General features: G+C 34.1%; 7 protein-coding genes and 1 non-coding gene across 17 annotated transcripts in view; 4 read left to right on the top strand and 4 right to left on the bottom strand.

Moving 5' to 3' along the window:
* The window catches only part of LOC132276652 (beta-amylase 7-like), a 12,639-nt gene extending 306 nt beyond the window's left edge, over positions 1–12,333 (top strand). The window contains exons 1-12 of one of the 4 annotated variants that reach the window (XM_059778184.1): positions 1–368; positions 1,002–1,455; positions 3,495–3,776; positions 4,176–4,253; positions 4,567–4,770; positions 5,654–5,848; positions 6,270–6,434; positions 7,646–7,906; positions 10,077–10,304; positions 10,507–10,726; positions 11,248–11,271; positions 11,738–12,333. The exon at positions 1–368 is cut by the window's left edge and continues 306 nt beyond it. In XM_059778184.1, coding sequence (XP_059634167.1) covers positions 1,024–1,455; positions 3,495–3,776; positions 4,176–4,253; positions 4,567–4,770; positions 5,654–5,848; positions 6,270–6,434; positions 7,646–7,906; positions 10,077–10,304; positions 10,507–10,726; positions 11,248–11,271; positions 11,738–11,766 — 2,118 coding nt within the window. In that variant the 5' untranslated portion in view covers positions 1–368; positions 1,002–1,023 and the 3' untranslated portion in view covers positions 11,767–12,333. Of the gene's footprint in view, positions 369–977; positions 1,456–3,494; positions 3,777–4,175; positions 4,254–4,566; positions 4,771–5,653; positions 5,849–6,269; positions 6,435–7,645; positions 7,907–10,076; positions 10,305–10,506; positions 10,727–11,247; positions 11,297–11,737 lie in introns of all 4 variants that reach the window. The other 3 variants (XM_059778183.1, XM_059778185.1, XM_059778187.1) reach the window with 3 other exon arrangements.
* Positions 12,334–13,061: 728 nt separating this feature from the next.
* Positions 13,062–15,442, top strand: LOC132276653 (large ribosomal subunit protein eL36x-like). Of its 4 annotated transcripts, XM_059778189.1 has the most exons (5): positions 13,062–13,182; positions 13,267–13,279; positions 14,262–14,366; positions 14,803–15,002; positions 15,156–15,442. In XM_059778189.1, the coding sequence occupies exons 3-5, from the start codon at positions 14,265–14,267 to the stop codon at positions 15,184–15,186; spliced, it is 333 nt and encodes a 110-aa protein (XP_059634172.1). In that variant the 5' UTR covers positions 13,062–13,182; positions 13,267–13,279; positions 14,262–14,264; the 3' UTR covers positions 15,187–15,442. The 4 variants fall into 4 exon arrangements, with proteins under 4 accessions (XP_059634172.1, XP_059634173.1, XP_059634171.1 ...); XM_059778190.1 differs by lacking the exon at positions 13,267–13,279 and having other exon boundaries at positions 13,070–13,182; XM_059778188.1 differs by having other exon boundaries at positions 13,145–13,279.
* Positions 15,443–17,758: 2,316 nt separating this feature from the next.
* LOC132276647 (acyl-CoA hydrolase 2-like) lies at positions 17,759–32,488 on the top strand. Its single transcript, XM_059778178.1, has 17 exons — positions 17,759–17,905; positions 18,005–18,097; positions 18,279–18,346; positions 18,442–18,526; positions 18,988–19,034; positions 19,137–19,262; positions 21,089–21,166; positions 21,909–21,996; positions 26,373–26,485; positions 28,224–28,286; positions 28,461–28,516; positions 29,787–29,891; positions 30,011–30,067; positions 30,691–30,792; positions 31,819–31,867; positions 31,968–32,036; positions 32,148–32,488. The coding sequence occupies exons 1-17, from the start codon at positions 17,890–17,892 to the stop codon at positions 32,223–32,225; spliced, it is 1,293 nt and encodes a 430-aa protein (XP_059634161.1). The 5' UTR covers positions 17,759–17,889; the 3' UTR covers positions 32,226–32,488.
* A 129-nt stretch (positions 32,489–32,617) lies between these two features.
* Positions 32,618–35,772, bottom strand: LOC132276649 (uncharacterized). The gene is made up of 2 exons (XM_059778180.1): positions 35,066–35,772; positions 32,618–34,200 (listed from the first exon to the last, which is right to left on the bottom strand). Exons 1-2 carry the CDS (start codon positions 35,334–35,336, stop codon positions 33,986–33,988), a joined length of 486 nt encoding a protein of 161 aa, XP_059634163.1. The 5' UTR covers positions 35,337–35,772; the 3' UTR covers positions 32,618–33,985.
* Positions 35,773–37,409: 1,637 nt separating this feature from the next.
* On the top strand, positions 37,410–37,483 carry TRNAV-CAC (transfer RNA valine (anticodon CAC)). Its single transcript has one exon. It is a non-coding gene; the product is annotated as a tRNA-Val (tRNA).
* Positions 37,484–37,964: 481 nt separating this feature from the next.
* Positions 37,965–41,326, bottom strand: LOC132276648 (voltage-dependent chloride channel 1, chloroplastic-like). Its single transcript, XM_059778179.1, has 4 exons — positions 40,511–41,326; positions 39,411–39,578; positions 38,871–39,077; positions 37,965–38,443 (listed from the first exon to the last, which is right to left on the bottom strand). The coding sequence occupies exons 1-4, from the start codon at positions 41,201–41,203 to the stop codon at positions 38,267–38,269; spliced, it is 1,245 nt and encodes a 414-aa protein (XP_059634162.1). The 5' UTR covers positions 41,204–41,326; the 3' UTR covers positions 37,965–38,266.
* Positions 41,327–42,337: 1,011 nt separating this feature from the next.
* On the bottom strand, positions 42,338–45,667 carry LOC132276651 (uncharacterized). The gene is made up of 2 exons (XM_059778182.1): positions 45,479–45,667; positions 42,338–42,723 (listed from the first exon to the last, which is right to left on the bottom strand). The coding sequence occupies exons 1-2, from the start codon at positions 45,590–45,592 to the stop codon at positions 42,601–42,603; spliced, it is 237 nt and encodes a 78-aa protein (XP_059634165.1). The 5' UTR covers positions 45,593–45,667; the 3' UTR covers positions 42,338–42,600.
* An 8,798-nt stretch (positions 45,668–54,465) lies between these two features.
* On the bottom strand, positions 54,466–61,677 carry LOC132276645 (serine/threonine-protein kinase BSK3-like). 4 transcript variants are annotated; one of them, XM_059778173.1, is made up of 11 exons: positions 60,873–61,677; positions 60,293–60,603; positions 59,994–60,214; positions 58,952–59,087; positions 58,515–58,648; positions 58,330–58,435; positions 57,833–57,918; positions 56,807–56,995; positions 55,670–55,822; positions 55,456–55,569; positions 54,466–55,087 (listed from the first exon to the last, which is right to left on the bottom strand). In XM_059778173.1, the coding sequence occupies exons 2-11, from the start codon at positions 60,372–60,374 to the stop codon at positions 54,836–54,838; spliced, it is 1,473 nt and encodes a 490-aa protein (XP_059634156.1). In that variant the 5' UTR covers positions 60,375–60,603; positions 60,873–61,677; the 3' UTR covers positions 54,466–54,835. The 4 variants fall into 4 exon arrangements, with proteins under 4 accessions (XP_059634156.1, XP_059634153.1, XP_059634157.1 ...); XM_059778170.1 differs by having other exon boundaries at positions 60,293–60,545; XM_059778174.1 differs by having other exon boundaries at positions 60,293–60,446.
* Between the last annotated feature and the right edge of the window lie 8,929 nt (positions 61,678–70,606).

The raw sequence follows: 70,606 nt of genomic DNA, 5'->3' as shown, positions 1-70,606 counted from the left end.
CGTTCCACTCTCGCCGGAGCTTCGGCATTCTCTCCTTCCGGTTTCATTCGGTTCTTTCCGGTTACTCCGCTTCGGTATATTCCCCGGAACATTCTCTCTTTCGGCGAAGCGACGCCATATACAGATCTGTTCTTTCTCATCAAATATTGAATTTTAGAGTTAGGTTTCGGAAGAGAAAATTGAGATTCGTTCTTCAAAAGCTTCATATGCAGAACGTCAAAACACTACACATATATACGTTTGTATGTATGAGCTTTGGCTGAAGAAAGGACATGGGAAGTTGCAGAGAAAACGGCGACTTTCAAGATTTCGCTGTCTCAGATTGTAAAAGACTCGGAAATTATACTTTGTTAACCTGACACTTCTAGGTAACTGGATAACAGTTTTTTTGCTACAAAAATTCCTTTTCTTTTCTATATATTTTATGATTTTACTGGTCTGCTTAATGTAAGATATGGTTCATATTTTTTAAAAATTGTTGCCCGAAAGATGTAAGAACTAAGAACTAAGAACTAAGAAAAAAGGTGGATTTTGTGTGTGTATGCGTTTTTAAGGCTTTAAGCTGATACAATATTGTGATTTGAAACGATTCTAAGATAGATTACTTCAGTGACTCTTTGTCTATATATATTTTTTCGCTAAATAAACTCTTTGTCTATATTTTGCTCAAGCTACAACAATACGATTGAGATTATGTTTAATTTATTGATGCTAATTTTGCCTTTGAAAGCAAGAAATGTACTTTTGAAATGCTGACTATATGATGCCTAAAGTTGTGATACATTTGCTTTTTAATGATTTTTTTTTAATTGTTCTTTTTTGGGGTTGGTTGGATGGCCGGGTGGGGGGTGTTCTTGATGTGTTAAATTTGAGATATGATTTTTTGAAGTTCATGCTGTTACCAAAGAACTCTAGAGTGAATTTTCCATTCATGTTTTCATTTACTTGGAAAATTTTAAGAAGTTCATAATATATAGGGTTGTAAGAGTTCTGCATTACAGAGAGAGAAGGGAAGGGGTAATTATGGCGACAGAGATACAGAGATTCGGTACAAGTGAAGAAGATGATGAAGAAATGGGGATGGATGTGAAAGAAGAAGACTACGGTGATGACGACGACGACGATAAGCATATTGCAACACCAACAATGGTAAGTATTGATGGAGGAAGTGCAGCAACCAGTAGTAGCAATCTGTTTCAACGTCACCAGCAATTTCAAGAGCATTCAGCTTCCCAAGGGGCTCGAAGGTGTAGACCAATGGAAGAAAAAGAGAGAACAAAGATGAGAGAGCGTCAGCGGAGGGCAATAACTGCAAAGATCTTGGCAGGGCTTCGAAGGCATGGAAACTATAATTTAAGGGTTAGAGCTGATATTAACGATGTGATTGCGGCTCTGGCGAGGGAAGCTGGTTGGGTTGTCCTTCCTGATGGAACAACCTTTCCTTCCAGATCACAGGTACATATCTTTAAGGGGCAAATCTTTATTTTTTATATTATCTCAACAGATTGTATGAACTTAGGCAATACTTCTGTACATTAAATTTTTGGTATTTAGTAAGATTTCAACACATTGTACATAATTGATAATACTATTTCAAAATCTCTGGTGCATTTATTTGTTTCTATATTCTAGTTGTGGCAGATTATGGACATAATTCACACTCAAGAGATGTGAGCATAATTGTTCACTTTGAAACAAATTGAAAACCAACATCGTTAGACGTTTAGGTATGTCATAGGGGTGCACAAAAAACCTTTGGAACCTAACCAAACCTTCGCTTCGGTTTGGTTCTTTTACGGTTCGGTTCCGGTTCCAAAATAATTAAGTAACCATTACTTTACAGTTTCGGTTCCAAAATAAGGAACCGTTAGTTTACGGTTCTGGTTCTAGGTCCATTAGAACCGAACCATAAATTAAATATACATATTTATTACAGCATTAATAAACAATAATATTAACATATGTCAGAAAGATAAAACTAAAAACAAGTACACAACAAAATGTTTTAGACTACACAAAATGATAAGGCTACTGTCAAATGGTTTTCTACTTCTAAATTTCATATTTGTTTCACAAAATCAGAATAATAGCTCATTTTCTTTTAGGTTACCAATATATTTTATTTCTTGGTTGAGAGGTTTATTATTGCCCATTTGTTGTATAAACTTGTATTTGCTTTGATAAGCCAAATCCATGTGGTTGGTAATGAGTTATTATTTTGAAAGGTTAAAAAAAAAAAAAAGGTGGTTCAGATCCGAACCGAATCAGTCTTTCACGGTTCCGATTCCAATTTTTTAGGAACCGTTGGAATCGGTTCGGTTTTGATTTAGCCTGGAACCATACCGAACCGGATCGTGTGCACCCCTAATATGTCATAGGTGCCTAAGCATCATAACAGTTCTTGACCTTACAGATGATAAAAGTAAGACGTGAAATAGAGTACATCATGGAAGGAGAAAAAGAGGATCAAAGGACATTTTATTTATTCATGTAAGCAAATAGTTAAGTGCAATTGAACCTCTGAAGTTGGAAAATTTAATGCACTATTGAGTTAACTTAGGTTAGGTCTAACTCAGTGTTATGGAAAATGACTCAATCTGGATGATTGGACTTCTGGCCTTGCAACCAGGACCTAGGTTGTTTAATTTGAATGGTTAAGGAGAGAACCTGTGACAACCAGCTGGAGTGTGCCTTGGGTTTCATAACACAAAAACTCAAAATTCTTGGAATAATTGGAGCTTGATACAACGACCTCAAGAATGCAACTAACAACCAGCCATTGGGCTACCTCTCACTTGTCTGAGTTGAATAGTAAGCTAGTCTCAAAATTACACAAATGCAACAGTACCAATATTAATAATGAAACAGTACCAACTTTTCTTAATTTCTAGATTTCTATTACTAGTGAAAAATACCAACTTTTCTTAATTTCTAGATTTTCTTTCTGTATTACGTAATTATTTAAATTTAGAATGACATTTTTATGATGTTATGCTTTTTGAGCGACTAGCTCAACGGCTGAATGTATGAGCCATTGACTCGTCACCAGGTTAATGCCAAAACGGCTTTAATAGCTATGGTATAACTGATCAGATGCATCCCTTGGTCATTATTCATTTTCCTAGTTTTTCCTAGATCCTCAGGAAGATTGTTGGTGTTCCAGTTACGAGAGAGGATACGAATTCTTTGATCTAATACACAAATGCAGCTTCGGGTGCGAGGGAGTAAATATCCACCTGGCATAATGTGGAAGCTGGGAAGGATCTTTGTTCCTGTTGCCACACTGCATGGAAACAGGAGTATCATCTCGGTTCTGCAGATCACAATCACATCTCTCTCTCTCCCTCTCTTCCTCTTTACACACACACATGCAGCATCCGCAAGCCTGAGAATGGCATAAATGATTGCAACACACATCAACATGCACCATGTACAACCTTCTATTTCAATTGAATTTCCAAGATACCCAAGTGTCTTCTCTTTTACTGCTACAGGATACAAGAACTACCGGTGGTATGTCTACTACAGTGGTGACTTCATCATCTTCCCATATGTCTCTGGAACAGCCCCCCCCAGCTTCCATGAAAGGAATCTCTTCTGGCCATCAGAGTTTTGTGGAGTATAATGCTAGCATGAAAAGTGTTTTTGTGCCCACCTCATCCCCTTATGATGTATCCTCAAGTGCTCGGTCTCAGACTTCAGGTTTCTTGGGAGATGAAGGAATAGAGAATCATCCTCTAGTTGGGGGCTCCATGGATACTGTTGATAACAAACAGGTATGATTAGCTCCATAATGTTTCAGAAGCTGAAATTTTGAACCTCTTTATTATTTCTCAAGTTTGGGGACAATAGAAGACAATTTTATGATCAGTTATAGCCCAAAACTCACCTTATATGTTTTGCATATCCTATTTTGGATTGTAACACTGAGCTCTATAGATTTGCCTATGATTTCAAATAACTTCCCCTATGACTGCGCGTCTATGATTTTCAAGTTGCACATAACCTGATGCATAAATTCTTTATTCATAATGATAGCTCAGGGCATGCCGATATCTTAGGAACACAATTTTATTCTTATATTACTTGCTTTAATCTTCAAGTGTACTTGTTTATACATTTGAAATTCTTTTAAATTGTTCCTAATGTGGTATGGTTTTGAACCTTTCTACAAGGTGGTTGGCATGACCACAAAGTTACCGGAGCGCGATTTTGCCGGCACTTCATATGTTCCAGTTTATGTAATGCTACCAGTGAGTTTTCTTATTTTACTAATACTCTATATCTATTTAATTGTGTCTTCACTCATTATACATACATATATATTGATAGCTGTTTGATTCATGTCTGGCCCAACAATTTCTGTTTCATGTGTACCATATTCTTTGTGGGCATGCATCAATCTCAAGACTCTCTTTCCGTACTTAGCCTTATAAGTGTTGAGTTTTATGTGTTAAGTCTTTTTGTACATGCGTTTCCATTTCCGGATCTATTCTAATTGTTATTTAAGATGCTAATTTCAAGTAATTTTATAACATCAATAATGTTACAATTTTTGGGTGACAGTTGGGTGTCATAAACATGAAGTGCGAGCTTGTTGACCCAGATGGCCTACTAAAGCAACTAAGGGTCTTGAAATCGATTAATGTTGATGGGGTGATGGTTGCTTGCTGGTGGGGTATAGTAGAAGCACATGCCCCACAGGAGTATAATTGGAATGGTTACAGGAGGCTGTTTCAGATTGTTCGTGAGCTCAAGCTCAAGTTACAGGTGAGCTTTGTATAGGATATGTCGTTATGCTTGTGCTAATATTTAATGTTTCCACTAACCCACCCCCTGCCGCCAGTGGGTGGGGGATGGGGTATGATGCAATGTTACAGACCATACTTTCACTTTGATATTTGTCAAAAAAAATTATGTTGATATGATACTATGTTTTTTCTTGGCAAAGCCCATGTGGGGATTTGAACCCTCACCTCTGACTTTGGGAGGTTGAGGAGATACCGCTAAGCTATAAGCCCTTGGTATATGATACTATGTTAGCTTACAAGGTTCGTAGTCTTAATGATGTGACAATTGGGGGATCGGATCCAAATTGCAAAATTCTACTGATTTGAGAATCTTATTAGGACTTGAATCAAATTGCATGGTATGGGATTGATTATCATATCTGAACTTATGTAAAAGATAAGAACTTCTGAGTAGAATAACTATTTGGTGAGCTGCAATCGTTGCAGGGTAAGAGGAGACAGCCCTGGTTTGAGTGGGAAGTGATGAATATAAATTATTTGGTGGGAGTCATAATTCACTATAGTCATAGTTGATGGGGCAATGTAGCTAGGGAAACATGCATTTGTTAAATCTTACAATAATAAATGCACAGTGATGGCTAACTAAATTTCATCATTGTTGAGCTGAGGTGGTGTCATTTTACTAAATTAGTTTTTTTTTTTTGGGAATTGCGATGGCATTGACATTAAAAATCTTTTAAAATTGTTTGTGTAAGCACATCCATAGCTTGATATTGAACAAACAGAAAAAATAGGGAAAAAACAACTGGTTTTTATTGAATTTAGTTGATGTAAAGTAAATCCTTTTAGAAATCTGTTCTAATTTCATTTTTTTTTTTTTTTTGGAATTAAACCTGGAACAGGTTGTAATGTCCTTCCATGAATGTGGAGGCAATGTCGGTGATGATGTTTGTATTCCGCTGCCTCATTGGGTGGCAGAAATTGGTCGAAGCAATCCTGACATATTTTTCACAGATAGAGAGGGAAGACGTAACTCTGAATGTTTGTCATGGGGGATTGACAAGGAACGTGTTCTAAGGGGGCGGACTGCTGTAGAGGTAGTACTTTCAGACATATTTCGTATACATGCAACATTCTTGTGTATGACTAGCATGGAAGTTATTCTTCATCATGATCCTTTTGTCCATATAATATTAAAGATAAAGCAACCATGACATGTTTTATTTTCTTTATTTATTTTTAAAGATTCTTTCTTCATTTATTTATTTGTTTTTAATCATTGTAGAACTACATTTTTGGACTGACTACCATTTTTTTCCTTTAATATCTAAAAGAATTAGTTTTAAAAATATTCCTCTCATGTTTTCTATTTATTGCCTTTTGCAATTAACTTTGAATTTTCATTTGGGCTGACGATTGCCAAATCTACAGATTAGCTGTATCCTGAGCTGCTTTGATGCATAATACTGATGCTTTTCCTTAATGGCAACTCAAACAAATAGTGCAAAACTGATGCAGGTTTACTTTGATTACATGAGAAGCTTTCGGGTTGAATTTGACGAGTTCTTTGAGGATGGTTTTATCTCCATGATTGAAGTTGGACTAGGTCCTTGTGGCGAACTACGATACCCATCTACTCCTATAAAGCATGGTTGGAGATATCCAGGCATTGGTGAATTCCAGGTAATTTACTGAATAATTTAATTCTAGTGTCAACGAGTCTTTGCTTGGTAAAATAGTAAAAACTTGGGCTGGCAAGCATGAGAATGCAAGTTTGACTATAAGAGAAGTTACTCTCTGTAAGTTGTTTTAAAAGGTAATTATCTAGTCAATCCCTCTCAATGTCCAACATTGGTTGGACCAGCACTCGGTAATGGCCTTCTAAATTTTTGCTATAGTTCCTCCACCGATTATGCAATTTTAACCTATTCAAGTTTCACATTTTCCTTTCTGATTTTTATTTTTTTATTTTTTTGTATTATTCCTTTCTTTTTCATTCTTTCTTTTTATATTTTATTTTTGCTGCTGGGGTTGGGAGTCTAGTTTTCTACCTCAAAGAGAGAGAGAGAGATTGCCATAAGCCTGTAGGTTAGGTCTTATGAAGTTATGCCAGTGGCTCTCTGCTACTCTTTTCCTTGTGTTTTCAGTGTTTTATTCCCCTTTTGTAACAAGGGGATGGCCCCAAGAAATCACTGGAGCAGGTTGTTATGAAGATTCTTGTCGAGTGCTAAGAAAATGTTCCATCTGATGTGCAAGTTTCCTCCTCCATCTCGCCTTGCGAGGTAAAGAGATTGCCATCCAACCTCAGTCATCGCTAAAATTGGGGTAACCATCCTTTTGCAACTGTCGTTGATTGCTAGAAAGCCATTGTTGGAATAAAATTAAGAACTGAAAGAACACATTGTAATTCTTCACTTGGTTACATGAGAATTGGCTTGAGAGGTCGAGATGGTGCCAAAACTCTCTTTCTGGAATCTTTTAGGTTGGCAATCCCTTCTCATGATTCATTTTTTCTTTCTTCACCTCATCTCTCCTGCTTTCCATAATATACTGGAATTGAGCTATTGATGATGACTTTGAATCCAGATATGTAGAAACAATTTCTTTTTTCCTAGTTCGTAGAAACAATTTCTGATTTGATGGACTGAGGTTTTGGATGACCTGATTGTCCCAATCCATTTTTTCCCCAAATGGTGTTTTAGTACACTTATTTTAATTATGTGAACTTACATATGCATTATAAATGATAATGGCACTGCTTTACACTTTGTTCATTTAGTCCTCCAGTATCTTCTTGTGAATCTTCACCTACCACTTGTCATTTTCTTCTGAAACTGTTCATTTCTCTTTTTTGCCCTTTATTTATCCTGAGCATCAACTCGACGTGTTTGCAGTGTTATGATCAATATTTGTTGAAAAGCCTTAGGAAGGCAGCTGAAGCAAGGGGACACTCCTTTTGGGCACGAGTACCAGATAATGCAGGTTCCTACAATTCCCGGCCACAGGACACTGGATTTTTTTGTGGTGGAGGTGATTATGATGGCTATTATGGCAGGTTCTTTCTCAATTGGTACACCCAGGTTTTGGTTGACCATGGAGATAGGGTACTTTCTCTGGCCAAGTTAGCTTTTGATGGCACTTGCATTGCTGCAAAGGTGAGTCAGCTTTTCAAATTTCGTTGTTTTTTCTCATGAAATCAGATCTTTGCTAAATGTTTTAGCTTACAGACCAATATTATCTATTTTTATTTTATTCCACTGTCAAATAAATTATGTGGATGTGAAATCATTTTAAGAGCTACTTTTCCATATCTTTATGCATGTTAAATGGAGGTGTATCTGTTTCACATGAAGCAACTTTGTTTTGTTTCTTTTTCATTTTTATCCAGCTACTTAGGATGTGTGAAGAAATGGATGGAAGCTATAAATGTATCCTCATTCTTTTTCCTTAGATATTCGAGTTTCTTCATCATGGTTCACTTGGGTCCTAAAAGCATTATTTGATATTTATTAGACTTTCAAGTTAGAAAAACACTTCTTATGTTTTTGTTTTTAGACTAAAACAAGTGGAAAAGGATTTTTATAAAAAACATGTGGGAAAAACTAGGAAAAAAAACACGTGGAAAAAGGATCCAATTCAGCATTTTTATATTTTAGTGGTCCAGGGGCGACCATATCATGCAATTGAAATTTGGAATGAAGATAATATATCAAAAAGATGAATACAAAGTGGCAAAACCAAAACAAGCATTAAACGAGTAGTTCAGGAAGGACATTTTAACACCTGCCCGGGCTGCCTTTAGACACCAATTTGTTTGTACAGATTAAAAATCACTTCCACAGTTTGGTGAAAAGGGCCTTTGGGAGAGGTCCTGAATGGAAAAAATTTAAGACAGGCTACTGAGAGGAGAGGATTGGAGATGTAGTAAATGGGAGAAGAATACTTGCCACGATTGCCCTATTCTCTCTTGTTTCTGTTGTATTTGGAGAATGAATGGATGTACCAGCATTGCCCAGTTAGTTCAAACTCACTCATGAAATGCGCAGGAAGTGCCACATGTGTGTCCCTTCATAAACCATAACCTAGTCCAGTGCGGCCCGTGTATTTTCCCCTTATTTTAAGTTGAAGATACAACGTGAGTGGTTCAGATCACTCCTTGATATTCCCTTAATTAAAGAACACCCAATTATCACAAGTGTGATTGACATGACAACCAGTGGCCACATCATAATCTTGGGGTCACAACATAGCACATAGCCCACAGCATGACTGCTAGGGCCAAAATGTGTCACGCACATACCATGACCACAAGGATTAGAACATAATGCCAAGAATCATATTGTTTTTTTTATTTGTAATCACTGGGATCCCAACACAATGCAATAGTAGTATATCACTGGAATTACAATGCAAGTTCAAGAATTATAATGTTAATAACTGGCATTACAAGAGACTGTGGAAGGGTCGCATCTCATTTACTGGATTATAACATGATGTTGGTGATTACAGACACTGAGCTCAAGGAGCCCATTAGTATGGCCTCCAACTCAGCAAGTGTATCAGATACTTGAGTATTGAGACAATGGTAATTGAGAACCTTCTTGAATGTTATGGTGGGAGGATCGCAGTAGCTGCTTCCGCTAGAATTTTACTTAGATATGTGGCCGCATCGCACTGTAAGATTGTCATATGTGCTTCAGCGAGATACATCATATTTTCTCATATTATTGTGATACACGTTGTCATCAAAGAGATGATTCGTTAAGTTAATGGATTTTCACGTAGTTTTTGATGTCCACGTATTATATTTTTTGCTATCCGCGTGTCATAATTGAACCACATATATATACACACTTATTGACATAATTAATACTTCTTTGTATATTACCTTTTTAGCCAATTGGACTTGCCATTATATGATACCAATATATTATATTTTTCATCATATTCCTATTAACTCTCTCTCTCTCTCTTCATTATCCTAGGCTTTGCTTAAATGCATAGTCAACTTCTTTAGTCACACCCAATTGATTCTTAATCTTGACCCTTTTCTAGGTCCTAATAGTAGAATAAATTACTTCAAATTTATTTTAAATGTATGAAAATTTGATTTGCAGATATGTCTTAGATAAGTTAGTATTTTAACATGTAATGCACACAAAATCTTGACTAGTTTATCAAGTATGAGAAGTGGAAAGTTTTGGTAATTTATTTTCATTAAGTTCATCTATATAGTTTATTATAGATTATTCTGGAAATTATGTTTTCTTTTTTGCTAGTTATGGCTCAATCCAATCTCTTTTCCTTATTTTAATTTCTGAGCAGCTATCAGGTATCCACTGGTGGTACAAGACAGCCAGTCATGCTGCTGAATTAACAGCTGGGATTTACAACTCGTGTAATCGTGATGGTTATGCTTCAACTATAGCATTGTTAAAGAAGCATGGAGTTGCCCTTAACTTCACATGTGCTGAATTGGGCATCTACGACCACATCGACCAGCATGTGGACTTCTCCGAGGCACTGGCAGATCCTGAGGGGTTAGCTTGGCAAGTAAGCATTTAGCACTGGAGAAATCTTCTGATAACTCTAATATTTAATTGACATGTTTGTCATTTAGTTAAGAAGAACATGTCTTCTTTAGGAGAAATTGGTTTGTTGGTTCAAATAGTAAATGTGGAGGATTATTGTGCAATAGTATAGCAGATTTTTGCTTGAAGATTTTGTTTTGAAGCATTAAAATTATAATTTTCAGGTGCTAAATGCTGCATGGGATGTTTGCATACCAGTTGCTAGTGAAAATGTGCTTCCCTGCCATGACAGGGGAGGCTATAATAGTATATTGGAGAAGGCAAAACCCTTGAATGATCCCGATGGGAGACATTTTTCTGTTTTTAACTACCTCAGGCTCAGCCCACTTCTCTTGGAAAGACACAACTTCATGGAGTTTGAACGATTTGTGAAGAGAATGCACGGTAAATTCGAAAATCTTTGACTTTAATGTTAAAATTGTGGTACTAACTGTAGTCTATTGATATTATTTGATGATCAGTGGCATCTTGTTGTGACAGAGAACTGATTCCTCTGTTTGATTATTGAGATCAGATCTAGGACACGATTTTCTTGCCCTTCATAGTAAGGCAGCCTTCTTAACTTGTTTATCATAGATGGTGCAATCTGCATACACTGTCTGAATCACTTAGCATGGATCTTTAGATCACACATAGGAGGTGCTGAGGGACAAATAAGTCACTTTCTATATGCCTCACCTTGAGACTGGGCAGATGCCTTCTGGGTAAGTGCTTGCCCATAATGTTTAAGGGATGCGCAAACAAAAGTAAATACCATTAAGGGGCAATCATATGCACATGAACACTACATCCTGAAGTTGATGCCTGCCTAGGTCATAAGTGAGGCCAAAAAAACTCCAAACAACCAGAGTCCTTGTTGACTAGTCAAGTAGCTTACAATCACCCTGCTTTTGTTTTTGGCACAGGGGCTCGGGAAAATTATATCATGGGTGGACTTCTTTTTCTGTAGAGAGGGTTTGCAACCCTTTGCATACATCATTTAAAAAATTTAATTTAGAATATTAGTCAGCATGGTTGCCCGATTTCAACCATGGAGTGATTTCATTTCCATGGAGCATTCACGTGCTGCTATTGTACATTTTAAAAGATTTGATAAAAGATTGATTCAACGCCACAAGATTTTTAAATATGGGACTAATATATGTGTGTATATATATAATTCTAATGCCTAAGCATACCTTCGCCTGAATGTGTATATATATATGTATATAATAATGGTTTTGAAATGAATTGGAGTACGTGGGACTAATATATGTGCGTGTATATATATAATTATAAGCATACATTTTCTTGAATATTATTATATATATATATATATATATATATATATATATATAATAATGGTTTTGAAATGAATTGGAGTTGTAGTTAATACTTGTTTCAATTCTATTGTAGGGGAAGCAGTTCTTGATATCCAGTCATAGTTCAAAGGAAGAAAGGATTTCCAATGTGTTCCAATTCCATTACTCTTCCGCACAAGAAGCTTGTTGAGGATCACTTATATGTCTAAACTCTGGATACCACGCCTTTGCAAATGAATTGGCAAAAGAAAGGCAGCCATTTTCTGTAGAACCGATTTTTGCAGTGTCTGCTAACTTACTATACCATGCATGTTAATCTGGCCGAATATCTGAAGATGCATTTTAAAAAATAATTGTTAATTCATCAGTGAGAGCATGAACGAAGGGAAGTTTTTTGTCTAAGCTCTACATGTTGCAAAGTGGCTGAAAGTAGGTAGGGCGGTGCCGACTGGCCGGATTTGAAGACGGCGGTATATTTTACAGGTAACATAGGTGTATTTGTGCAGTAGCAAGTATTTGTTTGTGCAAAAATTTTATTTTTTTCACATTCCCCATCCCAAGTGGAAGGAATTATTTTGAATTAATAGTTGTTGTATAACCCATGTGGTTCTAGGAAATTTCTTTTGTACAACTGACCATTTTGGATTCAAAATTAAACTATTTATACATGAAAATATTTTCCTATGAAAATGCATTCTTCTTTCAACCATTTATATATGTATTCAGAATATAATTTTATCTAGTTACAAATGATTATATGTCGCTGAACTCTAATATGTGAAGAGGGAGACGGACGGAATAATGCATGGCATATATCATTTTAATTTTTCTTTCAACCCATGCGAGGGATTTTAATTTTTCTTTCAACCCATGCGAGGCATATATCATTTTCTCGTATCTTTTTTATTTGTATGTAATAAAATATATACACCAAACATATACATGGAGAAATAACGGCGTTAATAGTGATTTGGGAGGTAAATCTTTAAAGTCTCATTTTAAAATTGCATTCGTGACTTGAATGATGCGTGTGTTGTTGGGTTGATATACATACTATTCTAAAGAAAAAGGGAAAAATGAGAAAAAGAGCTTGTTTAGTTATTTAATTTTTTGGAAAAGAAAATAATTTAAAATAATTTTTTGAGCATATTGTAAAAGATTGTTGATTTTTTAATAAATCATTTTAAGAAGGGTAAAGTGTTAAAAAAAACATAAAAAAAAAAAAGTGCAGAAAACAACCAAATTAGTACTAGAAAAAGAGAGAAAAAGAGGGGGTATATTTTAAATATACATATATATATTTAAAATTGAATAGAAAAATATAACGACGGTAACGATGAGGCGTGAGATGGGCATTCTCGTCATTTCAGAACCCAACATGCCAAATGCCAACCTTACCCTTCATCCTTTTCCATTATTCCCAGCCTTCCTAAATGCTCTCCGCCACAAGGGCTCCGTACCCTCGCTCGCGTATAAATAGAACACAAAACCCTAACCCTAATTTCTCTCTTACTACTACAGCCTCTCTCTTCTCCGAAGGTAAGAAAAACTGATCCCAAAACCCTAACCCATTTTGTTATATATAAAGTCCTAACTTCTCATTTCTTTTCTCTGTTTTCGCAGATTCGACTGATCGGTAAGAAAACTCTGCCTTTTTTTTTTTTTCCGACATCTCGTATCGATTAACTGAAACAAATATAATTATTTTGCTTGCTGGAGCTTATTTTTGTATTAGATTTAGTCAAATCAATATTTCCCTTCATGTTCTAGGGTTTTCTTGGCAACCAAACGGTTATAATAGTTTGGTCTTGATTGGTTGTGTCCCCTGTTCATTCAGTGTTGAACTATGTGTTCCAGTTGATGTCCAATCGCTCATGTTTCTCTTCTCTTTTTTTTTTTCTTTTTTTTTTTCAAGGTGACATATATGCACCATATTGGATTAGATTTTTACCTTGCGTTAGTGTTTAGTGGTCGATTGGCCATGATCTGAGCTTCCCCATTTGATTCTCTAATAGATGGAATTAATGTTTGGCCTTTTGTTAAAGAATTTTTTGGTTTCAGTTGAATATGAATAATTGTTAATTGATGGAAGATTTACACAATTATATCCAACATTGCCTAAAAATGTCCTGTTTTTTGGTCGAGCTCATTGCGGCCTTATATTGTTTGGTATTGCTGAAATATTTTTATAAATTAATAGTTTGTTTTGAATTAAAAATAGGTCGGTAGTTTAATATTTTTTTATGTTTATTGAAATGATGCTTCCTTTTGATTTACTTATAAAAAAAATGTTTTCCTTTGACTCTTTATTTTCTTTTGTTAAATGGTGTTCTCTCTTTTCTTTTATAGCCTTTCATGTTATGCATACAAGCTTTTAGTGAATTTTTACAAACTGATAAGATGCTTTGAGATGGAATTTGAATGCTCCTGTTGTCTAATGCCTTCCCATTTGTGGTCAATGACTATACAATCTCTCAAGTGTTGGTGCTCCTCTTTACTTTTATTTGTCGGGGAGTGTTCAGTTGCAAATCATTGTTATTTAAATTTATTAATCAAGTTCTGTAACTTGTTCTCCAGACTTTATTCTAAATTGAACAGTGTAGTGTGTTGGGTTTCAGGTGATGGCTCCGAAACAGCCAAACACTGGCCTCTTTGTGGGTCTAAACAAAGGGCATGTTGTAACCAAGAAGGAAAAGATTGCACGCCCCTCTGATAGAAAGGGGGTAAGTTTTCTTAGACATCCTTGTTTTTTTCTAACTACTTAAATTTTGTTTTTTTCCTTTTTCAATTGCAACTAGCAACATTTTTATCACGTGTTCAGCATCTTGGTTATTCTCTTGCCTTTCTCTTATGTAAGTAGGACTCTTTGAGGTGCCTGTGGCATCTTCTTACAATGGAATTGACTTGACAACAATATATCATTTCATGCATCTTTTTGCTGATGTGTGAGAATTTAAGTTGGTTCTCTGTCTTGCAAGTATGTTTAGTTGTGCATTTCCAATTTGCGCCGTTTTTATGCTATCTACAGTATTTTTATTGTTCACTTACCTTTCTCAAGGCAGTAGGTCTCCAGTTCCTGATGGATTGACAACAATTTATTATTTGATGCATTGTGTGAGAATTATAATTTTTTTTATGTTTTTATACATTCTCTTTCAGAAAACAAGTAAAAGAGTTCATTTTGTAAGAAATCTCATAAGGGAGGTTGCTGGTTTTGCTCCCTATGAGAAGAGAATCACTGAACTTCTTAAAGTTGGGAAAGACAAACGAGCGCTTAAAGTGGCAAAGAGAAAGTTGGGCACTCATAAGAGGGCAAAGAAGAAGCGTGAGGAGATGTCCAATGTTCTTCGTAAGATGAGGTAATTAGCAAACTGCATGTCTTGTACATTATATAGACACTGATCAACTGCAGTAAACTGTTCTGCTCACCCAAAACCCTGAATAAGCCAGTCTCTTTTGGTTGTTAGTTGCTTAATGAATTATTCAAATTTGTTGTTGTGCTTTATAAATAGGTCTGCTGGAGGTGGAGAGAAGAAGAAGTGAGTCATTGCGATGGATCTCTACTTGGAGTTGTCTTGGTGAAAGAGATTATTAGTTATAGATGTTTTGTCAAGCTCCTTGCCTTGTTAAACTGTAGCCTGGAAGATTGCAATTAAGTTTTTGTTCAATTCTCTACCATTTAAGACAGCATTAGTTATTTGCATCTGAGTTTTAAAAATCTGCTACTTTTTGTCTTGAAATTTGATTAGTTCACATCTTTGCTAAACAATTCGATACACTTGTTTATTATTTGTGTTTACTTATGTGTTATAAATGCCCTGCAAATTTTGTCGCTCATTAAATATGGGGTGTTAGGGGTTGTTATGAATTTGATGAAATTTCTATGGAAAATGATTTTTATACAGAGTGAAGGGTTAGACCTACTGTTTTTAATTGGTCATTTATGCAATAAATAAGAAAGTGAGTCTTCCACTTGGATTTAACAAAAACTCACATTGAAGACTTGCAATAATGGTTTTTGATTGGTTATTTATGCCAAATATAAGTACATGGAGTATCCCACGGCAAATTAAAAATAGTTGGGCTAGCAATCTAGTGCAAATGATTCGGTCCAAAAATCGTTTACCTTTCGAAGTGTGCCAGTTTGATTTTGTTTTTGTGTTGGTGTTGAAGCCAAGCCAAATACATTGAAACCAATTTTTTGATGGGTCTGTGATGGTTGCAGTCACTCAGACCGGTTTTGTAAGTTAATTCATTGACATGGGCAAGTAGTAGGTAGGTTGTTTGGATTTACTTAATAAACAGGGCAGGATTAAAAAGTTCATAAAAAGATTAGATCAAATTTACATAAAATTAAACTAAATTATTTTTTTCAATTCTACCCATTCGATTCAATTTCATGAGACGGAGGATGTTTAATCAAAAGTTCATGAATTTTGTTTTTTTGTCTTTTCTTTTGTGGTAAAGCTTACCAAGTTAGTTATAGAAGTAAAAGCATCTCTTAACAATTTTAAATTTTAATTATTTTAAACGATTCCAAAAAGCACGACATTTGAAAAATAAAAAAAATAAAAAATTGGTCAGTTTTTAAAAGATTATGAATCTAAGTGAGCTTTGGAGTGCCAAATTTGGACTCTCTGTATTAATTAATCTAATTTCTAACATTTCTTGCCTTACCAAAAAAATAAAAAATGTAATGATTAATATAATATATGTGTTCATTTCACAAAAATTGAAACATCCACCTTATCATTTATTCTATTTTAAACATATTTTAATAATATTATATTTTGTTGAAAAAGTTAGATTTTAAGTTTAAAACTTGTAAAAAAATGTATTTTGAAGTATTTGAGAAGCATAGTCTTGGAGATGTGTTAAAATTAAAATATATATTTTAAATTTGCGGATTAATTTTAAAAAGTATCAGAGGCGTATTCGCGAATATCTAAAGAATATTGATATTTGATTTGGACACAATACAAGTACATTGTCCCTATGAAAAGTATCCACGCTTAGGGATGGCAACGGGGCGGGTTTGGAGCAGGTTTCCCTAAATCCCGCCCCACCCCTTTAATTTTTTGTCAAGTCCATGCCCGCCCCAAGATCTCGACGGGTTGGATTTTCATGTTCAGCCCCGCTCAGTTGGGAAATACTGTGCCCCCGCACCCGCTAACAAATGTTTTTTCTCCCACTTTTTAGAACTTAATCTCCTGCTATTTGAATGTGGAAAGCCTGAGAATGGCACAACATAAATGAAATTATATATCCCAAAAAAAATAAAAAAAATAACATGCACATAACATAATTTAAAAAACATAATAAACAAAAATAAAAGTTTAATACAACCAAATCACAAGAAGTTCTAAACTCCAACTTCCACCATAACCAAAACAAAAGCAAATTTAATACCAAGTTTATATATATATATATATGCTTAGCGGGACAGGGCGGGGCTCCTAGGATATGTATACTGAACCCTTACCCACCCCTTGATCCGCGACGGGTACAAAATTTGTATTCATGCCCATCCCAACGGTATAAAAGTGTTTCCATATCCGTTATTAACGGGGCGGGACGGGGCGGTAAAAATTAATATCACTACCCATACTTCCTAATTTTGAGGTGTGAGTATTCGAGGAGTATTATTATTCAATTCAAACAAAATATGGGTATGTCATATTTGTATACGGGGTACGTCGTCCTTATAAAATGCGTCCTAAGTTTGTCTTAAATTAATTTCTAGAGTTACCTGACTACAAAAATAATAATAATAAAAAAATAAAAATAAAGTACAAAATCAAATAGATTCAATACAAAATCAAATAGATTCAAAACTTGGAATTATACTGAAAAGGTACGATTTAATTACTTACCAAAAATAAAAACAATAAAACCTAAGATTTGTTGGCCTTAACTTCCGAAAAAATAAAAATTTGGATTTGTTGGCCTTAACTTCCGAAAAAATAAATGGTTTTTTTGGAAAAGATTTTATGTAACGTCATTACCTTAAAAAAAAAAAAACAGAACAAATTTATCACACGTGGTCAATTCCCATTGACCTCATATCCCAATAAGTTGTCACTCTATGATCGGTCTCTTCCCCCTCCTTCTTTCTCACTTCAGAGCAAAATATATATATATATATATATATATATATATATATATATGTGCGCATAGCTTTGACTTGCTTTATGATTTCAGTGTATTACTTACAGTGAATTTGGTTACATCTCGAGAAACTCAGATATGAACTCCCAAACAGGTGAAAAACCTAGTCTTCACCATTCAATCTTCAATTTTACAAGCTTAATTAGGCTCTCTCACATTTTTATTTATTTTTTAATCTCTCTTTGATTTGCAGTTATCGAATTTTTAAGTTGCGTTCCTTTCCTTCAGAGACTCCCAGGATCTTCTCTCAAAAAAATCGCCCAATTGGTTGCCTTTAAACACTACGGTCATTTCAATTCTCATTTATTTCAATTTTCGTATGAATTATTGTTCATTATTATTATTATTATTTTGTTTGTGTTTGTTCCATTTGGCTGTGATTTGTTTAGGCATTTCAAGAATTATTGGATTATTGGATTATTTATTTATTTTTATTGATTTGATTGTTTGAATGTATGGTGTTGAAGATCAAGGCCAGTATATTCTTCGTGAAGGGGAAGCTGGGGATGGACTTTACTTTATATGGGAAGGGGAGGTGAGTTTGGCTTTGATCAGATGTTGCAATGGCATACCATTTAAATGCTCGTGATGGAGCTGTGAGAGATAACATATGATTTTCTTGGTTTACAGGCTGAAGTTTCTAGTTCGGTGAACAATGATGATGACGACAATCGTCCTGAGTTCCAGTTGAAACGATATGACTGTTTTGGTCATGGTAAGAGCCTACTTTTCAGCTCACATTTACTTCATAAGATGGAAAGTACTGTGTTTAAAGGAGTTCTTATTTTCATGGAAATTATTTCTTTGATATATATACCTATATACATGCATATATAAATATATTAAATGTACTCAAAATTCTGTTGTGGTAGTTTCTGTTTATTCTCGTGTGTGGAAGTTCCATTGATGTTAGTATTGGATTTTGAAGGGAAATATGCTTGCTTCCATATGACCACACAAAGTTAGATGTTTGTGATATTTGTGTGTAATCATTTTTGTGCCTATATATACTGCTTAAGATATGTAAATAGCTATACACAATTCAATTAAAATGGTTCTTAGCTATACACAATTCAATTAAAATGGTTCTTTCTATAGCATACTACTATTAAACTAGTAGGCTTGGGTTGTTCCTGATAATCATTTTAGAAGAATAAAGTACGCACACTTCTGCAGGTACGGCAACATCTGATCAACAGGCAGATGTGATGGCATTGTCTAAGGTACGAATTCAGAGTTCCGTCTGAAAATCTTGGGATACACCTCTAAATCGTTCTTATGTAGATGCCAATAGCAAGCTTCTAATGTGTTGTCTGTGATGGCAGCTGACCTGCTTAGTGCTGCCCCATGAGCATCATAATTTGCTGCAGCCAAAATCAATCTGGAATGCAGATAAGACACTTGACAAATGTTCATTTGTGGAGCAGATATTGCACTTGGACCCAATAGAAGTATGTTCTAATATCTTATTTCCTTGAGATTTTGAGTCTCTATGCTTCTATGGTTTAAAATGTCCAATTCTTCTATTATGTTCTAGCTTGCAAGTATTATTTGGACGCGGAGAATCTGTGGTTGCTTATTGTGCCTGTAGCTGTATATTTGTAGTTACTGATGGTCTTGTGATGACTTAGATTCTTCTGTGTGAACCAAGGAATTCATGTCATCATAGCATCTCTTGACATAAGATACTAATTGAATGTGGTCTTGTTGTACTCTTGATTCCTTTCTCCATGCTTCCCCCCTCCTTCTGATGCTATCATCTAATAATGCACATGACTTGCAAAATCATGCATTGCATTTCTCAACTTCACATTGGGCATAAGTAATGGGCATTTTGTAATTCTACTTCTCTATGATTTTGACATTTCGTCATAATTTTAGTGGGTACTGATCCAATGCTACTTAATAGCTTCGGAGATAAACCACGGAATTGGAAGTGAAACTCATTTACCCTTACAAGTTATTTGAAAATGAAATATGTCGAATGTAAACTGTACATGAAATACATGCACAATGTATTTTATGCATATATGCTGAAAGTTTTTGACTTTTACCGCTCTTATTGTGAAGTTCTATACTTTTTTCTTAGCTAAATTGAGCTCACTGACCCGATGACGGAACAAAAAGGGGGATATGTGGAAGATACAAGGCAAAAATTCATATATCAGTTTTAAGTTATGTTTTTTTCTTTATGGTTAAATAGTTAGGGGTGGTAAAATAACTCTATTAAATGCTGCAAACTGAAGCATTTCTGTTAATGCTCCATTATGTTCATTTGATAACATATTATTAAGTACTTCTAAAAGGTAAAATCCAATTATAATTTAACTAAAATATTCTTTATGTTTTTTCAAAATTATTTATTTAATATTCTCAATTATAGTTTATATTAAATGGGATGAGGTAAAAAAGGAGGATTCTATCTATCTCAGAAGTAGGAAGCCCTTCTTTTCTTTCAAATGCAAGTTTTTTTTTGATAAGTAAAAATGTAATAGAAAGCATTCAAAATGGGAACGCATCCCAAGTTCTTTGCATTCCCCTTTTGAACGCATCCCAATTTCTTTGCTATCAAATGCAAGTTTTTTCTTCTTCTTCTTCTTCTTCCATCATTAATGCAGAGGATCCAAGTGTCCAATAGGGTATGTGTGTCAAACATATATCCTGTACCCTTAAGTTCTTAAGCATGTTGTGTCATGTTGACAAATGTATATTGAGGAGAATAGGAGAGTCCAAGTAACTTAGTCTTTTAGATGTAATTATAGTTTTGCATTCAAAAAATCTTTATTTAAAATATAATTTATGTTTTGCTCTACCTTTTCCACCTATTAATTAGACTAATCAATTGTACTTATTTATGAATGGATCTTTCTTCCTTTCTCGGTGGCACAAAGAAAGCACTTTGGCAGTTCTCTCATATCATTTTGAGGTCCCATTAATGGGCTCTTGCTCCATTGATTGGTGGTGAAAGATCGAGTGGCAGATTGTTTTTGAGTACACTAATGAAGTGCTACTTTGTACTAGGAGATGATAAGCTTCATTTTTTTTTTTTTTTTTTTTCTTTCTCCTTTCCTCCCATGGGAATGAAGGGGCTGGGAGGAAGTTGATGAATCCTCTGTATTTTCATATTTTGGTTTTCCTACAGATCATTGTGGCTGAAGTATTTTTTTCCCCCTGAATGGTCTGAAGTAATATTTTTTTTATTTTTATTTTTATATTGGTCTTTGGAAGAAATGAATATTTTTGTTCATGCTAAAATTTACTTTGTGTTTGCTTGAAGGTGAATATTTTCCAAGGGATTACCTTGCCAGATGCTCCACATTTTGGAAAGGTGTTTGGTGGACAATTTATTGCACAGGCATGATTATGCTTCTTTTATTTTACAAGTTTGTACCACTGACATGCTTCTGAATGAAATTTAGTTATGATGAAGATTGTGGCATACAATTGTAGTTTGTATATAGAGAAGAATGGTGTCCTATAATGTATTTGTGTGCACGAGGACATACATAATAAACCATGCTAATGCACTTACTGCATCCTGCAATATATTCAGAAATATTTTAATATTGTGACGCTGATTTCGTTTTTCTTCTCTCTTATTACTTTGTAGATTTACCTGGTGTGTTTAGTGGTGTCTGCTGAAAATTCCTTTCAGTTATCGTTAAAGCAAAATCTCAAAGTTTTAAAGTTTTTGTGGAAAATCTCAAAAAAGCACGGAAGCACTGAATTTATCTGGGCTCTTCCTTATTATTCTATTATTTCGACTTGGATTTCTTTCAACCAGAAAGCACCTCTTTCTAACCACTTCTGTTTCAGTTTAGAATCTCAATTTGACGGACCACATGATGTTTGAGTTTCTACATTCTTGATTTTTGTATTCTTCATAACACGTCAACATTGATTGCTTTGTCCAGCACATGGAAATTAATCCTACAATCGTTGACTTACTGATTGCAAAACATATAGCTTGCCCGTTTCCTTATGCTTTATGATTATTCTCTTAACTGTCAACTCTTAAACAAGATTGATATGTAGAATTCCTGTTACTAGGAATTTCCTTGCTTGCTTTATAATTCAAAATGCTCCCCAATATGCAGGCACTGGCTGCAGCATCAAAAACTGTTGATTATCTCAAGGTTGTCCATAGTTTGCATGCTTACTTCCTTCTCGCTGGTGACTTAAACAGTAAGTGTGGTTTCTACATGCTTGGCAAGAGTGAATAGTTATGGATTTAATAACAATGTCTGTATTCATTTTGTTACGTCATAGTCCTTAACTGCCCTAAATTTATGTGTTTTCCCATTCTATTTTTATGTCACACCGTGTGAAATGGGAGAACCTGTGACAATTTATGATAGCATATGATAGGTGTATCAACTTGTGTTGCTTTTCTAGCCACTTTATATGGTTTTTTATGTTGATATATCAATGTATGACATTAACTTTTTTTTTTTGATAAGTAAGAATTTATTAAAAGCGCTCAAAAGGGGAGCGAAGCCCAAAGAAAACAAAAAGGGCCAAAAGGTGCCTTAGACCTTCAAAGAAGCCAAGAAAACAATGATTTCCTCCATAGATCTATAATCTCTCCCTGAAACCCAACAAAAAAGAGTAGAAATAACAGAGAACTTAAGCATAGAAATAGGCTTCTTTTTCCCATCAAAATATCTCCTATTTCTCTCGAGCCAAATACACCACCAGATACAAAGCGGCGTAGCCCTCCAGGCATCCTTAACACCAACCCCAACAGAGACGCCTCTCCAAGCTTCAATCAACCCTCTAGAGGAAAAAGGCATGGCCCAATGGACCCCAAATAAACGAAGCATCAAATCCCAGCAGTCTCTGGCCATACTGCAATGTAAAAAGAGGTGATCAACTGATTCCTCATTGCAAGCACATATAACAATGATTGACCACCACCTGATTCCTCCTCCTCAAATTATCCTGGGTTAAAATCTTACCCAGGACAGAGGTCCAAGCAAAAAAGGCGACCTTGCGGGGAGCCTTAGAACGCCAAATAGACTTCTAGGGAAAAAGTTCACCTTGACCATCCGAAAGACATCTAAAGAAGGACCTGACCTCAAACCGGCCTAGCGAGTTAGGAATCCATAGCCACCCATTTGGCTCCCCAAAAGAAATCACCTGGTTATACAAAAGCTCCAGAAAATGAGAAACATCCTCGATCTCCCAATCTTGAAAATGCCTCCTGAACTGAACATCCCAAGTCAGTCTCCTGTTATCAAGATGATAATATTCAACAACCATGGCCTGTCAGTGAGAAGCAATCCTATAGAGCCGTGGGAAAGCGAGAGCAAGAGGGAGCTCCTCACACCAGAGATCCTTCCAAAAACTGATCCTCCTTCCATCTTTAATGCGAAAACGAACATGCTTGCAGAAGTCATCCCAACCCCTTCGAATGAAGTTCCATACTCCCACTCCCCTTGGACCACGCATCGCCCGAGAGCACCACCCCCCACGACCTTCCCCAAACTTGCTGGCAATAACTCTCCTCCATAACCAATGCCTCTCGATTCCAAACCTCCAGAGTCATTTACCAAGGAGAGCCTTATTAAAAGGCAACAACCTCCTTAACCCTAAGCCTCCAAACTGAATTGGACGACACACTTGATCCCACCGAATCAGGTGAAACTTGAACTCTTCTCCTTCCTCCCCCCAAAAGAAAATTACACTGCAATCTTTCAATTCTCTCAGCCACTGAAGAAGGGATCTGAAACAGAGATATGAAGTATGTAGGAAGGCTAGAAAGAGTGCTCTTAATCAGGGTAACTCGACCCCCTTTAGACAAGTACTGCTTTTTCCAACCCGCCAATCTCCTCTCGAATCTGTCCACAATCGGATCATAACTCCCCACACATCTGGAAGGGGCTCCCAAAGGCAAACCTAAATAAGAAATGGGAAAGGAGCCAGTGCAACATCCAAGGATCTGAGCAAACAACTCAATCCCAGGAACATCCCCAACAGGCACAAGAAGACTCTTGCTTACATTAACCTTAAGGCCAGAAACAACTTGAAACCAAATTAAAACGCATCTCAAATACGTCAGCTGGGACGCATCCGCATCACAAAACACAATAGTGTCATTTGCAAACATCAAATGAGAAACCTCCAATTGACTAGCAACATCCCTGCCCACCCGAAATCCACTCAAAAAACCCAGCTCCACAGCCCTCGTCAACAATCTACTAAGAGCCTCCATCACAAAAAGGAACAGGAAAGGGGAAAGCGGATCCCCTTGTCTCAAACCCCTCGAGCTAGAGAAAAAACCCGTTGGCGCTCCATTCACAAGGACAGAGAAACGAGCGCTAGAAATGCAGAAAAGAATCCATCTCCTCCACCGCCCACCAAAACCCATCCTCTCTAACAGATAGAGAAGGAAACTCCAGCTCACATGATCATATGCCTTTTCAATATCTAGCTTGCAAAGAACACCCGGAACACCACTACTCAAGCGGGAATCAACACATTCACTAGCAATAAGAACTGAATCCAGAATCTGCTGACATTCAGAAATGACACCATCCATCACCTTCTTCAACCTAGAGGCCAAAACTTTCGCAATTAACTTGTAAAAACATCCCACCAAACTGATAGGGCGAAAGTCTCTAACATCCATTGCCTCTCCCTTCTTCGGAATAAGAGCTATAAAAGTTGCATTCAAACATTTCTCAAAAGAGTCCTGCACATGGAAGGCATGAAAAGAGGCCATCACCTCCTCACGGACCACCTCCCAACACTCCAAAAGGAACCTCATAGAAAAACCATCAGGACCAGGAGCTTTATCCCCATTACAGCTCTTCAGAGCAGAGAGAACTTCCTCTTCGGAAAAAGGCTCCTCTAAAATAGAGCATTCCTTACCCAAAATAGAATCAAATTGAAGCCCATCCAGCAAAGGGCGCCAATCGGCTGACTCAGTGAACAACCTCGAAAAGTACTCAGAAAAACTCTTACAAATCTCCTCCTCTTTACTAATTAACACCTCATCCACCCTTATCCTCCCAATGTGGTTGCCCCTTCTGTGAGCATTGGCGAGCCTATGAAAGAATTTAGTGTTATTATCTCCTTCCTTGAGCCACAAAGCTCTAGATTTCTGTCTCCATGAAATCTCCTCCAGACTGGAATCTTAGCAAACTCTGCTTGACACTCCACCCTCCCGAGCTTCAAAGGACCCGTCAAAAGACCCTGATTCTCCATCTTATCAATGTTAGCAATCTCAGAGAGAACCCGGTTCTTTCTCCAAGCCAAATTACCAAAAACCTCTTTGTTCCAGACTTTGAGATCATTCTTCAAAAAACGCAACTTGCCTGTCAAAGAATGACTCGGAGTGCCAACCACTCCATACCTTGCCCACCAGGATCGGACTCGTTCCAAAAAGCCTTCAGCCCGAAGCCACATATTCTCAAATCTAAAAGGGGAGCTATTGCTGCGCAACCCGCCACAGTCCAACAACAATGGAACATGATCAGACAAAGGACGAGCCAGGGTGGCTTGAACAACATCAGAAAACTTTTCCTCCGAATCACTCGACACCAAGAATCTATCAAGACGAGAGAGAGTAGGAGGAGAGCGTCCATTGGACCAGGTGAAATGCCCACCCACCAAAGGCAAATCAAGCAAACAGAAACCATTAATAAACTCTGAGAAGCCATCATATCAGCTGTCCATTTGCCCCTTGTCGACCTCTCAAAAGGAGAACGAACAACATTGAAATCCCCCCCTACACACCAAGGCAACGACCATCGACTACGGATCTCCCCCAGCTCCTCCAAGAACAAATGGCAATCACAATCCTCCGTAGGCCCATAGACTCCAGAAAAAACCCAACGAAAGCCATCCTCCACCATGGATAGAACACAGGATGCCGAGAAACGCCCAACCTGAGAGTCCAACAAAGAGATCCAACGAACATCCCACATGATCAGAATACCACCCGAAGAGCCAATCGCATCCAAAGCAAACCACTCCACAAATCGCCCACCCCATAAACCTCGAACAATCACATCCGTCATAGAGGCAATCTTGGTTTCTTGAAGACATACTAAATGACCACCCACTTTCCGAATCACTGATTTCACCACTTTCCTTCTAGCCGGGTCATTGAGACCCCGGACATTCCATGAAAGAATTTGTAGCTTCATAGGGAAACAGTAGAATTGACCACCTCACCCCTCACTGGTCCTCTCCCTAGCCCCCCTCCTCCTCCTTTCATAGGTAACAAGAGTCGAGGGACTTTGAATCCCTCTCTCCTCCCTCTCCACTGGAACATTTCCCCTACAATCCATTCTATCAGCAAACGGAGCATTAAGAACATCAAGGAATAAGTTTGTTGCCTCCTCCATCCGACCCTCAAATGACACACCCAAAAGAGAGCCTATCTCTACACCATTATCCTTTAATTTTATTCCATGAAGAAAATAAATTTTTTCTGTGGAATTTCAATGTTTGCTCAATATTCGTTTCATGAGGCATAACTTTTAAATAAAGAATTACTGATAATATGCATTTTTTCTCTAACTATAACAAGATTCAATAATTTATTTTTGCAGTGCCAATCATTTATCAAGTCCACCGAGTTCGTGATGGGAACAGCTTTGCTACTCGAAAAGTAGATGCAGTACAAAAAGGGAATGTCGTATTCACATTGCTTGCTTCATTTCAGGTAATGCTGTTATTATTCCATTTGCACGTATTAACATTCTGGAAATGTTCTTACGTGTTTTGGATTTGGATGCTGATATCCCGTCTTATCTTTGTTTATTTATTTACTTCTGTTGTGGGGCTGGAATGTTTGTAATTCTTTTAACTACTAAAGTTGAATTATGACTGGCTTAATTTGGATATTCAACTGTTTATTCTTGCATTTTGGTAGTGATTCCCTTCTGGCACGGTAACAAGACATGTATTTCGTTGGCATGTCCATTTGCTTTGATTCCATTTTCATTAATTCTGTCAATTGAGATTCCTCCTCCTCAGTATTTCCATGTCAGAGTCCTTTGCTTGTAATAGTTTGCAGATGGATTGCAACAGTTATTGATCCAGTCCTATTGCTGCAGTCTTTGCAAGTCGAATTATTTTGTTCACATATTTTGGATTTATTTTATGAAATTCCCCTGAGGTTTGGTTTAATTACAATTTACAGGGACCTCCCGTGTTTGAAAATTGACATTGACCTAGGAGAGGTAGTTACTGCAAAACGTCATTGATGTATTACTTGTGCTACTCTTTCTGATTTTTGTGTTATCATGTTAAAGAGGTTCATCTCCATCTTTTATCTTGAGATCTTTAGAAAGGTTCACAGAGTTGCTGGTAAAGCTAACATTTTGGCAATTATAGGACCACCTTCAACCACATGCAGGATCTTGCAGCAGGTTGTCTTCCTGGGGATTTTGGGTTTCTGCCATGTAACTATATCTACGTGATACTACCCTGGATCATCTGAACCAAAAAGGATAGAAGAATATTGTAGATGCATTAAAGAAAATGATTTTCTTGGCATCACCAAGTGTTGATTATATTACCTTCCTAAAAAAAAGTCTGGACTATGTTGAGAGGACCTACACATATATAATTTCGCCATTTCCGGATTACATTGGATGCTTTTGGTTTTAAAGAAATGTTTAGTTTTTAGTATGGAAAGGCTTCTGAAGCTAGTTGGTTAGCAAGCACTAAAAGCAGAATGCTAAAGACCAAGATATGTGTAATCTGCAAAACCTGGATATAGAAAAGATCATCTGTTTTTTTTATTATTTTTATTTTTTCCCCTTAGTTGATAGCCATGTCTTTACCTTCACGTATTTAGAGCATGTTTGGTTTTATTTTCAGAGACTCTGTTCCTAGAGAACAGAAAAACAGAAAAAAAGAAAAAAAAAAAAAAAAAAAAAAATCGCTTTTCTACGACGACTTTTAGAACATTTTATATGAAAAGTTAAGAAAAGGCCCAATTTCAGGGAACAACCTGCTACAGTTATCAGAAAACTGTTTTCTATTTTCAAAATTCTTGAAAAATGATGGAACCAAACAGGCCTTAGCTTCTAATCTTGAGATTTGTTAAAAAAATATGTATGATAGAACAATGGCACTTAGGGTTTTGATTCTCAAAGCTGACAATTGTAAGGCCAATAGAATTAGATAGCCAAGGCGAATGGCTAGGGTTTGTATTAGATTTTGTCTTCAACCATAGATTCTTGAGAATATCAATTAATTGAAACTTGATAGTATCCATTAGCATCACTGCATTGAATATCTTTTGGTTAGTGGTGCAATTTTTCCTTTGATGCTCTTTTGTTGGTTTTGCTTATAGTTTTTGCTCTTTTGGATTAGATTTTAAGTTATAGCTTCGGAATGAATGCCTACTACATCTAAATGCATGTAATATTGGGTGAAATTATTTTTTACAGAAAGAAGAACAAGGGTTTGATCATCAGCAAGCGATTATGCCATCAGTGCCAAATCCAGAAGTGGTAAGCAAAATATGCTTACTTTTAATTATAAACTATTTTCAGTCGATTATCGCTGTGGTTGCAGCAATTATTCCATCTGTGCCAAATCCGGAAGTGGTAAGCAAATTATGCTTGCTTTTAGTTATCAACTATCTTCGGTTGATTATTTCTGTGGTTTCTGAACTCACATTGCAGCTTTTATCAATGGAAGAGTTGCGGGAGAAACGTCTTACTGATCCTCGCCTTCCCAAGTATAATTATCACTCCTTTACGTCTAATTTGGCATTTCCTTATTTGTAAATTTTTTTTGCGCCCTGATGTACATAAATATCTTGTATCCTTCCTTTTAATATACATTTTGCTGAAACTAGTTGGACCTTTGTCTTTATCATTGTGTCGTGACTCTCTTCTTAGTTTACTAACTTTAGCTATAAGTCAATCTGGTGCATATTTATTTGTACTCCTGTCACAGTTCATTTTAATATGAGTTTCACATGCCAAATAGAAGACTAAAACTACTGCTACATTGTTGAAGAGAATTTTCATGTAAAGTTAGATAAATTTTATTGTGATATAGTCTTTGAGGAGATTAACCTGAAGAATAATGACCCAAGAGAATTAGTTATTGAATATTGGAAGTTTTCTCTGACCAAACATAGCTAAAAATCTTTTTTATTTTAGAGGCAGCCTTCTTGAACAGGCATTGCCATCTCTGGATTTCTGGATGAGTTAGATTTGATTGCTAACATGTTCCCTAACCCGGATTAGTTGAATATATATGCTTCTTAGAAGCTTCTCTTATTAAAAGCCTGATATGAGATTCATGCAGTCGGCAATATCATCTTCGACCGTTACTCGTTAAGAAGATAAACCTAAAATTTTCATATGATGTTATGTAGTGTACTTAGACCAATTATTAGCGTCTTAGATGTTGGTCAACACAACACAATCTCTAAATTGCTTCGGGAGTGGACAGAATCAGTTGCTTATAATCCATTTTAATTGCCGTGCACATTGTGATCAACATCTTTTTACATGTTGATCAACAGAAACTCTATGAATTTTCCATGCATACACGTACAAAACATACAAAAAACACGTGTTCCATAAAGCACGAAAAAAGAAAAGACCCCTTATCTATCATCAGTTTTGTAACCCTACTAAAATAAAATCCTATGCCTACACCAAAGTAGGTGTGAAACCCATCCTCATCTCCATCACCTGATCTTTCAACTATTGTTCTTTAGTTGCAGGAAATGGAAGCTTTATGCTGTTTTTCCCTTCTCTATCTTGAGTGACACTTATTCTTTCTCATGTTATGTGATTTGCTATAATTGTATTATCAAATGAATTGATTAATTGTTGTATATAATGTTTCTGTCCAGGCAGAACATAGATTATTATGTGTTCCAGTTTATGTCTTTATTTTGCATATGAAGTTTCCATCCAGGTAGTACGTAGATTATTCTATGTTCCAGCTTATTCCTGAGTTCATTGAGTTCTAACTATCAGTTGTAACAGGACATACCGAAACAAAGTTGCCACTGCAAAGTTTGTACCTTGGCCTATAGAGATAAGATTTTGCGATCCTGGTACTGCCACCAATCAAACTAAATCTCCTCCAAGGTTAACCCTGGTTCTTGATATTGTGTGCATATGACATCGTGATAAAATAAGGAAAATATGCTTTTAGTTTCTTTCAAATTTGGATCTCATATCTCATTGGTAGACTGTTCGTGGTGCAGTTTGAGGTACTGGTTTAGAGCAAAAGGAAAGCTTTCAGATGATCAGGCTTTGCATAGGTAAAGACTCCTTTTTAATAGTTCCAGTGTTCTTGGTTATGTTCGCATGGATGGAAAATGAGCATTAGAATTGTGAGATGTCATCCTATTTAACTTCATTACGTTTCAAAGTTTATAGAGAATCATCTTTTGCTTTTCTATTATACATGCTAGTGTAGATTGATTTATTTTGAATAGATAGGGAAGCAGTTTTCTTTTCTTCTTTAGATTGAACCTCAATCACTATAGTTGATTACGTTAAAGATTGACATCCATGTGGATGAAGGTCAATAGCATTTTAAGTCCCATCAGTCTAAGTTATTATGACTCATTAAATATTTAGAGTATAATTCGGAAAAAAAAATTCTAGATATATTCTGACGGGTATAATGTATCAAGCCTTAGCTTGAAGTGGTCTCATTATATCTGCCCCTCTATATTGAAGTTAGCTCAAAAAGTTGTATTGTAAAGTAGGAATGCTGGCATATTACATGTTAAACACAGAAATTTTAGAAAGATTTTCTATTCTATGAGACTTAATTGAATAGTGTCCTTTAAGAGGTATACTTGTACGTGTTTCTGGATAAAAGTTTGATTATCAATTTTCATCTTATGTTTTATTTGATCATGTGGTTGGGTTGCAGATGTGTAGCATCGTACGTATCAGATCTAATATTTCTTGGAATAAGTTTGAATCCTCACCGTAGAAGGGGTTTGAAGGCAACTTCTGTTAGTCTGGATCACGCGTAAGAATCCATGTCCTTTTATAACATACTTATTTCTTCAATGTTATTTTTAGCTCATGCATGTCAGTTCTGTGAGGATTGTTTTAACTTTAGTAGGAGATATAACAATCTTAGACCGAACAATAGCCCATATCTGGCCCACCCTTTTTAAACACCGGACTTGAGTTTCCTACGAGGGGTGGAGGGCTGGGTTGGGCATAATTTGAGGATGCACAGAGACCTTGATGTTTAGGCACAGTTTGCCTTGATATACTTAGTATGGCTTTTTTTGGATTTTTCGCTTTCAGTCACAATTATTGTTAATAGCTGAATATGTTTCAAAGCTGTGCATCACAAAAGGAACAAAGGATTGCGCCACTTCATATGCAATATTTCATGATCTATATTACATCAAGAAGTCTGGTTTTGAGCTCCGGTTAATCGCCTCACGCTGGGTTGAGCCCCACAATTGCATGTTTTATGGCATTTAGGCGGTGTAAGTACTTTATTATTCTCCGTGGTCCGATGGAGTAACCACTTTTCCTAGGAAAAGAAAGTGCGAGGGATTCTAATTGGTGATGCAGAATAATTAATTTGGTCATTAGGTTGCATTTGGATGGATGGATTTAAAATAAAGCTATTTGGAGTTGAATTCACAAATATAAAGGAGGGTTGAATACTGGAGTTGGATTGAGAGGACCTGGATGTTGGTAAATTACTTTATTAAGATCCCCGTGCAAATGAAATTCTTCTCGGCATGTATTTGAAATAACTGCATGTTTGAGTTTGAGTGCCGTGCCTGTATCTCCTCCCAACTATCTTAATTAATGAGGATCAAAATAGGGGAATGGTCATTTTTCAGAGAGTATGATTATTGTTCAACAGAATAGGTTTTCTGAAACACATAGATATGCATCCATCTTTATCTATGAGAAGTTTTGATCTTATAAAAAGTACGTAGATAGTTGCAATATATGTCTTTCTTGCCTTGTGAAAAATGACCCCACCTCAAGAGTATTTCTCATTTTCTTCATCTCTCTTTTCCAGGATGTGTTTCCACAGGTCGCTTAGAGCTGATGACTGGTTGTTGTTTTCGGTAATACTAGAAAACATTTTTTTTCCTTTGTTTTTGTTCATTGCAAGTGTTTCCTCCTCTCTGCTGTCTCATGGTTAATGTGTGGAAATGTTCTTTACAGATGATCAGTCCTTCTGCCCATAATGCACGAGGTTTTGTTGCAGGCCAAATGTTTAATAGGAAGGGAGAGGTAAATTTATTACTATAAATTAATATATTACTGCTCTTTGTTTCTTTCATTTGTTCGTCCATTCGATTTGAGAGTTCAATTCCTGAGCTTTTGTGCTTTGTTGATGGGCAGCTTGTTGCATCAGCAACTCAAGAGGGCCTAATAAGGCCAGCAAAAAAACCAAATTCTGCTGTCAAATCGAAGCTTTAACAGGGTCTTCAGGATAATTGTGATAGGGTTCTGTTGAACTTTTCATGAATGATCGAATAAACCCGAATATAAGTCTATTATTTCTCACCAAGGTGGGACTTGAACCCCGCGACCTCAGGTACCATTTCCCACTATGCTGTGAGGCCAATGTTTGAATAATTCTTATAGAGTCGGCGTGATCTTTTCTTTTGCCTCCGTGTTTACCATGCATCAGCATTTCTTCTTGTAGACGTTAGCAATGTAATTGATTAATATGTTGTTCACCCCATGGTATTGAGATTTTTTTTTGGTCGAAACGACCTCTTAGAGCACACTCCAGAATTGACCCCGGGCACATGCAGTCCCATCCCCGTCCCACATACACCCGGGAAAGAAAAAAAAAAAAAAACACACACACACACACACACACAAGCTCTGCTGTCAGTCTTTCTGCGCTCACCGCTCAGAGAGAGAGAGAGAGCACAACTAAAAAGACAACTTCGATGGCAGGACAATCATTTTTCCATTACATTTAACACATAACAGGAATACTTAAATCAACGCTCTTTATTAATTACAATGCAACCAGGATGTCCAGTTCCAGCAATGGAAATACATATCTTGTTATTGAACCCCTTACTTTCTCAAAAGCTGGATGGATGGAATCATTATACAGATGGTGGCAACTAGGGCTGCAACTTGGGCGGGCTAACCCAGCCCAACCCAAGTCCAACCCGTAATTTTGAAAATTGGGTTTTAAATTCCCAAATCGGGTTCATGTTCGGGTTGTGTTTTGTTAAAACCCAGACATATTCGGATTGGGCTCGGGCCCAATCCGAAACCCAATTTTTTTTTTTTTCCTTCATTTCTCTCTCCTCTCTCTTCTTTTTCTCTCTCTTCTTTCTCTTTCTCTCTCCGCCGCTTGAGAGTTGAGAGACAGCGGCGACTCCACCGGTGCCAGGAAAGCCTCCAGAGACGGCGACCTCTGCCGGATAGACGAGAATATCACCAGATCCGTCAACACAAATCTTCCCACTTTCTGCAACTTGTAATTTGTCGACGAAGAGGAAATGAAATTCCTTTTTTCCAAACAGAGAGGGGATAAGCTTGAGAGTTGAGATACAACGGCTGAAGCTTGCGAACGGCGAATCCGAACTGGAACAGCGGGCGATGGAAACTGAAAGATCTGGGTTTTTATTTTTTGAACAATCTGAAATGATATGCCGATCTGGTTTTGATTTTTTGAACAATTTGAAATGATATGCCGTGGGTTTTGAACTTTTGATTCTTACAGATAGATAGATTAAACTGAAATATAGGTTTTGAACTTCTGATGATTCTTGTAGATTTTGTAATTTACAGTTGGAGAGAGAGAGGGGGGGGGGGGGTTTCCAGAGAGAATGGAGATGGGGAGGCTGAAGTGATTTGCCCTAAAAATATTTTGCTTTAATATATAATATTTTATATATATTATATTAATTATTAATATAATATATATATATATATATATATATATATATATATATATAAATTTTTTTAAAAAAATGAAAATAAAGAACTCAACCCATCAACCCGACCCAAACCGTCCGAAAATATTCGGTCCGGGTTATGATCATAACCCATGTTGAGTTTAATTCGGGTTGGCCCAACCCAACCCGCTTCGGGTTGAGTCAGGGCTGGGTTGGGCAAGCCCAGGTTGCAGCCCTAGTGGCAACACACACTCCTCTTCTCTTCAAATAAACAAGACTGGCAAAAATCACGCAGATGCGAAATGAATTGGGTCAGCTAGTCTTTTTTCTTTTAAAAGCTGGATGGATGCTTCCATTGCATGAATATAGATTGTCAATTCTAGAAATGCATTCCCTCATCCTCTTCAAAACAACAGACATGGCAGAGAGATTACTAGAAATCCTTTGTTCAAGCATTTGTGTGTCCTCAGCAGTCTCTTCATCTTCTGCTATGGATATGGAGGCCGCTTTACCTGGTTCCATAAGTCCTGCATGTAAGAACAAAAACTGGTCAATCCTTTGCATGAGAAGCGAAAGAAAAGAACAAAAAACATCATTTGAATAGAATCCTTAAGAAAATTGAGAGGATGGACAAAAACTTGTGTTTGATGTTGTAATTAAAAGAACATTTCAAAAAAGCTTGAGTTGAAACAGTTTTTGCTTCTAATTGATAGAATAGCCAAGCTAGCTAGGCTGCTTACTCACAATAAACCAAAATGAGTTCCATGAATCAAGCTGTAACCAACAAGTCAAGCCTATTTATCCAAATAAACCTCAAATTAGTAAGACATTTAATTCAATTTTACAAATGAAAAATGGTGCTCCTTTTTGTGTAGTATTCCTAAGCTCAATGACTTCGTTCTTTTTTATTTTCAGCCCTTCATTTCTATGTTTAATTATTGTTGTAAAATGCTTGGAATTTGTAAGACCATTTCTTTATAATACCTCTCTCTCTCTCTCTCTCTCTCTCTCTCTGGGCTGCTCGGACCGTGTAAATATTATTTGCTTTGCACACACTCTTAGCTCACGATTTTCCTTAAAACGCATTCACATGATTAAGCAGTATCCACACGAATAAGTCTCAACAACTTAGCAACTTCTCCCCACGATGTGTCACACTCTCTATTCTATGAAGTTTATCATACATTAGAAGTTGAAGGAGGAGGAGGTCGTCAATAAGCATAATTATAGACTAATTTGATTTAATGGGATATATGACTGAACTGAATAGCATTTTCGAGATAGACACAGCAAAATAGATTGAACTGAGAAGCACATTATCTAACAAAAGCATCGACATTGGAAGCAAAGAGAGATTCAAACGGGAAAAAATTAGAATCCATAGAAGTGCACCTGGGTTGGGGTCACCGGATGGTCCGGGTTCGGACCCATCTTTGAAATGGGTCACAAGAACGGGTCTCTGTGAAGAAAGAACCGAAGCGAGAGTGTTCTTGAGCCGATCCGGCAGTGAAGCTCTATATTCAATTATTTTCTCAGCCATATGATTCACACCGGCCTCTAGCTTCTCGAGTCCTTCGAGTTCGCAATCTTCGCCGTTGACTTTGCAGCTTTGGAATTCTAGGGTTTGGAGTCTATCGGGCATGGTTCGATTGTTTGTTGTCATTGTTTGCTTGTGTGTTTTCAGATCAGGTATTGGTTTTGGGGGCTTCACCTATCATTCTAATAATTCCGGTGATACCACCACCACCTCCGCCGTAACCTCCGACCACGGTCTCATGATGCAAATGGATCTGGATTGATCTGTGGGTTGCTCCTCTGTTGTTTTTGCACAAAGCGTGGTGGTGGTGATAAGAGATGTGATACTGTGCAATCACCGATGAGCGGAGAGAGTGGTGGCGGCAGCTGTGGTTGAGGAGAAGTGGTGGCGGCGGCTGTGATTGAAAAGAAGATGATGGCGGCGGTTGAGGTTGAGGAGATGGTGGCGGCGGGATGTGGCTGAGGATAAGTGGCAGTGGTTGTGGTTAAGGGGCTGCCTTTGAGGAGATGATGGCGGCTGGTGAAGAAAGAGAAGGGGTGGGGATCGATTAGAAGAAATGGTAGAAGGGTAAAAGTGTCATTTTAAAATTTTAATATTTTACAATTAAAATTAGTTAAATATTGATGGGCAGTTTTGTCTTTTCAAACCTTTTAAGGGCCTGTTTGGTTTCAAATTTTGTCAGGTGTCATTGTCCAAAAAAACGTCTAACTTATATATGAGTGTCATTATAGCAAATTTCAGGGAGTGTCGTTGTAATTAACTTATTCATTTAATAGCTTAGATTTTTTGGTCAGATTGTGAAACACTGGTCCGTCACTATTGGTATAGACCTAATATTTGATTTAGTATCAAACCAAGCGCCCGGTCTGGATGTCAGGTGGGAGTGAATGCAACAAGGGGAAGTTTGTCCACGTCGGATCTGAATGGGAGAGTGACTCGATACATATGAGTTGAATATTAACTCCACCTAATACCTTATACTAATCCTTTTATGGCTTTTTATATTATAGAACATATATTTTTTTCTAAGAAAATAAAGATGGGAAGGACCAAGAAGAACAAATAACAATTGCCAGAGATCCAAACTCAAACAAAATATGAAAAAGGTTACTTTTGGGAGGACCCAAATCCTCTCCATTCTCAAGTTTTCGCGATTCAAAAGTATGGTTGGTAGATTCTATCATTATCAATGGGGAATTTTACTACGGAGTATTATAATGATAAATTCTGATAGTGGTATAATTAACAAACCGAAAGAAATTCTAAGAAATCCTGACCAATTTTGATTTGATTGGAAAATAATGAACATGAATATACATGTTTTACAATTCTAATATGCAATTATGCATAATTTACAATTCTCTTAATGCTACAATTGACATGCAAAAATAATTTTGAATGAAAGTGCATTATTTTATTTGGTATAAAATTTAAAGTGAAAATAATTGTACGTATCAATTTTTCTAAAACAGTAAATTTCTAAAAAAACCCTCATGCTTCAAGCTTAAAAATCACCACCACCACTACTACCACCGCCTTTCACCATCACCACCACCACCAATTTTCCTGGCGTCACCTCCACCATCATCATTGTCACCGCCACCATTGTCGCCTTTCATCGCCACCACATTGTCATCACCACCACCTTCCACCACCATTGCCTTCCACCACCTCCACCTTCACTACCTTCCACCACCATTGCTCTTGTCTTCCACTTGCTGCCGTCATTGCCACCTTCACTACTTTGCACCACATCATCATTGCTGCCGCCTTCCCTCACCACCAATATTGCCACATTCCAACACCACCATTGCCTCCTTCAACCACCATCACCTACAACACTACTACCTTTTAGCACCACCACCGCCACTACCATGCATTGTCGCGGCCATTTCTTTTTAACAAAAATATGAAAATGTTATTTTATTAATTCAATATATTTATTTATAAAAAAGGTATTTCAAAGAATTTAATTTAAAATACATTTCATTATGTATTTTAAATTAATCCAACAACATACTAAAATAATTATTAACATTTTAACCAAACATCAAATTCCTCCGTACCAATCACTGCATAAAATCAACCAATAAGTTAATTCCTTAATTAGACATGAACACAAGTACAATACAAGGTAAATACAATGTTGTTAACTCATGTTTTCTTCATGATGATAAAAGGACAACATTTGAACAAATTGTCTGGGTGGTGTAGTTGGTTATCACGTTAGTCTCACACACTAAAGGTCCCCGGTTCGAACCCGGGCTCAGACACGTTTTTTAACCTTTCCTTTTTTATTTTTTCATGGCTTCCGCTGAGGCTTCTACCATGAGATGGACCCATTTTATTCTCACCAACAAACAGAACAAACTTAGTGTCCACTTCAAATTTCAGATTGGGTTTTGTAGCTTAGCCAAAAGGTTTCTACGCACCGATTGGTTTGAGTCAAGGTGGTTTAGTTGACGTCAAATGTGAAGAAAATGGCGATGAGTTTTAGTGGAGTTTGCAGGGAAGCCAAAAGATTGCAGGTGTGTTTGAAGGTCGTTCAGGTACCTTCAAGCAATCTACCTCTCAGTCAACGGCCACTTTTTCATAACCGTTGGGGAGAAGCTGCAGAGCATCTGGTCTATACTACTCACAATTTATTGCTTTCTAATTTCCAACCAACTCCATGCACAACGCAAATCATCCATGGGTAAAGGCTCATTTTGTTCATATGTACACTTCCCATTCCATCATACTTTAAGCAACAAAATTGAACAATTGTTCAAAAACTTCCTAGATGAATAAGGGAAACAATGTTTCGAAAATGGAAGTCACTAATGGTTCATTTTCTCAAGAGCAAGATCTGTATATACATACATAAATGGATAACCGTTTGAGGGTATTTCAATTCCCCTTTACAAATTTGTACATGCTCTCGGCTATCAACAAAAACAGACTATTCAGATTACCTATGGTGTACACAACTTTCTACTTTGAAGGCTATGACAAAAATATGGGGCATGTCCCGGAGTGGGTTTGGGAAGATCGTTTAACCTGGGTTCCTTGTCCACCTAAGAGTTGGGCCAACCATTTGGCGAGTGCTCATTAGCACGACTCTTTTGTTTGGCAGTAAATTGTGCTTGAATCAGTTCCTTGGAATCAATGGCTTCTTGAATGTTGTTGCGAACCAGCTTGCACAGTTCATCAAGTGCAAGCATTGGAAAGGGCTCCTCAATAAGAACACCCACCTGCAAGCATCCATTATCAAATCAAAATAATATTCTCTGCACAACTATGCATCAATTAATAAAATGCTCTCACCAAGAGGCTTTATGAAAAACAAATTTTACTAAGGACATAATTTGGCCCATTTGATAACTAGTCAAAAATTAAAAAGCAACAAGAATAATGAAGAAAGGCGAGTTTATATGGATCTGTGATGTAGCAGTATTGCTAGGACACTCGTGTTAGAGAGGGCAAGAATGAAAGAGGGAAGGGACGCTGCTATATAAGTGAAACGATAGTGTTATACATTTGACATTTGAAACATGACAATGACAGAAAACCCGAAAACAAAAATACAGGCACTATGTCAGCTATATATTATAAGGTCATTTGGGAAGCCAACAGAGCATAATAATTGTGTGTGTATGTGTGAGAGAGAGAGAGAGATACTTCTTCGATGCAGAACAAGGAAGCAGCACTAACAAAAGTTGCAGGAACCACAATCCAATTGCAATCGTCCCAAAGTATAATGGGAAGAGTAAGATGCCAGAGTACCAGAAACCTTGAGGTCAAGCGAGTGTAGGAGAGAGGAATTGGTATGCTTATAAGCTGCTCACAAACACCAATACCTTCATGGAGACAAGATATTTTTGACTCCTGCATTATGATGTAGCTCATGTAAGATTGATCATAATTTGTTCCCATACAAGCCGTCATAGAGAAATTTAAGTTCACATCCCAAAAATACCACCTAAATTCTCTTGTCAGCATATAAATAATTAATTGCATTATATATAATCCCAGGAATCTATGATACCAAGTAAACTGGCATCTTGCCAATCTGTATCTATGGTTGCTTATTCCAAACTTGAAGAATGACTTAGTACAAACAATAACACGAAATAAAACATAATATCCCTTAGATCACTTTCAGTAAGTAACCTTCAATACGAAATTAAGAGCCTCAAATAATGCCTGAAAGAGAATTACCAACATATTTCTCTTTGACTCGTCCAAATTTAGTAACTGGAGGCCCTGAGAGATGAACCCAATAATGCAGCGGGGGCGATGCTTCGAACTGAGAACTACTGCTAAATCATCAACTTCAAGCAAAGGCTGGAGGTCTCGTTTGATATCTGAGCCATAAATCACATGGCACTGCATTCAAAGGTTTATATCCTTAATTTGTTAAAATGGAAAATGGAATTTCATGAAATCCAAAACTAATACCATACGGTTTATTGATGGCCACTTCTAGATGATGGATTTGTGCTTCAGAAACAACCAAAAAAAGAGTTTGTTTATGCAATGTAAAATGCAATGGGGTTATTCCATTTCCATAAGACATTGAAACCTACCCCAAATGAAAACCCAGCCTATGCCGGGGAAGACTAGAAACTCAGTCGGTGTTTTTTGAAGTTGAAGTCATTCAGGTGTCAATGTAATTAGAAATACTGCACCACAATTCAACCTTCACCTAGTTGCTTTCTTATTGTCCTATAGTGCCACCGACTCGTGCTATGCATAGCTCATAAATAACCCCCTTAAAGCGGCTTAAAGTACTTTTAAATACAGCTCTGATTACTGGAAAATAATAATAATAATAACAAAAAACTCCTTACCAAAAAGTTCTATTTTAGCCACCAGTCTTGTTCCTACTGGTCACCATAGTATCTCAGTTGCAAAAAAAAAGGGTTTTTTAAAAATCTAGAAATTAAAATCTGAAAATTGATTAATTACTCTTGAAATTTCTAGAGTCTTCCAGATTGTAGAATCCAGACATTATTTACTATGTCATTTCTGAATTTTCCACTAATAATACATTGAATGATCTTGCTGCATTTTACCCATTTTTATTTTTTATTTTCAATATTGATTCGTTATTTATAATGTCCTTTTTTGGATACTTCACTTTATAGTAATAACTACTATAATTCTAATTATCTTTTTTTTTTCCCCCTGGAAATACCATCATTCTAATTATCTCAATAATAAGTACCATTAAAGGTTCCAATTCATTTGCAGCAAAAAATAAATATATGTGTGTGTGTGTGTGGTGTCATCTGAGCTAAAACACCCAATTCACTAACCTTGAGGGCAACTGGAAATGCCATTATATACTGCAAAAGGGCCTTCTTTAGCACTGCATCTTTCGAATTTTCCACACTGGCAATCACTTGCCTAGCCAAATCACTTGTGCCCGAGATAACCCTAGTCCATGCCTTCCTGCCTTCTTCAAACCTCGAATACGATGCCTCTGTCCTGAACACCAACAAAAGCGCCAAAGCCGGCGCCGTCAACTGGTAAGGCAAGGTTGAGGCCCTCAACACCGGGAAAAACTCCGGCAACCAATGGATTGAAACCGCTGTATTGTAACTTGCAATGAGCACAGCCACCGAAGTAAACACAATCACAGGAGGAATCAACGACAGAATCACCCGGGAACTGAGACTCGACAACAGATGACGGATGTGGCGTGAAGAGCTTCTATGCTGTACCCACATCTCATGGTTGTACAGATACCTTTTCTGTTGCATACCCCTCTCTTTGATACTGTCAGCCCAATCGGGTATTGCATGGAGAATTGAATTTAGGTTTAGGGTTTGAGAGGAAGAAGGATTTGGGGATTGTGAGCGCTGTGAACAGAGGACTCTGAGACAGAGCTGCTTGTGGGGTTTTGAGGGAAAGTGTGGGTGTTGTAATTTGAGGAGAATTCTGAGGGTAAAATGGGATGAAGATAAGAAATTGGCGGGGGGCTGGATGTGGCTGGTGTGTTTTGTCATTGGACAAAATTAGGGTTAGGGTTTGGGGAGAGAGGAAGAGAGCTGTTGGGATTTGCTGGAACATGTTTTGATTTGAGAGTGAGATAGTTAAGAAAGAGAGGGGATGGGTTGTTAGAAACAGTTGGTTTGTGAATGAGGTTTTTACACGTTTAACTTTTATAGGATAAATATATAAAAATTGTAGTTCCATTGCTTGGCTGTGATCAATTTTGTGTCACAGTACTGCTTCAAGAACCGTCCGATGTACCAAATAATGGTGATACGTCCGTTTCTCTGATTAATTAAATGTTCTTGCCATTCAAATATCTCAACATATAAATTTTACTCATATCTTTATAAACATCGTGCGCCATAAAACATTTTTGGTCTTGATAAACATTTTTATAAACTTTGATGTTAGTTTATAAGTATATAAAGATAAGAAAATTAATTGAAACAATGCTTAGATCCTGCCCCCAAAGAAGAGATCCGACATCAAGGTTCCGCTAATTTGGACGTAAAATATTTTTTAAAAAATATTTTTATTTTTATTTTTTTAAATATTTACGAACAAAAAAATTATTAAAATTTAACAAAAATAATTTATTCATAAATTTTCGACAAGTTATTTTTCATGTCCTGCCCAATAGATATGACCTCAACCTCAACGTAAACCTCTATTATAAAAATAAAATAATAATTTACTTAAAAATAAAAAATATTTTTTTAAAAAAATATTTTATGTCAAAACATACAAGCCCAAAGATCTTGCCTCTTTGGACAAGTGCATAACACTATTCCATGTTCAAGTACTCCAAAATAAAAGATAAATCTCCTTCCACCGTAATTATTTTTTTTGGGCAAGAAAGCCCATTTGAGTTAGAACCCTCACCATTCACTTTTGGGACACTAAATGAAAACGGTAGTTCCATAAAAAAAAATGGCCATTTAAAATATATATATATATATATATATATATAACAAAAAAAAAAGTTAGGAGCAATACAGCATTGACACCAGAAAGCTGCAGGATACACCATAGTCCCGACCACTTTGGTGGGCAGCAGAAGTCACTATTCACCTGGCACAACATTGATCTCTTTCTCGCAACACACCTTGGGCTCTTACGAGAATTATTAATATTAAAGTTTACCATGCAGTAAGAAATAAACCATCTTATGAACCAACTGGCAATTTACATGCATCTTGTTCAAAATGTATCTGCTTCATTCTTGACTACAATTTCAAATGATTTCTGAAATTCAAGAGAGGGTGAGAATTCATAAATTCAGCGTACAAGAGTTTCAAGTGATGAGCCAAAATGAAACTTTGCTCTACATAACAACTTCCTTCAGCAAGCGCACTAAAACTCACTTAAAAAACTTTTACCATGCAAAATTAGTTATCTAACTAACATACTATGGTTGTTCCTTTGCACTTTTGGAGCCCGACTTACCCTTTTCACTCTCGTCAATTCCTTTGTCCGGTCCAAACACGAACACTTTCACAGAATGCTCTGCTGATTGAATTGCCTTCTTAATCTGCCATTGCAAATTAAAACTGTCATTGAATCTCTGGTAGATTAACGATATCTAATCAAATACAAAAAAAGAAAAGAAAAGAAAAGAAGAATTCTTGTACTTTACGATATAAAAAGAAAAAAGAAAACGATTTGTAGAGCATTCAGAGCAATTGACATTTGAACTAAGCTTCCCCTAGTTCAGTTAGCTCCTAGGGGCTCCATAAACCATAATTTCAACATGTTTGACCCACATAGTTAATCATTTCATATCAAATTATTTCAGGATGCTCAACTTATTGTTTTTTAGCACTGTGGTAGAGTAAATTTCTGCACAGTTATATTTGGTAACCATTAATAGCATATAACATTAGAAGGGAGCGGGATTTCATAACACATTAGGCCTCTAATATACAGTCCATGAAAAGTTGGTCCCTCTATAATTGATTTTTTAGAAGAAAAAAAAAAAAAAGCGTATGTTAATAGATGGTTCACAATTCATTTAGGAAAATTTTTCATTTAAAAAATAAAAAAAGGTTCACAATATTTTCTAATAACGATGACAAGGACGTGGTAACACAAAGACTCATCATTAGTGCCTACCGCCTAGCCTAGGCAAATTCTTCTGCTCTTTGCTAGTAATTCATTTGTAGGTAGTCTTCTCTCCTTGTCATGGTATCACAGATGACCATGGTACCGTCAATCATGGTTGGGTATTCCTATGGAACAATCATAATCCATGAGTGCCAACTGAGGAGCCTAATTAGTTTAAACCAAGAAAACAAAGGGGAGAGAGCAAATACTATATTGAATCAGCCAATCAAACAACTATACAAAGTTCACACGAGCACCTTTTTTCTAGATGTCCTCTAAATGCAATTCGAGACAAATGTTAAATAACATTTAATGGATGATTACTCAACTTCATATGAAAGAAGTCCAATGCCGAGTTCAGGCATGGACCTACTTCATTGGCAGTGGGGGCAATTCTGAAAAAAAAAATGGTAATATTGTTTTCTTTTTTTTTTTGTATTAAATACCATTAAAAATTTAAAATTACCCCATTCAAATTACGAAAAGAAACCCCACTATTGCCCCCACAACATTCTTTATCTTGTTGTTGTTAAAGGTTGACCCCCTTACCTAATTTTCTGGGTCTGTCCCTGGCTGAGTTAGTTTAAGTGACATGAAATGTAACTTAATTTAGTATTTTTGAAATGGGAAATCTCATGAAAGTTCCTAGATGAGTGCACAGTGCAAACTTGCACTCCTATAACAAACTCCAACCACCACCATTGTCTGGGAGGATGTCTTCTAAAACGACCAAATTTTTAGAATTGCATTTGACGGAAACTACGAGATAATTAACTTCAAATCAACCTTCTAAATTGAAAATCCAAACAAATTTCTTTTCCAGATTATGTTACAGTTCAACAGATTCCACGTGTAAGGTATCACAGTACTAAACTGACTACTAGAAGATGCAAGCAGTACTTTCTCTTGCAATGAATAATATTGTGTCGATGTTCGTATAATAGACTTATATTAAAATTAAAATGCCTTTTGTCACATTTAGAACTTCAGTTTTCCTGTCAAAAGAAAGCAGATGAAATATGCCGTTAGAATCATCCTCCACCAAATATTGGAAGACATTCTCCCTTGAAACAGCACTCCCTAAAACTTGAAATCATGCCTACAAAATTGTCTTCAAACCTTGTGCTTGTAACTAGATACTGCTGTTGTATACCTCCGCTACAGCAAAAACATGGTAGTCACCTAAGGCATCTATTAATTGCATAGTCGCATATTTAGCATAGAATATTAAATGCTTGGTAATAGGTTCTTTTCTGAGTAGAACAGGGTTAAACTCCTAATTTCACCCAGCTATTACAATTAAATGGTTCAGGTTCTTATAAACCAACTGCATTAATGGCTCATCAAGTAATATTGTTCTAATGATATATGATGACTACCGATGTATCAAAAATGAGAATTAGAGAATGCAAGGGAAATCAACATTATAATTTATATCCCTTGTTCGTGATGAAGATTTTCCTTGGCAGGATCGCGTTTTCAAAGTTCACCATATGAGAATTACGTGAAAACACCAACAGGCCCGTGGCCTAGAGGTACAAGGCTCCTACCTCCCAAAGGGAGGTTAGGGGTTCGACCTCAGTGGAGGTGGTGTGTGTAAGTCCCAACTAGGAAAAAAAAAATCTAATAATAACATGAAAACCTTGTAATCAATTAATGTTCATTCCCGACTTATTATAACCTTATGCCAATTTCAATTGCAAACTTCAAACAATACAAAAAATTGAAAAGCTTAGCAAAACAATTGGAAATAAAAATTAAAGCAAAACCCCAAAAACTATGGAAAATAAATAAAATAAATAAATAAATGAAATTAGGGCTCACGCAGACCAAATTCAACAATAAGCGCAAAGAGAATAAAGCCACTTCCCATCTATACGATTCATAACAAACAATAATCTCACTACACCTGAATATAAGAAACCTAAGAAAATGAACTAACAGAAACATAAAATTACACATACACAACATACAATTGATAAGCAAATAAAATCACACCAAACGAATCTGCAATTGAACGAAACAAGTCACGCACAGAGATGATGTTGAACATTCATATACATATATATGGCAACTTACAGTAAACACAACAAATTGGAGAAAATCGATAACAAGAAATTAAAGATAGTATACACACAGACATACAAACTAATAACTATATATATATATATATAGCCACTTACAGGGTCGAGGACATTAGGTTCGGGGCCGTAGTCAGCGGTTAGGAGGAAATAACCAGCAGTAACAGTGGCCACCATCGTAGTCCTTCTCACAAGCTTGTCGGTTTTCCGGTTCATTTTTCTATATTAACAAAACAGGTGCGTGCGTTGAGAGAGAGAGAGAGAGAGGGGAGGTTTCTGTTCAAAGAAACAGAATAAAGTAGTAAAAACGTGGCTTTTGTAATTTCAATTTATTTTGGGTTCCTTTGTAAAATCTTTTTTGTTTTTTTATTATTCTTTTCTGACAAATTATTTGGACCGCTGTTGGATGGAGTCGATAATTACAAATCTATACTATTATTAAATGTGCAAAGTATTTCAGTGTTTCAGTATTTCAATATTTATTTATTAATATAAAAAAATATTTATTAATTGCTTCATCAGTTCAATATTTATTTATTAATATAAAAAATATATTTATTAATTGATATAAAAAGTGTTTTTATAAAAAGAATTCTAACACAAATTACCTAATAAAATTTCAGTCACCTATTTTTTTTTCTATAAAACTCTATCACATATAACCTATATACATATATATTAGGCCAGGCTTGTGGTGTGCATATTTTTTCTTTTCTCTTTATAATTGGTCTCGTAAGTTTTTTCTTTACTTTTTCTTTTTATAAGAATTATTATTATGTTATTATTATTTTTTTCTCTTTCTAATTGATATTTATGTTTAGAAGTAGTTGATTTATTTTATTTTTATTTTCTCTTTCTATTTGATGTTTAGAAGTAGTTGATTTTTTTTCTTCATTTTTTTTTTTTTTTCTTTTTCAGAAGTATCATTCTTCTTTTTTCGTTTTTATTTTTATTTTACTCTTTGTAATTATACTTTGGATGGTTCAAAATTTGTTGTTCTTAATTTGTTGTATTGAGAAGGTTGGATTGTTAAAACTTTTCATTACTTTTTTCTTTTTAGAAGCATTATTATTGTTTTTTTCTTTTGTTTTATTTTTATTTTTCTCTTTCTAATTGGTGTTTAGGAGTAGATGAATTGTTTTATTTTATTTTTCTCATTCTAATTATTATTGTTTTTTTTCTTTTTCAGAAGTATCATTCTTATTTTTTCTTTAGTTTTTATTTTTATTTTACTCTTTGTAATTATATTTTGGATGGTTCAAAATTTGTTATTCTTAGGTTATTGTATTGTGAAGGTTGGATTGTTAATTTTTTTCTTTACTTTTTCTTTTTAGAAGCATTATTATTATTTTTTTCTATTGTTTTATTTTTATTTTTCTCTTTCAAATTATTATTGTTTTTTTTTTTTGTTTTTTTATTTTCCAGAAGTATCATTCTTCTTTTTTCTTTAGTTTTTATATTTATTTTACTCTTTATAATTATACTTTGGATGGTTCAAAATTTGTTATTCTTAATTTGTTGTATTGAGAAGGTTGGATTGTTTATTTTTTTCTTCACTTTTTTCTTTTTAGAAACATTATTATTATTTTTTCTTTTCTTTTATTCTTATTTTTCTCTTTCTAATTGATGTTTAGAAGTAGACTAATTGTTTCATTTTATTTTTCTCTTTCTAATTAATGTTTAAAAGTGGTTGATTTGGTAAGTTTACTTTGGTTTGTGATAGTGATGACTAATTATTATTATTATTTATTTATTTATACAAATTTTTATAATAAAAATAAAATAATTTCTATAAAATTTACCACAAATTAACAATTTTATTTTCTATAAAACTCTATCACATTATCTATTTATTAGGAGTTTTATAATAAAATAAAATCTAATTAGACAAGGATATACTAAAAGAAAATAAAATAATTTATATAAAATTCTATCACAAATTACCTATTTTATTTTCAATAAAACTTTATCACATAATTAAAATTAAACAATGATATATTTAAAGAGTTTATATAAAACTCTAACACAAATTACATATTTATCTATTTATTATTAGTTTTTTAATGAAAGGAAATCTATTTAAACAAAAACTATATATATATAAAAATATTTATTAATTGATATAAAAAGTGATATTAAAAGAGTTTCTATAAAACTCTAACACAAATTACCTATTTATAAATTTATGAGTTTTTAATAAAAAAGAAAATCTAATTAGACAAGAATTATAAATATAAAAAAATATTTATTAATTGATATAAAAAAAAAATTTTAAGAGTTTCTATAAAACTCTAACACATATTACCTATTTATCTATTTATTATGAGTTTTTAATAAAAGAAAATCTAATTAGAAAATAATTTATTTAAAAAAAATAAAATAGTTTCTACAAAATTTACCACAAATTAGCAATTTTATTTTCTGCAAAACTCTATCACAATATCTATTTATTATGAGTTTATTCAGGAAAAAAAATTATTATGAGTTTTATAATAAAATAAAATCTAATTTGACATAAATATATTTAAAGAAAATAAAATAATTTCTATAAAACTTTACCTCAAATTAACAATTTTATGATTTATAAAACTCTATCACATATGACATGTATTTACCTATTTATTATGAATATATTTAAAGAAAATAAGATAATTTATATAAACCTCCACTACAAATTATATATTTTATTTTCTTTAAAACTTTATAACATATGACCTGTATTTATCTATTTTTTATGATTTTTTTAGTAAAAGAAAATCTAATTAGATAAGGATAAATTTAAAGAAAATAAAAAAAAACTTTTTAAAAGTGTTTCTATAAAATTTTTAAAACAAATTACCTATTTATCTATTTATTATGAAGGTTTTAATAAAAGAAAATCTAATTTCACAAGAATTATTAATAAAAAAAATATTTATTAATTGATATTAAAAATAAAATAATTTTTCTAAAACTCTACCAGAAATTATTTCCTAATAAAATTCAAATATGTGTTTCAGTATTTATTCAATAATATAAAAAAATGTATTTATTAATTGAAAAAAAACTATTACCTAATAAAATTCATATTACCTAAAAAATCATTTCAAATTACGTAATAAAATTCAAAATACAAATTACCTAATACTTTTATAAAAGAGTTTTCATAAAATTCAAATTCCAATTTACCTAAAAAAAATTCAAATAACCTAAAAAATTATTTCAAATTACATAATAAAATTCGAAAAAAGAAACCCTAATAAAATTGAAATTATTTGCAAATTTATTTCAAAATACTAATATAAAAAATATTTATTAATTGATATAAAAAATAATATAATTTCTCTAATACTCTACCACAAATTACCTTTTATTATGAGTTTTTAATAAAAGGAAATCTAAATAGACTAGGATATATTTAAAGAAATAAAATAATTTATATAAAACTGTACCACAAATTAGCTATTTTATTTCCAATAAACTCTATCACATTATACAATGATATATTTAAAGAGTTTCTATAAAACTCTAACACAAATTATCTTTTATCTACTTATTATGAGTTTCTTAATGAAAGAAAATCTAATTAGAAAAGAATTATTAATATAAAAAATATTTATTAATTAATATAAAAAATAAAATAATTTTACTAAAACTCTAACACAAATTACCTTTTATTATTAATTTTTAATAAAAGAAAATCAAATTAGTAAATAATTTTTAATATAAAAAAATATTTATTAATTGATATAAAAGAGTTTTTAAAAGAGTTTCTATAAAACTCTATCACATTTTACCTAATAATCTATTTATTATGAGTTTTTTTTAATAAAAAAAAAATCTAATTAGACAAAAATATATTTAAAGAAAATACAAAAATTTCCATAAATTCTGCACAAATTATTTTCTATAAAATTATATGACATTATCTATTTATTACGAGTTTTTTAATAAAATAAAATCTAATTAAACAATAACATATTTGAAAAAAATAAAATAATTTCTATAAAACTCTCCTACAAATTAGTTATGTTATTTTCTATAAAACTTTATCATATATAACCTGTATTTATATATTTGTTATGGATATATTTAAAGAAAATAAAATAATTACTACAAAAGTTCACCTCAAATTACCTATATTATTTTCTTTAAAACTCTATCATATGTTACATGTGTTTATTTATATATTAAGAGTTTTTTTTAAAAAAAAAAAATCTAATTATACAATATATATTTAAAAAAAATAAAATAATTTTTAACAAGTTTCCATAAAACTCTAACACAAATTCCCTATTTATCCATTTATTATGAATTTTTTAATAAAAGAAAATCTAATTGGACAAGCATAGTAAATATAAAAAATATTTATGAATTGATATAAAAAATTAAACAATTTCTCTAAAACTCTACCACAAATTACCTTTTATTATGTGTTTTTTAATAAATAAAAAAATCTAATTAGACAACGATATATTTAAAGAAAATAAAATATTTTTTTATAAAATTGTACCACAAATTACTTATTTTAGTTTTAATAAAACTCTAATATATTAGACAATGATATATTTAACGAGTTTCAAAAAACTCTAACACAAATTACCTATTTATCTATTTATTATGAGTTTTTTAATGAAAGAAAATATAATTAGACGAAAATTATTAGTATAAAAAATATTTATTAATTGATATAGAAAGAGATTTTAAAAAAGTTTCTATAAAACTTTACCACAAATTTTCAATCTATCAATTTATTATGAGTTTTTTAATAAAAGAAAATATAATTAGACAATAATTATTAATATAAAAAATATTTATTAATTGATATAAAAAGTAAAATAATTTTTCTAAAACTTTATCACATATAACATATTTATTATGAACATGTTTTAAAAAAAATAAAATAATTTCTATAAAACTGTACAACAAATTACCTATTTTATTTTCATTAAAACTTTATCACATATAACCTATATTTATCTACTTATTATGAGTTTTTTAATAAAAGAAAATATAATTTGACAAGGATATATTTAAAAAAATAAAATATTTTTTTAAAAGAGTTTCTATAAAACTCTAACACAAATTGCCTATTTATTTATTTATTATTAGTTTTTTAATAAAAAAAAATGTAATTAGACAATAATTATTTATATAAAAAATATTTATTAATTGATAAAAAATAAAATAATTTCTCTAAAATTCTACCTCAAATTACCTTTTATTATGAGTTTTTTAATAAAAGAAAATATAATTAGACAATGGTATATTTAAGGGATAATTTCACTGACACCCACAGTAGTTTAACTAAATATCAGTCTAAAATATCTTTCAAAAATAACTATCACTTAGGTCCATTTTCACTTTTCCGTTACTGTCTCCGTTAAAAACATGGGAAAAGACATATTTGCCCCTAATTTTTTAATCACATTTAATACAAAATATCAAATAAGATAAATGACTTTTATACCCCTTATATCTCTATCTGTATCGGACGTTCTCTCTCCTCAAGGAGGCTTGTTTGTCTCTCTTTCTTCTCTATAGATCAAAACCACTCTCTCTCTTCTCTATAGATGCGACCCACAGATTAACAAAACTATGAAACCCTAAAGCATAAAGATTAACTGTAGCAGCTTTGGATCACCATGGCTGCACAAGTTCGAGTACTACTCTAGGCACATCAATGATTTACTGGATACAGGACAACCCACAAGACGGCGATAGAGGTCAGCTAGATTTTCCACAAAATCAACGGATTTGAGGTGAGGATCTATGGGTGGCTCAAGAAGGTCAGTTATGGGGAGTCAATAAGGAAGAAGAGGTTCAGCCATTGACACTGAATTGGTATAATTAGAATTCGATAAAATGGAATTAATAGTCAGGTTGCCTTGCCGAAGGTGGTGGTGGTTGAACTTGCCAGCGCAGCCACTGGCGGTGGTACTACCAGCAGCGGAGGTATCTGGGGGGCTTAAAGCGTGGACTTGGGTGGTCGGTTTCTGAGATTGAGACCACGCATGGTATCAATTAAAGGTAGTGTGTATTGACGGATGAGATTTTCAAACCTTGATTTGGAAATGGATTTTTTCGATTGATCTCCATTATCAGTTGAAAAAGACATGAATCGAACAGGATTGTAAATCAAACGGTTGATTAATTAGCTCCGACTCGCTAACACCATCATTAGAGAGAGAGAGAGAGTTTCTGGCTAAAGTCTAAAGACTCTGCTTTGGTTTTGTTTATGGAGCTTAGCGGCATGGTGGTATGAGGGAGGAGAGGACACGATGTATTTATATAGATATATATATATATATATATATATATATATATATATATATATATAAGAAGCAATAAAGCTATATAAGGAGTAATTTAATTTGAAGAGTTCCAGTAACTCTTGATCCATGCAATCGTTGTTGAAATTCTGGCAATCGTCACCCACTTTTTCCCCGAACCTGGCCTGCGAACGCATAGTGCTTCACCTCCGGCGAGAGCTGATTACATATGGTTTATTGAATATGAATTTTTGTATTATTATTATAATTTTTTTTTTTTGGTAATGAATCAATTTTGGGGAAACCAACTCCATTAATTATTTCTTTCAATTTATTAATCAGGGTATTTATAGATTGATTTGGGAATTTAGTATTGGAGTTTATGGTTTAGGGCACCAATAAGTTATGTATAGAAAGTGTATATGTTGTGTATGATCGAGAGAGAGAGGGAGAAACGAAGATGAATTAGACAGATGAAGAAAATATATATATATAAATATAAATATAAAATGATAGAAATAGACTTCAATTCACATGCTAAATAATAAAAAGGAGTTTTTGTTGTCCAAAAAATATGAGGACAAGCCTATATATATATATATATATATATATGAAATGATGGAATATATGAATGGGTGATTGATCGTAGAACCGGACACTTATAAAAAATTTCTTATTTTTCTTTTTCTTTTTTTAAATTTCATTAATTTCTTAAAAAAATAAAATTTTCTTATTAAAAAAAATATTAATGGGTGATTTTTCTTATTTTAGTTTTTAATTTTTTTTTTTATTTTTCTCTCTCTCTTTTTAAATTTCATTAATTTCCTTACAAAAATAAAATTTTCTTACTTAATTTTTCATTATTTTTTAAAATTTCTTACTTAAAATTTCATTAAAATTTCATTATTTATTTTTTAAAAAATATATGAATGAGTGATTTTTCTTATTTTAGTTTTTAAATTTTTTTTTTTATTTTTCTCTTTCTCTTTTTAAATTTCATTAATTTTCTTAAAAAAATAAAATTTTCTTACTTAAAATTTCATTAATTTCCTTAAAAAAATATAGAACCTTACACCTGTATAGGCGTATAATAGCCCTCAATAGCAAACTGTATGATGTTGATCACCTACTTTATTTATTCTTGTATATGGAAAAGGAAGGGTAACCATGTCATTTGAATAGTCAATCTAAAGTCAAATGAGGGTAAACATGTAATTTTAATCATTAAAGAAACAATTTATTAGGCCAAACCAAAGTCAAAGGGTAAGAATGTCTTTTTACATGTAAAAAGTGGTCTGACACACCTGTCAACTAACTTTTGGGGTGTGAGTGAAAAATAGAACAAACGTTTGTAATGTGAGTGATAGTTATTTTCAAAAGATATTTTAGACTGATATTTGACCAAACTACTGGGGGTGTCAGTGAAATTATCCCTATATTTAAAGAAAATAAAATATTTTTTATAAAACTCTAAAACAAATTATCTATTTTATTTTTAATAAAACTCTATCACATTAGATAAGGATGTGTTTAAAGAGTTTTTATAAAACTCTAACACAAATGACCAATTTATCTATTTATTATGAGTTTTTTAAGAAATTTTTTTTCTAATTAGCCAAAAATTATTAATATAAAAAAAATTATTAATTGATATAAAAATAGTACTTTTAAGAGTTTCTATAAAACTCTAACACAAATTACCTATTTATAAAAAATGAAAAAATATTTATTAATTAGATAATAATTATTAATATAAAATATTGAAATTTAATTAGATAATAATTATTAATATAAAAAATTAAATAATTTTTCTAAAACTCTACCACAAATTAGCTTTTATTATGACTTTTTAAATAACGGGAAATCTAATTAGACAAGAATTATTAATATAAAAAACACTTTATAAAACTCTATCACAAATTAGCTATTTTATTTCCTTTTAATATTTCAGTATTTATTTATTAATTGATATAAAATGAATTAAAATAAAAGAGGTTCTATAAATAAAATAAATTAAAATAAAAGAGTTTCAAATCATTATTAAAACAACTATAAAATAGGTAATTGTTTAGTAAAATAATTTATCAAATAATAAAATAAGTTACAAAACATTAATCACGTACATCGCACGTGCCTCTTCCTAGTAATATTAAAGTGTGCCAACGAGGATTCTTAAGGAATGATCTATATGAATGGTAAACGCAGGCAGATGTGAGACACTGTCAATTTATCACCCTGAGCGTTAATATCACACTTTCACACACTATATATAACACTAATTTTATTTGAAGTCTAACATGGTGCTAATATGAATGGTGTAAATACTTCATTACTTTGTCAATAAATTTTTCCTTTGATTGGTATTATTTCCTTTCAAACCTTGGTCAAAATTTTAACTTGATTATTATCGAGAATGTGATCTCTGTGCAGTTGGTCAAGTAATTATTATTAATTTTTTTTATGAAGTTAATTTAATTTTATAACAGGATTTCAAAATTTTCTAATAGTTGTTAATTTGATGAGTTTCTTTCCTTTACGTCACTCAAAACTGACAAAAATGAATGCCTTTGTGAGAACTGTTAATATACCGCATTTAATTTTATTTATAAACGAAAAGTTTAAAAAGTAAATTAATTTTGCCAACAATTATATGCTTTTTATTTGTAATTTTAAATGTTAGCACTAGTTGTACATCACCATTATTTGTATTGTTAGGGGTCGCAGTCATGGTTGTGTTGAACAAGGACAAATAATAGTTGAATGTATACAACATTAAATAGCATATTAGTACGAGAAAACCAGACGGTTTTTTTGCACAGAAAGTACATATATCAAAAGTCAACAAGTTCTTTACTTCCATTAGACTTTTCTTTCCTTTCTGTTTACTCATATTTGGAAGTTACTACTCTTTTTTCATGCACAACTGATCAAACTTCAAAAAGACTAAAATTGAGAGATCAAACAACCCCCACACAAAAATTGATATGAAACATAACATAACAAAACAAAACACAACCAAACAGGATTCGCTTGCTCAAAAAATGCATCAAACCTATAACACTATCATAGAATTCATAGCAGAAAGAAAAAGGGGCAACTCTAGAAGCTTCCGGCTATCTGGCATGATCAGAAACCTTTCAATATATGCTCAAATCAACGAGGAAATTGAAGGAGATTAGATATCTGTACTTCACTTGGTTACTGTTGGTTACTGTCCGTTGGTTTTGTTCCTTTTGGCCTCAAGAGTTGAGCCCTCCTTAAGTGCTACTTGTGCTTCATTTTCCATTTTAAGGGCAAAAAGTGCAGCAGCTTGTAGGTAAGATGCAATGTGCCAGACTGGAGAAATGACTTGGGCTTGCATTGCATCATTTAGGGCATCTTGCGGCATGTCATTCATGAGATAAGACAAACTACGACGAGCAAAAACGGTCGGAGATACCATCGTTCCAACATCAATAAACTACAAGTGAAATAAGAAACTGTCAGTAACTCGAACAAAATTGAATCCAAGAAAGTCAGAAGAGTCTAACATTTGACTCTAAGGGGAATATACTCTAAATTCAGATTGAAATCCAAGAATATGACCCATTTATCCAATCAGCTGGGAAAAGGGATTTGCTTGTTTGTGTTTTTGTTATCCCATCAACTGACAACATAACTTTGTGAAAAGTCATATCATGTCAGGTAGAGAACATGTCACAAAGTTTTTATTCAGTTCTCAAAGAAAACCTGTACAGTAACACATACATAAATATAAATCTAGACGCTGAGTATTTCAAGTGTTATAAAGCATGTATTTGTTGTAACCATTTGTAAAATGATAATAACCTGCGTGTAGCACTCAATTGCAGTTTTGAAATCTTTATGCCGGAAAGCAGTATCACCCTTTTTCTTTGAAGTCAATGTGTCCTGCATTTGGTCCGTCCACATTTGGAATGAGAGCTGCAATGTAGAAAAGCGACAGTGAGACAGATGACAAATAGAAAGTGTAGGCGCCGTCACTTGGTGCAATAGTAAAAGCTGATATGATGAGTAAAAGAACCTCATTTGTCACTCCTTCGTCATCCTTGTACCCAATCTTTTCTAAGATCTCATGTATGGCAGTCAAGTCCATTCTTGAGCAAGCTTCACCAAGTGGGGATTTAGGTGAGAACGAAGCACTGCGCAGAATACCCATCAAGACATGAGAAGGAACCTGCACAGTGGAAATAAAAAATTCATAAAAAAACTAAATCTAACCATTAAAATAGGCATTGAGACTTTTGTTTTGAGCATCATATCAGATAGCATTTTAAAGCAGAAGCCAATGACAAGTCGTTGGCAAATGGTAAAGTCAAAAGAAATAGCGGTAAAAATAAACAAAAATTTATACATCATAAAGTCATTTCTGATTTAGCGAGTTCTTGTTACAACAAAATCACATGTAATTAACTAACAACCTCCTCTTTGTCACTCTGTTTTTCATTTTCAGTCAACACTTGTCCCAACAAGATCAGGTGACCTCCCTACCACACATTAGTTAAAGAAGAGAGAAGAGGCACACGGACATCAACACTCTCGTTCCTGATTTTTTCCTTTTGGCTCTATTTTCTAACCAGTAAAAATATACTAATCATCTGTCACTCAATTCCTTCGTATTATTCTTTAATCTAAAATGAAGTTCTATAACACAAATTGAGACTAAAATTCTAACTTGCTTATCCTCTGTTGCCAAGGTACAATCATTGATTGTTCCTAAATTTTGTAGATGAAATGATCTGTTACTTTATGGTGACTAGTTGTCCTTATGCTCAGTTTAGAATTACCAAAATTCCTTACTTAAAGTAGATGTCATGGTTATACCACACAAAGTATTACCAAACTTCTGCAAAAACTGGAAATATCTTCTGTTGGAAATACCACTTGCCTCACTGCAAAGGTCATTCAATCATGTTGTAGAAAATCTGCTAATTATCGTCATCTATTTATGTGGACACAAGGTCATTCAATAATGTCGCTTAGAAGAGTCCATGTAATATAATAGATGCTGTTGATGAAGGATGAAGGACAAACATGAAAGCCAGTTTTCCTTCAATATTGGTAAAGAGGAAACAAAGCAGTGGAAGTTCTTATTCTCAAAAGGAGACAAGTTTACCCAGTTTGGAGGCTAATCAAATTAATGACTTTAGATTTAACTGACCTCAGTTTCCTTCTGAAGAGGAGTCAAAGCAGCCACTAATGACTTTGGATTTGGCCGTTCTCGGGGTTCATATTGCAAACACCGGGAAGCCAAGCGTACTAATTCAGTCCCATCATCACTAGAAATCTGTCCTTCCAAGCAGGAATCCGTCAGCATTTGAAGGTTCCTGTCCCGTATCAGGTCAAGGGCCTGACACAAGTACCAGAGCATTAGATAATCAATTATAGTTAATGATAATTTAAGCTGACGAAATAAAAATAGTTGAATACATTTATCAAATTTAAATACATTTATCAAATTTAAATAAGTAATGAACACTAGATTGAGAGTATGTTTCACTATGCTACAGTGCCCTTAATTGTTCGTGTGTTTTTTACATCCAATGGAACTAGATTAATTCATGGTGTTTATATAGCATTTGCAATGACTGTTGTGTTTACAATGTAATTTAGAGTAGCCCATCTACTTTTCTTAATACTTCATTAAGAATAAGAGAACATCAGGGGGTTAATCTGGTGCTTATTTTATTGTAGTGATAATGGCTTTCAATCTAAACATATATAATAACACTACCCAGTGTGTGTCCAGTCTACATAGGTGCTAGGAGGCAGCGACTGGAGGCAAATCTAACCATTGACACTATGCATTTAAAAACTTTGAAAAGGCAACAGAAGGATTAAATTACTTCGGAAGCCTAAACACCGGAAAATTATATAAGAATATGTACGCTGAAAGTAAAATTCATCCCCTGAAAACTTCCGATACTGAAGAGTGAGCACTTTTGAAGTTAATATAGTAATTACAGTAATGCATACACAAATAAGCAATATATCATCATAGATTCTATATGTGTGTACAATTATGAAAATATACTAGAGAAAGAAGAACCAAAAAAATACATGTAAAAATGTTGGAGGTGCACTAAATTGAATGTTCATGCCACTATTATAAGAAAATTAAAAATATTGCAGAGCAAATGTAAGTTGTTTTCATTTGGAAGTTACCAGGAAAGAGATAAATACATACGTGGCCTGGGGGAATGTGTTTTCCACTAAGAAGGTCGATCAAAAGAGTGCCAAAGCTATATATTACACTTTCTGACGTCACTCTTCCTACAAAAAGAGGATAAGCATGAGGAGCAAATTTAACAAAAAGCAATGTGCAGAGCCCAAACCAAAAATAAATGAAAAACCATGACTGTCTTCTTGAGAATCTACTCTTAACTCTAGAAACTGGGTTTGGTTACCATTATATTAAAAACCATTAACATTATATCTGATGAAAACAAGTTAACAGGGAAATAGATTGAGAGGGAAAAAATCACCTCACCCCCCTTTATAATCCACCCCAAACACACACACACGCAGAGAAGGAAACCCACTAAATAAAAAAAAAAAAATTCTAAAGGCAACAATTTAGGGTGATGATTAGGGTAATTCAGAGAGATTCACAGAGACAACATAATTAAAAACCTAAAAAGAGCATGTCTTCGGTATACAAATATTTTACAAATCAATACATACCGGTTTTCAAATACTCCGGAGGAGTGAATGCCAGGTTTGTACTGTAACTTTTTCCATCCCGACTATTTTTCATCAGGCCAAAGCATGAAAGTCTAGGATGACCATCCTGCAAAATTCCAATACATATATCGAGAAATGCATACAGAATCTAATTGAAAAATGGAGTCATATTAATGAAAATTTACCTCATCAAATAAAATTCTGTAAGCATTAAGATCGTGATAAAGGGCACGACCTTTGTTTGAACAATATTCTAGAGCTTGTGCTAGATGCAGAACCACCCTCAATCGCATTGGCCACTTTATAGGTTGTGTTTCCCCTGAATCAAGAAAATAACCAAATTATCATCAGCGGATAAACAAATGCAATATGGTGGACAGAAACATAGCTACTGGCCATGTAAAAACTTATATTAAGAAATGGTCTTATGAAGGACAAGTATCAACAAGCAGAAAAGCATAATAAATGGAAGTGATTATGTCACGCAAAAATATGGTTTAATTATAATAATCACAAAATATATTCATATATATATATGTGTGCGTGTGTACGTGTGTGCACCATGCATGCTGAAGAAACATTTAAAGTCAAATTACAGTTTTGCATCAACTAATAAACTTACAGTGAAAAAGGTGTTTTGCAAGTGTATCGTTGGGCATATATTCAGCCACAAGCAGTCTCTCATCATCTCCACAACAGCAACCAAGCAAATTTACCAATCTTTGGTTGCGGAGCTGTCCAACTGACCTCGCTTCTTCCTAAAATTAGCAGAGGAAAATTTTGCAAGTTATAGTCAAGAATGACCTAAAAATTTGAGATGATCTCAAAAGCAGTTGGATGTTGTACACATGAAAATGGCCAACATACAAACTGATACCTCAAGGGAGAGTCAGACAGGTAAAGAAATATTGATGTCTGTCATTAGATATATAAGTTATCTCAAGGAATGCATAGAATAGAAAGGAATTGAATGTTCAAATATATGAGTGGAAGGGAAAACCAGAAACTCGTTTACTATTATAAATTTGGGGGAAAAAATAAGAGATCAGTAACTCTCTTATCCTTCTGAGGGGTTAGAACCTCGTCATATCCTCCCTTTTACTGTTCTGTTCATATCCAAGTAAACTATTGGATTTCCCCTTCTCCTATCCTTCCTACAGGACCCCCAATCCAAAGCAAGTGTTATATTTGTACGTTGAACAAACATAAAACAAAATAATATGTCAAGGTGGAAATGGCTTAATAAACATTATAGATATTTTTCTTTTCATTTGGCAAGTGTAAGAAACAATAAAGATTTATAGTTTACTTAAACAGTAAGAGAATGATTGAAGAGGATCAACCTCACATGATACAAGCAGTGGTAAAAAAAATTAAGAGCTTGAATGAAAAAATCTGGGTGAATGTTGAAAGTAAAAAGATTACTGAAATAACCTTCTTGTTCGCAATTAGAAAATGTAACATGGTTGGTAGCATATGCAGTCAATGAGAAGAAAGAGTTAACAAACAGACATCATCCATGGCCTAAAAGGCCCCAAATTAAACCCATGTGTAAATGCATCCATTGCATAGGTAAAGCATAATCATAACAGAGACTGCAATGTGAATTTGGATGTTCGCATGCTCATGCAAGAGTTCTGAATAAGTGGGAAAGATGCATTTACCACGAATTGATGGGCATCAGGCCAAGCATTTCTATTAAAGCGCTTCACAGCAATCCTCCTCTGATTATCCATCTTCCCTTTATAAACAACATTGGGAGCCTTCTCACCATGCTCGGACACAATGTTCTCTACCGCAAAACCAGAAGTAGCATTCTTAAGTTCCTCGAGAGCAAACTCACGGAATGCAGGCAAGTTATTGGTCTCAGTCTTCTCTTCATTTTCTGCAGCAAAAACACAATCACATCTCATCCTAATTCTCGGTTTTACAAAAGGACGCATCAGATAGTACTTCAACCTACCAATATCAGGCACCTCAAGAATGGATGCCTTGTATTGTGAAACCAAGCAACATGGTGTGAGTTTGGAGCACTGAGAGCCCATTTTGATAACACGAATAAACTAAATGGTAAATAACTCCAAACACCGTGCCTCGCAAAATAAGCCGAACATCAACTGCAATCCATAGAACTAATCCAATTTGATTATACTCAAAACAGCTTCAATCAATTTCAGGTTTTCCAATCTTCTCAGCAGAATCACAATTCAGCACCACTTCAGTATGAGTAAACCCAATATTTTGTTAATTGAGGAGTAATATATATGCTTCAACCTTTCAAAAAAATATATATATATATGCTTCAACAATTGTAGTACACATATACATTATACATGCACACACATACAATCAGAAATCTGAAAAAAAAAACCCAGTACTCGACTTTGGCAGATTTGTTTCCTCTAACAAATTACTTATTGAATAAAAAAACTTCAAACTTCAAGTTGGGGTGTGTTCTTAGTTCGTACTTTCCAAAAGCAAAGAAACAAAAAAGAAATAATAAAAATCTACAGTTCCTGTAAAGACTACAGAAACATACATACCTCAAGGTCTCACTAAGTCAACAAATTGATCCTCCAAGCTTACCAGGTAAACACCACCAACCCATATTCCAAACCTAAAAACCCAGAATTAAACAGCAAAAAAACACCTCCTCTTTGCATCAAACTACAAAATGATGGCACAAAAACCTTAATTTGGGTCTATATTGGCTTTGAAATAATCAATTCAATGGATTCTACACTTATATATACAACTCCCACAAGATCCACAACTTCGCCTCAAAGATCAATAAATGCCACATAAATTGAGATCGAAAAGACCCTCGATTCAATCGAAAATTCCACTTCTCCGCAACAGAACCCAATTTCGAGACCTCAAGATTTGAAATCTCTGCGGTGTACGAAAACAACAAAAACGGAAACCAAAGAGGCGTGTTCTGATAAAAGCAAATGAACGAATGGTTTCATTAACAATTTCGGATCACGAGACGATGAAGAAGAATTTGAAAAGGATTTTGAGATTTGCAAGGATCTTTATGTCAATCTATATCTGTACATGCACATATATATGTATGCGAATGAGGCCTTTGATCATGTAGAATGAATTATGACCGACCTGTCACGAATTGTTGTGTTTGAAAACTACAACTATGATTAATATATATATATATATATAGGGTTATACGGAGTGAATTTAATGAAACGTTGAATTTTGTATTGGATTGATTTGGAGTGGTCGTCTTCGAGACTGTTCAAAGCAAAGCAATTTAATATAAAAGAAATGACAGAAGAGCGTTCATGATTTCAATAGCCCCACCTCACTACCCTCTTAATCATTCTGTCTGCATTATTTGAATTTGTTTTTGAATGGGTCAAGACGGCGCTATATCTAATATCTTATCAGAGAGAGATATTTGATAATGAAAGAAGAAAATATATATTGTAGGAGTAGTATTTAAGTTTTAGTGTGACATAAATTTTTTTAAAATATTGTTTATTATAGTATGCAAATTGAAGGATGTTTCATTCCTGTGATTATTAACTTTGACCACTTTCATTCATAAATATACAACGACAGTAAAGGTTGGTTCGATAATACCTTTGGTTGGTTGGGCGTTATTCAGTAGTATGATTGGGAGAGCTATTACGCCTGGCCTTCCAACTCAAGTAGTACTGTAGTATTAAGGGGGTACGAGGGAGAGTAAATTCCAGAACGATATAATTAAGTCATAAATAATAAAAATTAGAATAAAAATACTTGTTGAGAAGAATTATACTTCTTAACGACAGTAAAAATACTTCGAACAAATGTTTTTGCTTTTGAATTCACACTCCTAAGTTCTCTTAATCTGTCAGCATAAATATATATATATATATATATATATATATATAATTGCTAAGGACAGTTTACGATCATTTTTTGATTGGTTGAAATACCATTCATTGCGGCTGTAATTAATATAGTGTTTCTATTTTTAAGAAAGTAAAAAACCTTACCAATTTTAAAACATAATTACCCTTCAAAGTTCTACCTCTTTCTTTTCACGCATGCATGTATGTGTGTATATTATATATATACACACACACACTTTAAATGTGAGTTTTTATGACGGCAAGTGTTAATTGAAGTAAAATTATGGAATGTAATTTAAGTTATAATAAAATTTATAATCTGAGATTTTGTGAATTTGTGGAAGAGGGCGAATAATTTTTGATTGGTTATTTATGCTAAATATAAGTAAATGAAGACACATTTCTTTATTTGTTGCATAAATGACCAATTAAAAATAATAAGTTTAACAATTCACTGCAACAATCAATTTTTTTTTTTTTCCTTTCAAAGTGACGAATCCATCTATTCTTCCCTTTTCTTTTCTTTTTTTTTTTTCTTTTTTTCTTTGTTTGGAAAATGATATTATTGACAACCTTAATACCCGATTTAAAATTGTCATATATAAAATATGAGAAGGTTATTCTAAAATTTCAACTTAAATATACATTATTGCTACTCTTGCATGTTTCTATAAAATACGTTTATTTCTCTTTCCTTATCTTTTTAGTTTTTTATAGTCCCTTTTTTTATCTTTTTAGTTTACAATATTTAGCTTCTTCTTCTTCTTCTTCTACTTTATTTTTATTTTATATATTTTTTTTTCAGCAAGTTTCATGGGTACTCAAATATAATAATTTAATTTTTACAAAATTTAAAACAAAAATTGGCAATGTTTTATAATTTTTCAATGCTTTGCAATTTTTTATTTATTTATTTTTTTCACAGCAAGTTTCATGGGTACTCAAATATAATAATTTAATTTGTACAAAATCTAAAACAAAAACTGGCAATGTTTATAATTTTTCAATGCTTTGCAATATTTTTTTAAAAAATTTATCTTTTTTTTTCTTTTTTTTCTAAATGTCATATATATCATTAATTTTAATCATTATAGCAATTATCAAATGCCTATTAAAGTAATAGATTGATATTAATGGTCAAAGACACAACAATGGATACACAATCTAATTATACATAGGCGATGCAATCTGATGTATTTAAAGAGTCCAACAAAGATACTAGATTATGATGAAACCTAAAAAAAATAATACAACTTTTCAAATAGTTAATTATCTTCCATTTGAAAATAGATCCCATTATATTTGACACCCACGTTGACTTAGTGAAGTAATAGATTTTTGACTATCTTCATTTATAGATATCATTATCCTTTCACAATAGTCACTTTGAAAGGGAAAAAATAATAATAATAACTTACTTGAATAGATTATTTTCTTTCCTTTTTTTTTCTTCTTTTTTTTTTCTTTTTTTTTTTCATTCTTTCTTTTCTTTGTTTATATATAGATATTGTGAATGGATTGCAATCTTCCACAAATTCACAAAACCTCAAATTTTACAATTTTATTTTAACTTAAATTGCATTCCATAATTTTACTTCAATTAACACTTACAGTCATAAAAACTCACATTTAAAGTGTGTGTGTGTGTGTGTAAATCATCAAAAGAAAACGGAAAAATGCAGGTGTGAAAATCAAAACAGTCATTGTAAATGGGCATTCGCTCAAGCAACCGTCCTTGGCAATCCTAAAAAAATGCAAAAAAATCTTTGATTTGTTCACGAGTTCCACCCATTGTCTCCGTGTGCATCGGTTAGAAAGGGACCAAATAGATATGCAGTATTATTTAAATATAAATATATATAGTAATGATCTCTTAAATATAAATATATATAATACTGATCTCTTATTTTTTGTAGAGTAAGAAAATTTATCAACACTTTTTATAATAGTCATTAGATTTAATTTAACTGTCACATTCAAAACCTACTTGTATAATTTTCTTTTAATACAAAACTACTATTCTTATTTGTAGTTTTCAAATTTAATATTTAACAATGCTACTAATTATAACAATAATAAAAGGTAAATACCCAAAAAAAAAAAAAAAAAAAAAAAAAAAAAAAAAAAAAAACCTATTCACCTTTGAAAAACACGGTTTCTCTCAAACTAAGAACTAGAAAATAATTAATGAATATTACATTATTGTCTCTGATCTAGCCGAATTTTGGAACAAACATTATTCTTCCTTCTTTTTTTTATTTTAATTTAGTTATATGTGTGACAAAAGTTCTTGTTTACAGGTTTTGAAAAGTTGCGTTGCACAAGATTGGAAACATGACATGATCATAATTCACACACAAAAAAAAAAAAAAAACCCGTAGATTATTAGCTGATATAAAAACTTAATAGAAATTCATTATGGACTGTACACACAAATTTTGTAAGTCTGCAATAGAAACAAAATATGGAGTAAAATAGAATTTTATTAATTTATGAATGTGAAGTACAGTCGATCTCCTTGTTTTTGGTTGGTTGGATCCAAAGGCTGCACGAGCTTGTTCTTGAATCACTGTGGAAGAACGGCACGGCACGTTATTGGTGGATTTCTGAGAGTTCTGAATTCTGAATTTATGTCTGAATTTGTAGACTTCTAAATTCTGAATCCTCTCCTTGTTTTTCTTCCTCCAGGCCTCTATTTATAGGCTTCTTGGATTAATAGGATGATGACACGTGTCATCTCCTGATAAAGATAAAACTATAACTGGGCCGGGCCGGTTATATTGTGATAATTATCCTTAAAGATAATTATTCAAAATATATTTTATTAGGAATAATTATCGTTTCATTTAATTATCTGGGCTGGGCTAATTAAATAATTTAAGTGGACCAAGCCTAGTAAATTAAATAATTTATTTAAACATTAGGACTATATTTAATGGGTCCATTCATTAAAACCAAAGCCTACTAAATTTTAGTGTCTACAAATTGCCCCCACTTCAAGTCCCAATTTTGATAAGACTTGTCTCTTTTTCCAAGTGGGACTTGAAGTTTCCTTTTTTTTTTTTTTTTTTTTTTTTTTTTTTTTTTTTTTTTTTTTTTTTGTCATCTTAATTGTACTTTCCTATTTAAATTGAATTGTCCAAATCCCAATACAACTTGAAGGTTGCCTATATATACCCTCAATATTGTAGGGTTTGATATCAATTCCAAAAATCTCTGAAGACTTGTCAGATCACAAATAATTGGTACGTGTGTTTCTTCTTCTTTTTTTTTTTTTCTTTTTTTTTTTTTTCACGCATGTAGGAGAACAAATTTTTTTTTTTTTTTCTCCACGCATATAGGAATTTTTTTTTTTTTTCTCTTTCTCTCCACGCATGTAGGAATTTTTTTTTTTTTTTTTTCCTCCACGCAGCATACTGGAGCAAAATTTTTTTTTTTTTTCTAACCCCCTTTTTTTTTTTCTTTGCAGGGTTTGATTGGGTATAACAACTTGATTTGTGTCAACCGTAGCAGAAATTGAGTCCTCCTTCTAGACAATACCGATTTGAGCTTTGTTATCCATCATGGTGGTGTTTAAGTGTTTCGCAAAGCAAAAGCTGACTATCTTAGAGAGCGAAAATAGTCAACGAGTCCAAGGAACGACATTAAGTGTATATGACTCACTTTTTGGTCGCAATGCTATTCAAGTGCCTGATTCTAACAATAAACATTGTTCATCTCATTGGACATGCACGGCCACATGCGAACTCACCGACTTTGGTCCTGATCAGATTAATGAAGAATCTATTGTCTCTAAAGCCTTGATACTAAATTTTTCACTTCATGAGAGAGTTGTTGAAAAAAACCAGTTTTCACTATTGGGTCTTAATGTTCAGGCGAAGGAAATATCATGGAGTATTCCCTATAAACTTCCTGCTGAATTGCTATACACCGAACTATATTGGGAGTGGTTAGAAGATGTCTTGGCGCGTTTCCATGACTTCTATCAAAACAACAACTATATGGTGCTTTATTCGCCTCCCTATTTTCCTATAATCGTCATGAAGATGTATTCAAAGCATTCCTTGAATGTTGGTGCCCAGCCACTAATACACTTCATTGTTCTATTGACGAGCTATCAATTTCTCTTCGAGATCTATATATGCTAGGTGGTCTCCCTCACCAAGGAACAATTTATGATGAAGTTATTCTTTGTGCAGATGAACTATCAAGAGCTGGCAACAACAAAATTCTATCCCTTTGAGTTGTCAATACCTATTTTTGGCCTTCCACAGACTTTCCAAGAAGTATAAAGGAGATCAGAATGTGAAGATATCTGACTGGATTAATTTCTGGTTTAAAGGTGCATCAAGACATGCCAAACCTTCAAAGAAATCAACAAAAAATAAAGTTCACCGCCCTATGAGGACTCAAAATCCGTCTGGTGTGATCCCTCCTGTCCGGTCGATGTCCACCAAAGAGAAAGAAGTATTTATCAACCTTGGTGTAGATGAAACATCGAGAGACACCACTTATCTAGCTGCTTTTTTAGCCTGTTGGCTCTGCAAATTTGCCTTACCTGCACACCCTAGCGACATAATTCGTCCTGGGACTTTCAAGGTCGCAAGCATGTAGCAGATGGCTGCAACATTTGTCTTTCCATCCCGGTTCTGGCCAGTATTTACAGAGGCTTGAACGAGATTGTTTCCTCACCAGATCCTGGAAGCTGCTCTGCGATATTTCCTATTCACTATGTATTCGGATGGTTGAGTGAATATTTCAGAACTAATTTCACCCTTCCTAATACCAACTATTGGCCTAGAATGACATTATATGCAGGCGAAGGAGGAGCAAGATATTTTGACCATTTTGAAGCCCAAAATTTATTCAGATCATGTAAAGGAATAAACTTAACTCGAATGGCTAAAAGATCTTCAAAAGAGCGACTTATTGTAGATAATGGCGAGATGAAAAAGGCTGACTTTGACACCCTAATCAATCTTCGATCATGTTATTTGACATTGCGCCAAAATGACCATCTTATCATTGAGCCGTATAGTCCACACAGATTTAGCCGACAATTTGGGTACCATCAAGATATTCCTGGAAAATTAAAAAATGACTTTCGTACTTGCACCTTAGAGGAATTTTTAAAGCATTGGAACTCATCCGTTCATTATTCTTTTGGTTGTGATGCGTTGCTTCCTTCAACCTTCAGCCACCAAAAATCCTCAGTTACCAGAGCATATGCCAAATGGTGGTCCCGCGTATATATTGATCCATTTACACAGAAAGAAACTACCTCAAAGCAATCTAAACGCACGATTTCCCCACCAGAGAAACCAACTAAAATCAGGAAGGTTTTAATTAAGGGGTTGAAGTCAAATCTCCCATCTAAGCCAGTGCCAAAGTTAACCATCAAATCTCATAATGATTGTGACGTTGTTGGAGGATCTAGTAGCCATCACCAAACAGCAGAAGATGTCCCACCACTAATCAATAACCGTCGCCGTCGTCAGTTGTCAATGGAGTTAGATGAGGATGTGAAAGCTTATGATGAGGATCGTAACTGGAAGCATGTCACCGACAAAGTGAGACTTGATTCAGTACAGGAATGTGTTGCCACTTCTCTTGATCAATTTTTACTGGGGTACCTAGCAGTTCACAACCTATATAGGTAACTGTTATTTTATATATATATATATATATATATATATATATATATATATTTGTACTGCAAATTACCATTATTTATTATTATTTTTTTAATAGATAAAAGACAGCAAGGGATTTCTTGGGGAAGATGTCGTCATTGTTGCTAACCCAACATGTAGTGAAGAATCTATTTATGGACCGTCTGCCTTAGAGTTGGCCACTGCGATAGGAAAAGGTACAGAGATTTCACTACAAAGAAGCAGAGTTAGTCAACACTCGGATGTTTTGGGGGTTGCTGAAGTGACTAGTCAAGCTATGGAGGTGGTTGAAAATATTGGTAAAGATCATGTAGTTATCCCTTCTTTGATTTTAAGAGAACAGGGTCCACCCTTGCATCGTGTTGCCCCTTCTGAAATGTCAATTTTCAATGCAGAAGAGATCGTTCTTGATGTTCATCGTCGTGCTGCTTTATTCTTTATTGATTTCATAAAGAATATCATACGCGATACTCCTACCGATAAAATACCGTCTCGAGCACCTAAACTTCAAACACTTTATGAAGGACTCGCAAAACTCCCTGGAGACCATTCAGCTTTGAAGAGGCGAATTGACTCATATACCAATAATACGGCCAATTATATTGCTACATCTTCTTCATATGCCTGCATGATGACTTCAGACTCTCAATCCCAACGATTGGCCAGTATTGATGCACAGCTCACCAACGCTAGGTCTATAGAAGATGATGGTGCTAAGCGTATAGAATCACTTCAATTTAGTTTGACTGAAGCTGAATTTAAAGAAGCTAGATTAGTGAAAGAATTGCAAGAAGCCAGGGAAGAGACTCAAGGGCTTAAAGTCCTCATATCGACAACGGATGCACAGTTATCTCAGAAGAAGGAAGCCATCACCAAACTTTGGGAAGATCGAAAATCAATAGAAGAAGCTAACGTCATCTCGAATCGCGATCTTGAAGTAGTGAAGCAATTGGAAGAGATATTATGGCAAGAACGTGACGAAATTATCGCTATGGAATTTTAGTATTGATCATCATTTTTTTCCTCTAAGGTGCAAGTACGAAAGTCATTTTTTAATTTTCCAGGAATATCTTGATGGTACCCAAATTGTCGGCTAAATCTGTGTGGACTATACGGCTCAATGATAAGACGGTCATTTTGGCGCAATGTCAAATAACATGATCGAAGATTGATTAGGGTGTCAAAGTCAGCCTTTTTTATCTCGCCATTATCTACAATAAGTCGCTCTTTTGAAGATCTTTTAGCCATTCGAGTTAAGTTTATTCCTTTACATGATCTGAATAAATTTTGGGCTTCAAAATGGTCAAAGTATCTTGCTCCTCCTTCGCCTGCATATAATGTCATTCTAGGCCAATAGTTGGTATTAGGAAGGGTGAAATTAGTTCTGAAATATTCACTCAACCATCCGAATACATAGTGAATAGGAAATATCGCAGAGCAGCTTCCAGGATCTGGTGAGGAAACAATCTCGTTCAAGCCTCTGTAAATACTGGCCAGAACCGGGGTGGAAAGACAAATGTTGCAGCCATCTGCTAACATGCTTGCGACCTTGAAAGTCCCAGGACGAATTATGTCGCCAGGGTGTGCAGGTAAGGCAAATTTGCAGAGCCGACAGGCTAAAAAAGCAGCTAGATAAGTGGTGTCTCTCGATGTTTCATCTACACCAAGGTTGATAAATACTTCTTTCTCTTTGGTAGACATCGACCGGACAGGAGGGATCACACCAGACGGATTTTGAGTCCTCATAGGGCGGTGAACTTTATTTTTTGTTGATTTCTTTGAAGGTTTGGCATGTCTTGATGCACTTTTAAACTAGAAATTAATCCAGTCAAATATCTTCACATTCTGATCTCCTTTATACTTCTTGGAAAGTCTGTGGAAGGCCAAAAATAGGTGTTGACAACTCAAAGGGATAGAATTTTTGTTGTTGCCAGCTCTTGATAGTTCATCTGCACAAGGAATAACTTCATCATAAATTATTCCTTGGTGAGGGAGACCACCTAGCATATATAGATCTCGAAGAGAAATTGATAGCTCGCCAATAGAACAATGAAGTGTATTAGTGGCTGGGCACCAACATTCAAGGAATGCTTTGAATACATCTTCATGACGATCATAGGAAAATAGGGAGGCGAATAAAGCACCATATAGTTGTTGTTTTGATAGAAAGTCATGGAAACGCGCCAAGACATCTTCTAACCACTGTAATACCCCTAATTTTCAAAAGGATAGTCAAGTAATTAGTTGGTTTATTTGTTTTCTTTGGTTTAATTAATTATTTGAATTATTTACCTTAATTGTGATAATTGTGATTATTTATTTTCTGTAAATTGTATGTTATTTTCTGTTTTACATTAACTTGGAATTTTATTGGTTCTTTAATTGAATTAGTAATTACATGTTTTAATTTATGACTAGGTATAAAAGTGTGGTTAGGGTTTTTAGTTCTGGTTAGGTTTAATTTAATGCGCCGACATGGTTTATAAACTAGGTTGTGTTTATGAGCCGCGTTTCAAACTTTAGATGTAATTGGACTTAGGGTTTTGGTTGCCTATAAATATATAAAAGAAGTCTGCTTAGGGAAAAAAATAATAAAACCAAAACACGTCTGTGGAATTAGAAACGAGGAACAGAGGAAGTTGTAGTAGGAATCGCCGGAGATCGTAGAAGACAATGTAGAGATTTTTAACAAAAATCTCAAAAGGCAAGTTCTAACCTTACTCTCTCCCTTATACTCGTGTTCTTTGCATA

Source organism: Cornus florida, unplaced genomic scaffold (assembly GCF_030987335.1).
Source record: "Cornus florida cultivar Cherokee Brave unplaced genomic scaffold, ASM3098733v1 CherokeeBrave_3.0.0_Hap2_Chr10, whole genome shotgun sequence".
Lineage (NCBI taxonomy): Eukaryota > Viridiplantae > Streptophyta > Magnoliopsida > Cornales > Cornaceae > Cornus > Cornus florida.
Note: the sequence above shows the minus strand (reverse complement) of the source record. Positions and strands in the feature narration are given on the sequence as shown.

Coding starts and splice junctions, on each gene's coding strand:
- LOC132276645 (XM_059778171.1), bottom strand. CDS start 60,374: ATGGGCTCTCAGTGCTCCAAACTCACACCATGTTGCTTGGTTTCACAA. Junction 60,215..60,292: donor TCTTGAGGTGCCTGATATTG/GTAGGTTGAAGT, acceptor TTTTTGCTGCAG/AAAATGAAGAGAAGACTGAG. Junction 55,823..56,806: donor CTCTTCAGAAGGAAACTGAG/GTCAGTTAAATC, acceptor TCCACTGTGCAG/GTTCCTTCTCATGTCTTGAT.
- LOC132276648 (XM_059778179.1), bottom strand. CDS start 41,203: ATGACAAAACACACCAGCCACATCCAGCCCCCCGCCAATTTCTTATCT. Junction 39,579..40,510: donor CATTTCCAGTTGCCCTCAAG/GTTAGTGAATTG, acceptor CTTTGAATGCAG/TGCCATGTGATTTATGGCTC. Junction 39,078..39,410: donor AGTCAAAGAGAAATATGTTG/GTAATTCTCTTT, acceptor ATCATAATGCAG/GAGTCAAAAATATCTTGTCT.
- LOC132276653 (XM_059778189.1), top strand. CDS start 14,265: ATGGCTCCGAAACAGCCAAACACTGGCCTCTTTGTGGGTCTAAACAAA. Junction 14,367..14,802: donor GCCCCTCTGATAGAAAGGGG/GTAAGTTTTCTT, acceptor ATTCTCTTTCAG/AAAACAAGTAAAAGAGTTCA. Junction 15,003..15,155: donor AATGTTCTTCGTAAGATGAG/GTAATTAGCAAA, acceptor CTTTATAAATAG/GTCTGCTGGAGGTGGAGAGA.
- LOC132276647 (XM_059778178.1), top strand. Junction 29,892..30,010: donor CAAACTAAATCTCCTCCAAG/GTTAACCCTGGT, acceptor TTCGTGGTGCAG/TTTGAGGTACTGGTTTAGAG. Junction 32,037..32,147: donor TGTTTAATAGGAAGGGAGAG/GTAAATTTATTA, acceptor GTTGATGGGCAG/CTTGTTGCATCAGCAACTCA.
- LOC132276649 (XM_059778180.1), bottom strand. CDS start 35,336: ATGACAACAAACAATCGAACCATGCCCGATAGACTCCAAACCCTAGAA. Junction 34,201..35,065: donor ATCCGGTGACCCCAACCCAG/GTGCACTTCTAT, acceptor TCTTACATGCAG/GACTTATGGAACCAGGTAAA.
- LOC132276651 (XM_059778182.1), bottom strand. CDS start 45,592: ATGAACCGGAAAACCGACAAGCTTGTGAGAAGGACTACGATGGTGGCC. Junction 42,724..45,478: donor AACCTAATGTCCTCGACCCT/GTAAGTGGCTAT, acceptor TTGCAATGGCAG/ATTAAGAAGGCAATTCAATC.